This window comes from Bos grunniens, chromosome 6, assembly GCF_055505025.1.
Source record: "Bos grunniens cultivar Pamir isolate PY7600 chromosome 6, Bosgru_T2T1.0, whole genome shotgun sequence".
Taxonomy (NCBI): domain Eukaryota; kingdom Metazoa; phylum Chordata; class Mammalia; order Artiodactyla; family Bovidae; genus Bos; species Bos grunniens.
Genome location: NC_141170.1, coordinates 88,141,003 through 88,212,627, shown reverse-complemented (window position 1 = coordinate 88,212,627; position 71,625 = coordinate 88,141,003). Strand labels below are relative to the sequence as shown.

The window sequence follows — 71,625 nt, the reverse complement described above, 5'->3', positions numbered from 1 at the left end:
ACAATAGTTACACTTCCATTGCACTTACTATGTGCCAAGCACTATTATGAAGTGGTTTCTATACATTTAACACATGCAGTCTTCACAATAATCTTATGAGATAAATAGTCTCATTCCCATAATAACAAGGAAATTGAGGCACAAGACAAGTAACTTGCCAGTCACACTTCAGTGATTATGACAATGAAAATGCTTCCCCACATTTTCAAATGCTGCATAAGGACAGAATATTAACTTAGTTGAAAAGAGCCAAATATAACTTCACTGTCATCTGGCTTCCATTACTGTAGCTGAGAACTCAGAGGATCTGTATGTTAAGATATTCTGGTTACTTTTAAGATCTTGCCTTTGGTATTCTGAAATTTCACTGCCATGCTTTCAGGGAGTGTATTTCTTTTTATTAATATGTATTCTTCATTGGATTCATTGATCTTCTGAATCCTGAGGACTGATATCTTATATCATTTCCGGAAAATTTTTCAGCCATCATCTCTAAGATCCTTCCATTCTCTATATATTTTCTGTGTGTGGAACCTTCATTAAATGTGTTTAAGGTTTTCCCTATCTTTCACATTTCCTGATCTTTCTCCTTCATATCGATGTGTCTCTAGTTTACATTTTTGAAATTTCTTTAGCACTATCATCTCCCAGTTTGCTCATTTTATTTCAGCCATTTCCAGTCTGCCATGTACCCAAAATATAGAATTTCTAATGTCAATAATATATTTTTCCTTTTTTGAAATTTATTTTGATACTTTTCACAAATTTGCTTAATCAACTTTGGTGATCATGTGTTCTTTCATCAAACTTTGAATTATTTTATATCTTGAAACATACTTATTTTAATTCCCCTTTATTATCAATTCTAATATCTGTACCTTTTAAGAAGTGAATACAGTGGTTTGTTGTTTCTTTGACTCTCATTCATAGTACCTTGATTTCACGTGTATTTACTATTTTTTTTTTTTTTTTGTGAGCCAATTTTCCTTGGAGTTTTACATGTGAGATTTCTTCGACAACTAAGTTTAATTTCCTTTCCTTCAGAGAGCACAACTATCTGGAATTGCTCTAAAGCAAACCTGTTTTGAGAGTGTGTTGGGGGGATACAAAGATGAGTGTAGGCTAAAGATTAGGGATTGTTAGAACTGAATGTGCCAGGTACATCTCTGTGAGTATGGCTAATTTTTCCTATGTCACCTAATTAGAATATTGTCTTTTAAGTGTCCATATTTCATGCCAAGTTCTCAGATCTAAATATCTACCCTAGTCAGGACCCCAGTTTTGTCTCTCTACCTCATGAGTAGTCCATTAAAACCCAGTGCTCACTTCCCACCTTCTTGTTGTTTTTGGCCTCTGAAGAGTACTTAATTCCTCTGACAGCATTAATCAGTAATCCTTTTTGAAAAATATTTTGTACAATATTGTGAGGTTTGTCCTACCAGGAAGGGTTTTTCTGAGCCTCACACTGCCATATTTCCAGAAATAAAAGTCAAGGTTGGATATTTTACCTCAGAGACCAGATCTTAAAGTTTTTGCATGTTGTACATTGTATGCCTGTTTATGTAAACTGATGGATTATATATTTTAGACTATTCTAAATGAAAAGATTCCCCTAAAAGGAACTATAAATTAAAAAATATTAAAATGCAAGTGTGGGCAGACAAAACGAAAATTACAAAGTTAGCTCTTCTCCTGCCCTTCATTGACAACTAACTATGTTAGGGAGTAAAAAGCAAACAATAAACTAATTGGATATGAGAGGAAGAGATAGTCTAATAAAATTAGTCAAACAATCAGTAAGCATATTTGAGACATGAATTTAAGCTGTTATGATTAGCAATAAAGTCCATCAGATCAGATCAGATCAGATCAGTCACTCAGTCGTGTCTGACTCTTTGCGACCCCATGAATCCCAGCACGCCAGGCCTCACTGTCCATCACCAACTCCTGGAGTTCACTCAGACTCACGTCCATCAAGTCAGTGATGCCAACCAGCCATCTCATCCACTGTCATCCCCTTCTCCTCTTGCCCCCAATCCCTCCCAGCATCAGAGTCTTTTCCAATGAGTCAGCTCTTCACACGAGGTGGCCAAAGTACTGGAGTTTCAGCTTTAGCATCATTCCTTCCAAAAAAATCCCAGGGCTGATCTCCTTCAGAATGGACTGGTTGGATCTCCTTGCAGTCCAAGGGACTCGCAAGAGTCTTCTCCAACACCACAGTCAAAAGCATCAATTCTTTGGTGCTCAGCCTTCTTCACAGTCCAACTCTCACATCCATACATGACCACTGGAAAAACCATAGCCTTGACTAGACGGACCTTTGTTGGCAAAGTAATGTCTCTGCTTTTGAATATGCTATCTAGGTTGGTCATAACTTTCCTTCCAAGGAGTAAGCATCTTTTAATTTCATGGCTGCAGTCACCATCTGCAGTGATTTTGGAGCCCAGAAAAATAAAGTCTGACACTGTTTCCACTGTTTCCCCATCTATTTCCCATGAAGTGATGGGACTGGATGCCATGATCTTCGTTTTCTGAATGTTGAGCTTTAAGTCAACTTTTTCACTCTCCTCTTTCACTTTCATCAAGAGGCTTTTGAGTTCCTCTTCACTTTCTGCCATAAGGGTGGTGTCATCTGCATATCTGAGGTTATTGATATTTCTCCCGGCAATCTTGATTCCAGCTTGTGTTTCTTCCAGTCCAGCGTTTCTCATGATGTACTCTGCATAGAAGTTAAATAAACAGGGTGACAATATACAGCCTTGACGAACTCCTTTTCCTATTTGGAACCAGTCTGTTGTTCCATGTCCACTTCTAACTGTTGCTTCCTGACCTGCATACAAATTTCTCAAGAGGCAGATCAGGTGGTCTGGTATTCCCATCTCTTTCAGAATTTTCCACAGTTTATTGTGATCCACACAGTCAAAGGCTTTGGCATAGTCAATAAAGCAGAAATAGATGCGTTTCTGGAACTCTCTTGCTTTTTCCATGATCCAGCAGATGTTGGCAATTTGATCTCTGGTTCTTCTGCCTTTTCCAAAACCAGCTTGAACATTAGGAAGTTCACGGTTCACGTATTGCTGAAGCCTGGATTGGAGATTTTTGAGCATTACTTTACTAGCGTGTGAGATGAGTGCAATTGTGCAGTAGTTTGAGCATTCTTTGGCATTGCCTTTCTTTGGGATCGGAATGAAAATGGACCTTTTCCAGTCCTGTGGCCACTGCTGAGTTTTCCAAATTTGCTGGCATATTGAGTGCGGCACTTTCACAGCATCATCTTTCAGGATTTGGAATAGCTCAACTGGAATTCTATCACCTCCACTAGCTTTATTCATAGTGATGCTTTCTAAGGCACACTTGACTTCACATTCCAGGATGTCTGGCTCTAGGTCAGTGATCACACCATCGTGATTATCTGGGTCGTGAAGATCTTTTTTGTACACTTCTTCTGTGTATTCTTGACATCTCTTCTTAATATCTTCTGTCTGTTAGGTCCATACTATTTCTGTCCTTTATCGAGCCCATCTTTGCATGAAATGTTCCTTTGGTATCTCTGATTTTCTTGACGAGATCTCTAGTCTTTCCCATTCTGTTGTTTTCCTCTATTTCTTTGCACTGATTGCTGAAGAAGGCTTTCTTATCTCTTCTTGCTATTCTTTGGAACTCTGCATTCAGATGTTTATATCTTTCCTTTTCTCCTTTGCTTTTCGCTTCTCTTCTTTTCACAGCTATTTGTAAGGCCTCCCCAGACAGCCATTTTGCTTTTCTGGATTTCTTTTCCATGGGGATGGTCTTGATCCCTGTCTCCTGTACAATGTCACAAACCTCATTCCATAGTTCATCAGGCACTCTATCTATCAGATCTAGGCCCTTAAATCGATTTCTCACTTTCACTGTATAATCATAAGGGATTTGATGTAGGTCATACCTGAATGGTCTAGTGGTTTTCCCTACTTTCTTCCATTTAAGTCTAAATTTGGCAATAAGGAGTTCATGATCTGAGCCACAGTCAGCTCCTGGTCTTGTTTTTGTTGACTGTATAGAGCTTCTCCATCTTTGGCTGCAAAGAATATAATCAGTCTGATTTTGGTGTTGACCATCTGGTGATGTCCATGTGTAGAGTCTTCTCTTGTGTTGTTGGAAGAGGGTGTTTGTTATGACCAGTGCATTTTCTTGGCAAAACTCTATTAGTCTGCCCTGCTTCATTCTGTATTCCAAGGCCAGATTTGCCTGTTACTCCAGGTGTTTCTTGACTTCCTACTTTTGCATTCCAGTCCCCTATAATGAAAAGGACATCTTTTTTGGGTGTTAGTTCTAAAAGGTCTTGTAGGTCTTCATAGAACCATTTAACTTCAGCTTCTTCAGCATTCCTGGTTGGGGCATAGACTTGGATCACTGTGATATTGAATGGTTTGCCTTGGAAACGAACAGAGATCATTCTGTCATTTTTGAGATTGCATCCAAGAACTGCATTTTGGACTCTTGTTGACCACGATGGCCACTCCATTTCTTCTGAGGGATTCCTGCCCGCAGTAGTAGATATAATGGTCATCTGAGTTAAATTCACCCCTTCCAGTCCATTTTAGTTCACTGATTCCTAGAATGTTGACATTCACTCTTGCCATCTCTTGTTTGACCACTTCCAATTTGCCTTGATTCATGGACCTGACATTCCAGGTTCCTATGCAATATTGCTCTTTACAGCATCAGACCTTGCTTCTATCACCAGTTACATCCACAACTGGGTGTTGTTTTTACTTTGATTCTGTCTCTCCATTCTTTCTGGAGTTATTTCTCCACTGATCTCCAGTAGCATATTGGGCACCTACTGACCTGGGGAGTTCCTCTTTCAGTATCCTATCATTTTGCCTTTTCATACTGTTCATGGGGTTCTCAAGGCAAGAATACTGAAGTGGTTTGCCATTCCCTTCTCCAGTGGACCACATTCTATCAGATCTCTCCACCATGACCCGCCCATCTTGGGTTGCCCCAGAGGCATGGCTTAGTTTCATTGAGTTAGACAAGGCTGTGGTCCTAGTGTGATTAGATTGACTAGTTTTTTGTGAGTATGGTTTCAGTGTGTTTGCCCTCTGATGCCCTCTTGCAACACCTACCGTCTTACTTGGGTTTCTCTTACCTTGGGTGTGGGGTATCTCTTCACGGCTGATCCACCAAAGTGCAGCCATTGCTCCTTACCTTGGACGAGGGGTATCTCCTCACCACCACCCTTCCTGATCTTCAACGTGGGATAGCTCCTCTAGGCCCTCCTGGGGCCACACAGCTACAGCTCCTTGGACGTGGGGTTGGTCCTCCCAGCCACCGCTCCTGGCCTTGGGCTTAGGGGCATGGGGTATCTCCTCCCGGCCGCCGCCCCTGACCTTGGACGTGGGGTAACTCCTCTTGTCGCTGCCCCTGACCTCGGACGCAGGGTAACTCCTCTCGTCGCCATCCCTGACCTCGGACACGGGGTAACTCCTTTCGGCCACCCCCTCAACCTTGGACGTGGGGTAAGAGATAATTATATTTTAAGATATTAGATACTTATATTAGATACTTATATTTAGGAAATACATATTTACATGCTTAATTCTCTTTAGGCATGCATGCGTGGGTGCTAAGTTGCTTCAGTCATGTCCAATTCTTTGCCATCCTATGGACTGTAGCCCACCAGGCTCCTCTGTCCCTGGGATTCTCCAGGCAAGAACACTGGAGTGGGTTGCCATTTCCTTCTCCAATGCATGAAAGGGAAAAATGAAAGTGAAGTTGCTCAGTTGTGTCCGACTCTTCGAGACCCCATGGTCTGCAGCCTACCAGGCTCCTCCATCCATGGGATTTTCCAGGCAAGAGTACTGGAGTGGGATGCCATTGCCTTCTCCAAAAAAAGTCTGATTGGCAGTTAAAGTGGAATTATCACCAGTTCAGCCAGTTCAGCTCAGTTCAGTTGCTCAGTCGTGTCTGACTCTTTGCAACCCCATAGACTGCAGCACACCAGGCTTTCTGGTCCATCTCTAACTCCAGAGCTTACTCAAAATCATGTCCATCAAGTTGATGATGCCATCCAAACATCTCTTCCTCTATTGTCCCCTTCTCTTCCTTCCTTCAATCTTTCCTGGCATCAGTTATGTCTTTTTCATCAGTTATGTTATGTCAATGAAGTAACTTCTTTAACTGTGTTTGAAAAATCATGACCCCATATAATTTATGTTGAAAAATTAATTGTGCTTCATAGTCATGGCCAAAAACCGTTGACCAACTGTTCAAACAGAACTTAAAAAAATTGATTGTCAGCAAGTCTGGAACACAGTACAATCAATTGGATATTAATTTCACTTTCAGATTATAATTGCTTTTGCCAGTGTATTGTGGTCAAGACTAAGAGAATGAAACTCCTTACAGAAAATTTAGTAATTTTTTTTTGTTTCTATGTGCTATGTTTCATATTCATTCACAAGATTTCCTATTACTGTTCCTTTTGAGGTGATATAACTCAGGAGATTCTCAATTTTTTTCTCCTCTGAGGAAATTCAGAGATCTTAAACTGCCTGGCACTATTTAGTCAGACAGAAGCAGTAACCCGTCATTCATATAGTTCTTGCAGGCCAGAAAGTAAGGCCATTGCAGCTAATAGTGGCCAGTGCTAATTTAAAGAGTGCTTACCTTATGCCAGGCACTGACTTATGTGCTTTTACTTGCATCATCTAATCCTCACAACTCTAGGAAGCAGGGTCTAGTGCCTTTCTCATCTCACAGGTACGGAAACTGAGGTCAAGAGGTTTAGCATCAAGAGCTGACTTAAGTCTGAGGCTGTCTCTTGAGTCACACTTTTACAGTGGGACTTTGACTTCTGTCTTACTAGTTCTCAGAAGTCTAGACACGCCTTTCATAGGATCATCCACAGTTCTGGTTTGTTGGTACCAGTTATTTATGAGCAGGGCATAGCTCTCACCTGCAGTAGAGCTGCATTGCCAGGACCAGGGGCTCTTATGGTTGTGCCATCTCACAGGTGGTGAAGAGAAAACAAAGGTGTAAATGCATTTGTTCTTCCATGCCCTCCTCTTTTTAACTCACAGTTACCTCCACCTCTGAAAATATCAACACATAGGCATTTTAAAGATGTTAACTTCAAGAAAGGTGAAGGTGGAATGTTTTGTGAACCAGTTAGGATTTTATCATTTTTATAAATTATTTTCTGTCTTTGGGGAGTAAAGTTATGTAAATATTATTCAGTTTATAGTTCTCAGAAGAAAGATATCAAAATACAATAAAATTGCCAAACTAAGTGCTCATTGAGTCACATGGTCAATTATGAACCTAAGACATATAAAAAGATTACGGCAAGAACAAAATGATGTACTTTGTTTAACCTACGAGAGGGTGAAGCTAGGCTTCCCTCATAGCTCAGTTGGTAAAGAATCTTCCTGCAAAGCAGGAGACCTGGGTTTGATTCCTGGGTCAGGAAGATCCTCTGGCGAAGGAAATGGCAACTGACTCCAGTATTCTTGCCTGGAGAATTCCATGGACAGAGGAGCTGGCAGGCTACAGTCCATGGGATTGCAAGAGTCGGTCATGACTTAGTGATTAGACCACCGCAAGTCCGGAGATTAAGGACAAGTTTACCATATTTGTCCTCACAGCATCACAGTAAGATAAATAAATACACGTTCAACATCACAGTGCTGGTCCTTCTTCCACATTATGATGCTCCTTTCCCCATGAGAGATGGAAGGTTGCTTTGCTTTTATTGCCATGGTGCTCAGAGACCATGTGTGTTGCTAAGGATCTCTGTCTTTTCTCTGGGTAAAAAGCCAAAATTGATAGAAGGTTTGAGGTGGAAAGATAAGAGAAAATAAAGATACTAAAAGGAAATGCCTCTAAAATTGATTTCTTTAGAAAAGATAAAAGAAAAAGAGGCCAGTGAACGAGGTCTTGGCTTGAGTAAACATGTTTAATAGGGTAACAACGAGGGTGGTCACATTCTTGGTTAGTCATTAAGGATTTTGAAGGGCTAAGAATGAACAAAAGCAAGCACAACCAAGGAAACTAAGAAGATAATTTACTTTCCAGAATGCACACACACACAATGTCAATGATTCTCAATCAGTTAAGTACACTCAAACATGTAGATACAGGGTCTAAAAGCTAAGGGTGTGTTATACAGAAGACTGAAGCTATAAAGTAAAGATTTCTGAACTACCCAGAAAATTAATGATAAAAAATTTTTTAAAGCTTTTAAGGATCTAATAATGGCCCTTATTTTGGAAATAAAATGAAGTGATTATTGTATGTATTAGCTAAGTAATGTAAGTATGATTTTCTCCCCTATTTCACCCTTTAAGGATTATGCTCTCTGTGTGTTCTGTGAGTGGGTTTTCTTTACTGGGAACCAGAGGTGAATGCTTTAATCATTATTTCCTTCTAACATGTGGACAGATCATATATTATTTGTGTTTTTATCTCTCGAGCCTAGCACAGTACTTACCCCAGAGGAAGTGCTCAATGATATTTCTTTAATGAATGATAACTTTTTCATTATGATATTTTTCTCAGCCAGAGTGTCCTAAGGAAGTGTATTTCTTTTTATATTTTCTTCATTGGATTCACTGGTCTTCTGAATCCAGAGGATTGATATCTTAACCAATTCTTCATAAAAAGTTGATTATCTTTGTAAAGGGTCCTTCTTGTTAGAGAGATCCTATAAGTTCTCCATGCAGATATGAGGACTTAAGGACTTTACCAAATTCTGGCAGTCCACATGAATGAAAGGAGGAGGCATGGTGTGCTTATCAGCCAAAACCATAATAACCATCTGAAAAAAATTAATCCCATAATAATTTTTTAAAAGAGGAAAGTAACAAAAGTGAACATTAAGACATAATTAATGATAGAAAAGCATTTTGTTATCTATTCTAAAGCCACTTATTTTTTATTTTTTAAAACCCTTTTTATTTTGTATTCGGGTATAGCCAATTAACAAACAACGTTGTCATAGTTTCGGGCAAATAGTGAAGGGACTCAGTCATACATATTCTTGTATCCATTCTCCCCCAAACCCTCCTCCTATCCAGGCTGCCACATAACATTGAGCAGTTTCATGTGCTGTTCAGGAGGTCCTTGTTGGTTATCTATTTTTAATATAGCCGTGTGTACATGCTCACCCCAAACTCTCTAACTATCCCTTCCCTCGTTCTCTCTCCCTTCCTTGCCAGAAACCATAAGCCTGTTCTCGAAGTCAGTGAGTCTGTTTTGCAAATAAATTCATTTGCATCATTTCTTTTTAGATTCCACATATAAGGGATGTCATGTAATATTTCTCCTTCTTTGTCTGACTGACTTCACTCAGTACTACATTCTCTAGGTCCGTCCATGTTGCTAAAGCCACTTATTTTTCCTATAAGCAGCCACAGGATCTGCATGCCTGAATTCTGGATCAGTCATTTTCTAATCGGTAACCTTGGGCAAGTGACTTTTTCTGTGCTTTGATTCTGTCACGTGTAAACTAACTTTCTGGGGTCATTGGGAGGATTAAAGGAGAAAATAGATTTGAAATACCGAGACAATTGGATTGTCTCACTTTTTCAGTACATAGTCGATACTGTTATTATTCCTGAAACAGTAGTTTGGATAAGTGAAGTCACTCAGTTGTGTGCGACTCTCTGTGACCCCATGGGTGGAGGACCTCCGTCCATGGGATTTTCCAGGCAAGAATACTGTAGTGGGTTGCCATTTCCTTCTCCAGTAGTTTGGATAAACTCACCATGAATTTATCCAAACCCACAATGAGCATTACTCATCGCCAAAGAAAGCTTCTGAGCAAGTTAGTGCTTTACCATCTATGCACATTCTTTTTCTAAGGACTGAGAATATGGCTTCACAGTTCAGTTCATTTGCTCAGTCAGGTCCGACTCTCTGTGACCCCATGGACTGCAGCACGCCAGGCCTCCCTGTCCATCGCCAACTCCCAAAGTTTACTCAAAGTTATGTCCATTGAGTCAGTGATGCCATCCAAACACCCCATCCTCTGTCATACCCTTCTCCTCCTGCTTTCAATCTTTCCCAGCATCAGGGTCTTTTCAAATGAGTCAGTTCTTCGCATCAGGTGGCCAAAGTATTGGAGTTTCAGCTTCAGTATCAGTCTTTCCAATGAATATTCAGGATTGATTTCCTTTAGGATGGACTGGTTGGATCTCCTTGCTGTCCAAGGGACTCTCAGAGTCTTCTCCAACACCACAGTTCAAAAGCATCAATTCTTCAGTGCTCAGCTTCCTTTACAGTCCAACTCTCACATCTATACATGACTACTGGAAAAACTATAGCTTTGACTAGATGGACCTTTGTTGGCAAAGTAATGTCTCAGCTTTTTTATATGCTGTCTAGGTTGTTTATAACTTTTCTTCCCAGGAGTAAGCGCCTTTTAATTTCATGGCAGCAGTCACCATCTGCAGTGATTTTGGAGCCCCCCAAAATAAAGTCTGTCACAGTTTCCACTGTTACCCCATCTATTGGTCATGAAGTAATGGGACCAGATGCCATGATCTTAGTTTTCTGAATGTTTAGGCCAACCTTTTAACTCTTCTCATTCACTTTTATCAAGAGGCTCTTTAGTTCTTCTTTGCTTTCTGCCATAAGGGTAGTATCGTCTGCATATCTGAGGTTACTGATATTTCTCCCGGCAATCTTGATTCCAGCTTGTGCTTCTTCAAGCCCAGTAAGCAGAGTGACAATATACAGCCTTGATGTACTCCTTTCCCTATTTGGAACCAGTCTGTTGTTCCATGTCCAGTTCTAACTGTTGCTTCCTGACCTACATACAGATTTCTCAGGAGGCAGATCAGGTGGTCTGGTATTCCCATCTGTTTCAGAATTTTCCAGAGCTTGTTGTGATCCACACAGTCAAAGGCTTTGGCTTTTTTTTTTTTTTTTTTTCTGGAACTCTAGCTTTTTCAATGATCCAGTGGATGTTGGCAGTTTGATCTCTGGTTCCTCTGCATTTTCTAAAACCAGCTTGAACATCTGGGAGTTCATGGTTCACGTATTGCTGAAGCCTGGCTTGGAGAATTTTGAGCATTATTTGACTAGCATGTGAGATGAGTGCAACTGTGTTGTAGTTTGAGCATTCTTTGGCATTGCCTTTCTTTGGGATTGGGATGAAAATTGACCTTTTCCAGTCCTGTGGCCACTGCTGAGTTTTCCAAATTTGCTGGCATATTGAGTGCAGCATCATCTTTTAGGATTTGAAATAGCTCAACTGGAATTTCTTCACCTCCACTAGCTTTGTTCATAGTGATGCTTCCTAAGGCACACTTGACTTCACATTCCAGGATGTCTGGCTCTAGATGAGTGATCATACCATCGTGATTATCTGGGTCATGAAGATCTTTTTTGTACAGTTCTTCTGTGTATTCTTGCCACCTCTTCTTAGTATCTTCTGCTTCTGTTAGGTCCATATAATTTCTGTCCTTTATTGTGCCCATCTTTGCATGAAATGTTCCCTTGGTGTCTCTAATTTTCTTGAAGAGATCTCTAGTCTTTCCCACCCTATTGTTTCTGTCTATTTCTTTACATTGATCGCTGAGAAGGCTTTCTTATCTCTCCTTGCTATTCTTTGGAACTCTGCATTCAAATGCGTATGTCTTTCCTTTTCTCCTTTGCCTTTCAGCTGCACTGCATGGGAGCCGGAGCAGGAGTGGCAGCGACTGTGAGGAAACACCCCACGTCCAAGACCAAAGGAGAAACCACAGCAAGATGGTAGGAGGGGTGAAATCGCATTTAGAATCAAACCCCGTACTCGCCAGAAAGGCTCAGAGGGCTCAAACAAACCTTGTGACCCCCACCCCGGCCCAGGACCCAGAGACCCCACAGAGACTGAGACAGAACTGTGTTTGAGTGTCTCCTGTGGAGGTACTGGTCAGCAATGGACTGCCTTAGGGGCAGGGGCTCTGGGTGCAGCAGACCTGGGTATGGCATAAGCCCTCTTGGAGGAGATCACCATTAAGTCCACCATAGAGCCGCCAGAACCTACACAGGACTGGGAAACAGACTACTGGCAGGCACAAACAGAATCTCGTACACTCCAGGACCCAGGAGAAGGGAGCAGTGATCCCACAAGAGACTGCCCTAGACTTGCCCATTAGTGTCCAGGTGTCTCTGGCTGCAGGGCTGGGGGCACTGACTGTAGCAGTGCATGTATGGGACATTTTGAAGGAAGTCACCATTATCTTCATTACCTCCACCATAGTTGGCCCCAGGTAAATATCAGGGAGAAAATACAGCCCACCCATCAACAGAAAATTGGATTAGAGATTCACTGAACATGGCCCCATCCATCAGAACAAGACCCACTTTCCCCCTCAGTCAGTCTCTCCCATCAGGAAGCTTCCATAAGCCTCTTATCCTTCTCCATCAGAGGGCAGACAGACTGAAAACCACAAACACAGGAAACTAACCGATCTGATCACATGGACCACAGCCTTGTCTAACTCAATGAAACTATGAGCCATGCCGTGCAGGGCCACCCAAAACAGACGGGTCATGGTGGAGAGTTCTGACAAAACGTGGTCCCCTGGAGAAGGGAATGGCAAACAACTTCAGTATTCCTGCCTTGAGAATCCCATGAACAGTATGCAAAGACAAAAAGATAGGACACTGAAAGATGAACTCCCCAGGTCAGTAGGTGCCCAATATGCTACTGGAGATCAGTGGAGAAATAACTCCAGAAAGAATGGAGAGACAGAACCAAAGCAAAAACAACACCCACTTGTGGATGTAACTGGTGACGGAAGTAAAGTCCAATGCTGTAAAGTGCAATACTGCATAGGAACCTGGAATGTTAGGTCCAAGAATCAAGGCAAATTGGAAGTGGTCAAACAGGAGATGGCAAGAGTGAACACTGACATTTAAGGAATCAGCAAACTAAAATGGACTGGATTGGGTGAATTTAACTTAGATGACCATTATATCTACTACTGTGGGCAAGAATCCCTTAGAAGAAATGGAGTAGCCATCATAGTCAACTAAAGATTCCAAAATCCAGTAGTTGGATGCAATCTCAAAAATGGCAGGATGATCTCTGTTTCCAAGGCAAACCATTCAGTATCACAGAAATCCAAGTTTATGCCCTGACTAGCAATGCTTAAGAAGCTGAAGTTAAATGGTTCTATGAAGACCTGAAAGACCTTCTAGAGCTAACACCCAAAAAAGATGTCCTTTTCATTATAGAGGACTGGAATGCAAAAGTAGGAAGTCAAGAAACACCTGGAGTAACAGGCAAATTTGGCCTTGTAGTACAGAATGAAGAAGGGCAAATGCTAATAGAGTTTCGTCAAGAGAAGGCACTGGTCATAGCAAACACCCTCTTCCAATAACACAAGAGAATACTCTACACATGGACATCACCAGATGGTCAATACCAAAATCAGATTGATTATATTCTTTGTAGCCAAAGATGGAGAAGTTCTACACAGTGAGCAAAAACAAGACCAGGAGCTGACTGTGGCTCAGATCATGAACTCCTTATTGCCAAATTCAGACTTAAATTGAAGAAAGTAGGGAAAAGCACTAGACCATTCAGGTATGACCTACATCAAATCCCTTTTGATTATACAATGGAAGTGACAAATAGATTCAAGGGACTAGATCTGATAGACAGAGTGCCTGAAGAACTTGGATGGAGGTTCGTGACATTGTACAGAAGGCAGGGATCAAGACCGTCCCCAAGGAAAAGAAATGCAAAAAGGCAAAATGGTCGTCTGAGGAGGCCTTACAAATAGCTGTGAATAGAAGAGAAGTGAGAGGCAAAGGAGAAAAGGAAAGATAGCTTCACAATACTACACCAAATTAACTTTTCCTAGAGAGAACTGACTACTATGCTCTGGACACAATGACATCATTCTTTCCTTCCCTGAACTCCTCTCAGGTCCCTCGTCTTCTCCATAAACAAAATACCTGGGAAATGAAGATGGGCTTGATTTAAAACCCCTCTGAATTCCAGAGCCTATCACAGTATCTGGCACTTGTAAAGGCTCACTAGACATTTAATGAATGGATGATTGGACATCATCACAATTTAGCCCTCTTTTGACTGTTCTGAGCCCCAGGGACACAGGGGCATATATCAACTACATGTCTCTACTTGGATGTCCCAGCCAACTCACCTCTCCAAGGCAACCCTCCTAGGGTGTTCCTCATTCTGCATTTTTGACTTGGTGTCATATGGCAGACACATATGGCATGTGTTTTTGAAAGTATCACTATTTCCTCACCATTGTCTCTGGAATTTGCTTTTTTCTCTCTATTGCATCACAAGGTTCCTCTTGTCTCTTTGCATCCTGCCAATAGTCTTCACAGTCTTCTCTCCCCACTCCCAAGTCCATTACATTTTCCTGCCAGGGTATTCTTTATAAAATGCAAATCTAATCATAACACTTTTTTGTATAAAATCCTTCAATGCCATCCCCAAAAGTTTGGCTAGGATGTTAATTCTTTAGTATGGCATAGTGGACACCTACCTTTTCTCCTTTCTTTATCTAGCCTCCTTTTCCCCATACTTTAGCTCACCCAGACATCTCTGAACAAGTCCTCCACTTTCACAGACCTGAAAGTGAAAGTCACTCAGTCATGTCTGACTCTTTGCAACCCCATGGACTATATATTAACCTAGACTCTCTGCAGAATACCTTATGGCCTACCATGAAAAAATCTTAGAAAACAACATTCTGGAGACAGATAAAGATTGGAGTCAGTCAGTTTTATATTAAAAACATATAGCTAGTTGGTTTAAGAATTATGCACTACGTGTTTGACAATAATCTCCTGGTTCATAGGACCATCAACTCTGTTGAACATTGATCCCAATGGACTAGAACTGAAAATCATTTGAGCTGTGTACGTACCTTGGCCTGAATATGGATATTGAATCGTTAAACAGTTTTCCATACAAATATATTTATGTAAGATTTGGACATCAGATAAAGAGCTCCAACATGTTTCAATTAAAAGTAGTCACATGGTATCTCTGGAGGAATTGTTTGGCAAATATAAACGTAAGTATTGAATACATATGCTAGAAAGGCAATAGGCATTTTCTTGGAGCTAAGGCTATAACTTTAAACTCAAAACTGAGCTCAATTTGGACAATGTATTTATTCATTGATTTTAATTAATCAGTTAGGACATGAGTTATACTTTATGTAGCCAATAAATGTTATCCTTCAAAACCAAGCCAAAGACACAGAAAGACTTTGGCAGGAACCTAAGAACTGTGGGTATAGTAGTCACTCAAGAGTCAAACCAAATAACGTGTGATGAAAGTTCAGACTCAATTTGGAGAATATTTTCAACTTTGGTTTATTCAGGAGGAATTTTTAAAGTATTTCTTATTACATTAAAATATATATACATAAAATTTACCATTTTAGCAGTGTTTAAGTGTACAGTTCTGTGGCATAAGTACATTCATATTGTTGAGCAATCTCAATACCATCCATCTTCAGAAAGTTTTCATCATTTTAAAGGATGAGTAGCTTTAGAATATATACAAGTTTGGTTTTTACAAATGGATTCCCTAAAATGTCTTTTAAAAGAAACTTTTGATTACGTCATAATTCCTTAAAAGAATGTGCATATGAGTTTACATACAAGTTCAGCTTGTTCATTTGCTCATTCTGGTCTTTAGTTTTGTAATCCTTGAAACAGCCCTACTGGGGATAAATGTAAAGCTGTCCTGATGAGCAGAATGTTACCTTGGTTTATATTTTCATCCAACATCAAGCAGTGTAAGAATTCCATGGTGGAAAAATATTAATATCAATTATGCACATGAGGGATCACTATTCCACTTAATTGAATAATTTTTAGGCCTGCTATCATAATGGCCCTATTTTTTAAAGCTACATCTGAAGAAACTGAGAAAAAGAGAAACCAATGGCTTGATGTGAAGAATTCAGTCTCCATCTCTCTTACCAAGCTAGATAATCACATCTTTCATTTCAAGATGATAGCTGGTTGCTACGTATCATGTATAGAGTTCAGTTCAGTTCAGTTCAGTTCAGTTGCTCAGTCATCTCCAACTCTTTGCAACCCCATGAACTGCAGCACTCCAGGCCTCCCTGTCCATCACCAACTCTCGGAGTTCACCCAAACTCATGTCCATTGAGTTGGTGATACCATCCAATCATCCAACCATCTCATCCCCTTCTCCTCCTGCCCTCAATCTTTCCCAGCATCAAGGTCTTTTCAAATGAGTCAGCTCTTTGCATCAGGTGGCCAAAAGTATTGGAGTTTCAGCTTCAACATCAGTCCTTCCAATGAACACCCAGGACTGATCTCCTTTAGGATGGACTGGTTGGATCTCCTTGCAGTCCAAGGGACTCTCAAGAGTCTTCTCCAACATCACAGTTCAAAAGCATCAATTCTTCAGTGCTCAGCTTTCTTTATAGCCCAACTCTCACATCCATACATGACTACTGGAAAAACCATAGCCTTGACTAGACCATCCTTGGTTGACAAAGTAATGTCTCTGCTTTTTAATATGCTGTCTAGGTTGGTCATAACTTTCCTTCTAAGGAGTAAGCGTCTTTTAATTTCATGGCTGCAATCACCATCTGCAGTGATTTTGGAGCCCAGAAAAATAAAGTCAGCCACTGTTTCCACTGTTTCCCCACCTATTTGTTATGAAGTGATGGGACCAGATGCCATGATCTTAGTTTTCTGAATGTTGAGCTTTAAGCCAACTTTTTCCCTCTCCTTTTTCACTTTCATCAAGAGGCTCTTTAGTTCCTCTTCACTTTCTGTCATAAAGGTGGTGTCATCTGCATATCTGAGGTTATTGATATTTCTCCCAGCAATCTTGATTCCAGCCTGTGCTTCCTCCAGCCCAGCACTTCCCACGATGTACTCTGCATATAAGTTAAATAAGCAGGGTGACAATATACAGCCTTGATGTACTCCTTTCCCTATTTGGAACCAGTCTGTTTTTCCATGTCCAGTTCTAACTGTTGCTTCCTGACCTGCATACAGTAGAATTAATAAAGTTAATATAAGACTCCTTGAGTTGGAGAAAAGCTTTGTGCTTTGAGCTTAGCTTGGGACAAGCATTATCAGTTCAGTTCAGTTCAGTCACTCAGTCGTGTCTGACTCTTTGCGACCCCATGAATTGCAGCACGCCAGGCCTCCCTGTCCATCACCAACTCCCGGAGTTCACCCAGACTCACGTCCATCGAGTCAGTGATGCCATCCAGCCATCTCATCCTCTGTCATCCCCTTCTCCTCCTGCCCCCAGTCCCTCCCAGCATCAGAGTCTTTTCCAATGAGTCAACTCTTCGCATGAGGTGCCCAAAGTACTGGAGTTTCAGCTTTAGCATCATTCCTTCCAAAGAAATCCCAGGGCTGATCTCCTTCAGAATGGACTGGTTGGATCTCCTTGCAGTCCAAGGGACTCGCAAGAGTCTTCTCCAACACCACAGTTCAAAAGCATCAATTCTTCGGCGCTCAGCCTTCTTCACAGTCCAACTCTCACATCCATACATGACCACTGGAAAAACCATAGGACAAGCATTATAATATCACTGAATTGGCTGTAGATTTGGTGAGAGTATCTTGACTCTGAATCTAATTTGGGGGCAAGTTCACAGAGATTGAAAATTCTTAGATAACATGAACTCTAACATCTACAGAGCTCAAGTGTATCAGGAAATTGAAGTTCCAGGCCACTGCTACATCAGAGGGTCTCTTAGGTCTGTAATTCTTGAGGCATGGGGTCTTATTGATCTTGTTCATTCCTATAGCACTGATTTCTGGAATAGTGCCGATTACACAGAAGGCACTCAAGAAATACTTCTAGAATGGAAGAATATATCCTCCTCCCCCCAACACACATCTCTTGATTCCACCAGCATAAGGGTACAAATGAGTCACATGAGAATTAAATATGAAAATTTAAGAGGTTCAGTGCATCATCTCTCTGACCATTTTGTTAGTCTCCCTCTCCATGTATCTCCTGCAGTTTTATGTACATGTCCTCAAAATGTGTCGGAGAAGGCAATGGCACCTCACTCCAGTACTCTTGCCTGGAAAATCCCATGGACGGTGGAGCCTGGTGGGCTGCAGTCCATGGGGTCGGTGAGGGTCGGACATGACTGAGCAACTTAACTTTCACTTAAAATGTGTCTCATTTGTGTATAAGAAAAAATCTACTCCAGGTCCTCTGATCTGGCTTCCTTGTTGCTGCTGTCTGTGGCATGAGCAACTTGAGAGAGTCTCTTTATTCTCATTGCTGTGGCTAACCAATGGGAGAATGCAAGCATGGTGCTTCCCTTGACAAGAGAGCTTGTCCTCATGCTTCTGTGTTTGAAAAATCTTGGGGGTGGCCAATGGCATAGTGTATATTTCAGTTTTCTGAGCACTGGAGCCATGTGACATCCCACAAACAAATAGGGAGGGTCCTTCTTTAATACCAACTTAATGTTACTATTGGTACTAGGAATCCACAAAGCCTATTTGATTTTCTTTTAGAGTTCACTAGTACAAACATGTCTTACTTGTACAAAAGGATTCTTAATTACTGCTATTAGGTCCTCTTCCTTGCCACTGCACAAGTAAGTATAAGTACACTGCATTTTAGCCAGACCAGTTTCCTTCCTGATGTTTTATTTAGGTTTTTCCCTCTTAGCTAAATTTTTTGTTTTATCTTCCTCCATATTAATGTTCTCAAACATAACTTTCACTATCAATCTGTGCTTTACAATTAATAAAGCTTTTTTTTTCTTTCTTATTTTTTTAGAATAAAAAATACAAATAGATTTCTTTCCATTCCCTAATGGATTGTCTTATGCATCTTCCTGGGTGCATCTACCCCACTTTGGAGGTTACAGCCATTAGGAACTCTGTGCCCTGTTATTAAGCTAATGTCTTCCAGCCACAAATCTACCCTTCTTTACTAGGCTGGAAGTGGGCTGGGGTTGGTTGAATCACCTTTCTCCTTGGCTAGCTAGCGGGAGTTGGTGATGGACAGGGAGGCCCGGCATGCTGCGATTCATGGGGTCGCAAAGAGTTGGACACGACTGAGCGACTGAACTGAACTGAACTGAATAGAGGGTGTTAGAGGGAGACCTCAGCTGGAAAAGGAAGGAGAGACTTACTCTTTCCTGTTTCTTCTTGTTGGCTGTATCTCTGAGTGTCCTGTAGCAACACTTCACCCTCAAAGTGGCAGTCCATTCCAGTAGTAGCCCTTGATTCCAGGCCCCAGCTTTTTTTTTTTAACACTCACAGGCCCAGCCTCACTGTGCCCGCTGAAGAACACTAACCCTAGTGCTAACTCCTGGTGTCCCCCTCCCCCATCCCCTCACTTAGAGATCTGGTATGTTCCAGCTCTGTGGGCTTAAAGGTCTGAGTTTCAGCAACATGGGCATTTGCTTCAAGCTTATATGTTTAAATAGCGTCTTTCCCTTTATTCCTCCAGGCCAGAAGTGGTAACTACTTCCTACATATGCTAACTCCATGGTATTTTAAGGTAATATTTTTGCCTTTTCAGTCCCTCAATCACTAGCAAATATTTTTATTAAGTTCTCTCTGTTAAAATAACTGGTGTGAGGTCTCTTTATTGGACTCTGACTGGCTCTGTCTCTCTTTTCTGGATGACTTCAGTGTGCTTATATCTGACTAGTCTTGCTATTTACCCTGGTTACACTGGATTCATGTTGATCTCAAAATATCAAGTTTAGCTGTATGGTCAATATTAATCTCAAAATGACTGCAATGGTTAATTTTATGTGTCAGTTTAACTGGGCCACAGAATGCCTAGATATTTGGATAAACATTATTCTGGGTTTCTGGGAAGCTGAGAGGTTTTGGATGAGGTTTTTCCATTGGTCATGTATGGATGTGAGAGTTGGACTGTGAAGAAGGCTGAGTGCTGAAGAATTCATGCTATTGAACTGTGGTGTTGGAGAAGACTCTTGAGAGTCCCTTGGACTGCAAGGAGATCCAACCAGTCCATTCTGAAGGAGATCAGCCCTGGGATTTCTTTGGAAGGAATGATGCTAAAGCTGAAACTCCAGTACTTTGGGCACCTCATGTGAAGAGTTGACTCATTGGAAAAGACTCTGATGCTGGGAGGGACTGGAGGCAGGAGGAAAAGCGGATGATGGAGGATGGGATGGCTGGATGGCATCACTGATTTGATGGACGTGAGTCTGGGTGAACTCCAGGAGTTGGTGATGGACGGGGGGCCTGGCGTCCCAAAGAGTTGGACACGACTGAGCAACTGAACTGAACTGAACTGAACATTTATGTTGGTAAACTTTAAGTAGTTTGCCTTACCTAGTATGTTGGGTTCATTCAATCAGTGGAAAGTCTAATAAATTTTTTAAAAAAGACCAATTTTCTTCAGCAAAAGAGAATTCTCCAGCAGATGGCCTTTGGACTTCATGTGCAGCACTGGCTCTTCCTGATTCTCCAGCAGATGGCCTCTGAACTGGAACTGCAGCAGCTCTCCTGGATCTCTAGCCTGCCAGCCCACCCTGAAGATTTTGAACTTTGCAGACATGTATAATTGCATGAGCCAATTGCTTCTAATAAATCTCTTTATATATATATATATATATAAATGAATCCTATTGGTTCTATTTCTCGATAGACCCTAATATAGTAACTATTAGATATTTCTTGAAGAAATATTAATTATTCTGACTTTACCTCTTGTGCACTCTGCTTCACTGGCTGGTTTATTGGAGGCTGTTATTTTTGTCAACCTTGGCAACTATTTATGGGCAAAGTGCTCCTGGAATACTTTTCTTGAAAAAGAGCAGTATATTTTCTACATGTTATTTTATTTTAAAATTTCTTCCCCTCTTGTAATTTGCAGACAGAATCACATTGATATTTAGAGAAAAACCTCACAGTACTGTATTAATCAGCTAGTGCTGCCATAATGCTGCATAACAAATTCTCAGAGGCTTAAAACAGCATTTTAGTATCCTCATTCACAAGTCTACAGGGCAGCTGGAGTAGCTCTGCTTTAGGCTTTCTGTGTTTTCACTCTGGGACCACTGGTTACGCAGGGCATGATCTTATGGCAGAGCACAGGAGCACAAGTTTAGCAAATATCAACAGCTTTATTTTCTTTTGTACTTAATGGCTACATTCATATGTGTTCATATGTGGAAGAGCACAGGAGCACAGGAACACAAAAATCTTCTGCACATCAAAGGAAACCATCAACAAAACCAAAAGACAAATCACCAAAAAAGAGAAGATACTTGCAAGTTACATTTCCAATAAGGGATTAATATCCAAAATATATAAAGAACTCATACAACTCAACAACAACAGAAAAACATTAATTGGGCAGAAGACCTGAATAGACAATTTTCTAAAGAAGACATATAGATGGCCAACAGGCACAAGAAAGATGTTCAATATTGCTAATCATTAGGGAAATGCAAACCAAAACCACAGTGAGATATCACCTCATGCCTATTGGCTATTATAAAAAAGCAAGGAATAACAAAGTTGGAGAAGATGGAGAAAAAGTGAGACCCCAAAACACTGTTGGTGGGAGTATAAACTGGTATAGCCACAGTGGAAAACATTACGGAGATTCTTAAAAAAATTAAAAATACAAACTACCATATGAACCATCTATTCTACTTCTGAGTATTTATCTGAAGAAAATAAAAACATCAGTTTGAAAAGATATAAGCACCCCTATGTTCATTACAGAATTATTTACAATAGTCAAGATTTGGAAACAATCTAAGTGTCAATCAAGGGATGAAAGAGTGAAGAAAATGTGGATCTAAATGTCAATCAATGGATGAAAGAGTGAAGAAAATGTGGTATATATATACAGTGGAATTCTACTCAGTCATAAAAAAGATGAAATTTTCCCATTTTTAGCAATATGAATGGATCTTGATTATTATGTTAAGTAAGTCAGATGAAGAAAGACAAATACCGTATGATGTCACTTATATGTGTAGTATAAACGAATAAGGCAAACCAAACACAAACATCTGGGTACAGAGAATAGAGTAGTATTTACCAGTGGAAGAGGGGTTGAGAGGAGGGAAAAATAGGTAAATGGGATCAACTGTATGGTAATGGGTGGAAACTAAATTTTTGATGGTGAGCATGCTGTGGTGTATACAGGTAGAATTATAATGTTGCCCGCATGAAACCTATATAGTGTTATAAACCAACTATTTCAATAAAACATAAGTAAAATAAAATTGAAACCAAAAAAAGTCAATTTTTTTTAAATGGGCAAGACTACACGATAGTTCTTAGACATGCCTCATTGGATAATAAAGCCACAAATATAAGCAAAGACGGATTAGTTTAAAAAGTAAGGATGGTGGTTACTTTTGAAGGGAATGAGTTCACTGAGGGGGAATTTCAGGAGATGACTGATAAAGTTCTATTACTTGATGTGTACTTAGTCTTAGGATCAGTTCAGTTCAGTTCATTCACTCAGTGGTGTCCAACTGTTTGCAATCCCATGGACTGCAGCACGCCAGGCTTCCCTTGACTATCACCAACTCCCAGAGCTTATTAAACTCATGTCAATAGAGTTGGTGATGCCACCCAACCATCTCATCCTCTGTCATCCCCTTCTCCTCCCACCTTCAATCATTCCCAGCATCATGGTCTTTTCAAATGAGTCAGGGGAGTTGGCATGGGGGCACCAGATCTAACAAAAACATCCTTGGATCATGTGTCTGGACATAGGAGATGGCGAAGTACAAAGACGTGTACTCATCTTCTCCTGCAAGAACTCCAAAATTACAATTCACTGCTGAACAACTGTCAACAGGAGAATTTTGGATCCCACCAATAAAAGATACCCATGTCCAGGGGCAAAGGAGAAGCCCCAGCAAGATGGTAGGAAGGGATAAATTCTGTTTAGAATCAAACCCCATCCTCACCAGAGACGCTCAGAGGGCTCAAACAAACCTTGTGCCCCCCACCCCGGCCCAGGACCCAGAGACCCCACAGAGACTGAGACAGAACTGTGTTTGAGTGTCTCCTGCAGAGGTATGGGTCAGCAGTGGACTGCTGCAAGGGCAGGGGCTCTAGGTGCAGTAGACCTGGGTATGGCATAAGCCCTCTTGGAGGAGGTCGCCTTAACCCCACCACAGAACTTACACAGTACTGGGGAAACAGACTCTTGGAGGGCACAAATAAAACCTTGTGTGCACCGGGACCCAGGAGAAAGGAGCAGGGACCCCACAAGAGACTGACCCTGACTTGCCCGTGAGCGTCCAGTAGTCTCTGGCAGAGGTGTGGGTTGGCAGTAGCCTGCTTCAGGGTTGGGGGCACTGAGTGCAGCAGTGCCTGCATGGGACCTTTCTTTTTTTTTTTTAATTAATTTATTTTTTATTGAATGATAATTGCTTTACAGAATTTTGCTGTTTTCTGTGAAACCTCAACATGAATCAGCCATAGATATGTATACATCCCCTCCCTTTTGAAACTTCCTCCCATCTCCCTCCCCATCCCACCCCTCTAGGTTGATACAGAGCCCCTGTTTGAGTTTATACAGAAAATTCCCATTGGCTATCTATTTTATGACAGAGGATGAGATGGCTGGATGGCATCACTGACTCGATGGACGTGAGTCTGAGTGAACTCCGGGAGTTGGTGATGGACAGGGAGGCCTGGCGTGCTGCGATTCATGGGGTCGCAAAGAGTCGGACACGACTGAGCAACTGATCTGATCTGATCTGAATGTAAGTTTCCATGTTACTCTTTCCATACATGTCACCCTCTTCTCCCCTCTCCCCATGTTCGTAAGTCTATTCTCTATATCTGTTTCTCCCTTGCTGCCCTGTAAGTAAATTCTTCAGTACCATTTTTCTAGACTCCATATATATGTGTTAGAATACAGTATTCATCTTTCTCTTTCTGACTCACTTCACTCTGTATAATAGGTTCTAGGTTCATCCACCTCATTAGAACGGACTCAAATGTGTTCCTTTTTATGGTTGAGTAGTATTCCATTGCGGAGAAGGCAATGGCACCCCACTCCAGTACTCTTGCCTGGAAAATCCCATGGAAGGAGGAGCCTGGTGGGCTGCAGTCCATGGGGTAGCGAAGAGTCGGACGTGACTGAGCGACTTCACTTTCACTTCTCACTTTCACGCATTGGAGAAGGAAATGGCAACCCACTCCAGTGTTCTTGCCTGGAGAATCCCAGGGACGGGGTAGCCTGGTGGGCTACCGTCTATGGGGTTGCACAGAGTCGGACACGACTGAAGTGACTTAGCAGCAGCAGCAGTATTCCATTGTGTATATGTACCACAACTTCTTTATCCATTCATCTGTCGATGGACATCTAGATTGCTTCCATAGTCTGCTGCTATCATTGTAGTTTTGATTTGCGTTTCTCTAATAATGAGCGATGTTGAGCATCTTTTCATGTTTGTTAGCCATCTATTATGACTTCTTTGAAGAAATGTCTGTTTAGGTATTTTTGCCACTTTTTGATTGGGTTGTTTGTTTTTCTGGTATTGAGTTGTATGAGCTGCTTGTATATTTGGGGAATTAATCCTTTGTCAGTTGTTTCATTTGCTATTATTTTCTCCCATTCTGAGGGTTGTCTTTTCACCTTGCTTATAGTTTCCTTTGCTGTTGCGTGGGACTTTTTGAAGTGCCTGCATGGGACTTTTTGAAAGAGGTCACATTATCTTCATTATCTCCACCATAGTTTGGCCTCAAGTCAAACAACAGGAAGGGAACACAGCCCCGCCCATCAACAGAAAATTCGATTAAAGATTTACTGAACGTGGCACTGCCCATCAGCACAAGACCCAGTTTCTCCCTCAGTCAGTCTCTCCCATCAGGGAGCTTCCATAAGCCTCTTACCCTTCTCCATCAGAGGGCAGACAGAATGAAAACGACAGTCTCAGAAAACTAACCAATCTGATCACATGGACCACAGCCTTGTCTAACTCAATGAAACTGTGAGCCATTCTGTGTAGGGCCACCCAAGATGGACGGGTCATAGTGGAGAGTTATGACAAAACGTGGTCCACTGGAGAAGTATTGTTGCCTTAAGAACCCCATGAACAGTATGAAAAAGTTAGGATCACATTTACCTTATAAAAGGCCTCTTAGATGGCTCAGTGGTAAAGAATTCACCTGCCAGTCCTGGAGATGCAGGAGTCATGGCTTGATCCCTGGGTCAGGAAGATCTCCTAGAGGAGGAAATGGCAACACAGTCCAGTATCCTTGCCTGGAAAATCCCATGGACAGAAGAGCCTGGTGTGCTATGGTCCATGGGGTTGCAAAGAATTGAACATGACTGAGCAACTGAATGTGCATGCATTACCTTATAATAATGCACTCAGATGCACATTTTTTTCTGTGTGATTTTCTGTACATGTTTCATTTTACAAAAAGAAAAAGATTTAAAAGTAAAAAACAAAACAATAATAGCTATGAGATGTTTTTACTCATAAGAGTGAAAAAGAATAAAATAATTAGCATTAAGTCCTATTAACTGGAGAATTAGTTTGTGCAACCTTTCTAGATATCAGTCTACAATTGGTATTATCATTTAAAATGCACATAACCAGTTACTCAACAATTCCTGTGCTAAAAACTAACAAAGAGATCATGCAAAAAAATTATGTACAAAATATTTACTACTGGAGTAAAGAAAAATAGCCAAACAAATTGAAGAAAAAATTTTGGTCTCTTCCTTTTGCCTGAATATTATCACTATATACATGGCAGAGTAGCTAAATTGATCATTTCATCCATGGCATAAAACCACAAATTTTTCACAGTGACAGAGTATATTAAATTTACCAATAAAGTAACAAATTTCCACCACCAACATGAATGTGTTTTATGCACCAAAATGTGCTTTTACTGTGAAACATTAAAAAAAAAACTCTACAGGAAGGAAAAAGTGAGATAAAAAATACAGTTAAAGCAGAAAAAAATGTAAAGAGAAAGGTTATCAGGCAATTCATTTTAACAAGCTTTTGGTGTTTCATTTGTAGGTCTTTGAAAAGGTTGACTTTTACAGCCTTTTACCCAGAGCTTGCAAACCTTAGTACTTAAAGACATATTTTTATCAGAAGTCTGTTTAGCAGACGTTATGAAACTGGAGTGGAAGGAAAAGATGTTCAGTGTAATTTATGGTCGAGCATTGTCCTGAAGTTTCCAGTATAAAATGACCTGAGGTAATCCAATCAGGCTCATAATTTTGAGGTCTTCCCAGTTGGGCAAGCATGCAGTGGGGAGGAACAGCTTCCCTGTTGCTGTGAACAAGCTAAGGAGGCTGGAACAAGGTCAAGGGCCTCAGCCCATCCTTAGCCTCACCTGACTTATGTCAGGTGGGCAGCACTGCACTGCCTGTCCACCATTTGCATATGATCTTCACAAAGCATTTTACCACGCAGATTTCCCCCATGTTTACTATTGTTCTGGATAGACTTTTCATTTTATTCAGCCTGCCTAAAAATGCTAGATGAGGCAGATGGACAAAAGATATGCTGTAAAGATTTTCCTTCCAGATCAGCCCACAAATCCACATTTTCACCGACTCTACTCAATTCTCCATTCCCCACCTCAGCTGAGCTCTCCTGAAGGATGACTCTGCCCAACTCTTCCTGTGCAGAATCAATATATGAATATGCAAATTGATATTTGAACAACATGACAGAGGTTGGTAAAGAATGCAAATATTTAAAGGGGTATAAATCACATTAGGTACTTTGGTCTCAACTGTTCACCACAGGAAAATTTCCATCAGAGGATGAGTTTAGAACTCACTAGGCACAGAGAAAAACAAGCGTCAGAGGAAATGACTAACAGAAAAAAAGATAAGAAACTCTGGGTAGGATTGACCCACGTTGTTCAGTTTAATTTTCATTTCTAAATTTAATTTTGTTTATTTGCTGCTTTAGAGAAAACATAATAGTTATAAGTATTTATACCAGTCTTAACATTTCAAGTTCATCAATCTAATTAAACAACGAAGCAATTAGAAGTTCTAAATTTGCAGGAGGGCTTCCCTGGTGGCAAATTTGGAACTTCTAAGTACTTAGTGATTAAACAGCAACAACAACAAAATTTACAGGGGACATTCCACTACGCTTATTTCTTTATCTCAGAGTCTTCCCTTTGTTCAGAGTGATTGCAAACCAAAATTTTTCAAAGAATTTAGGGATAGCAGTATAAGCATAAGGCTTATAATCAACAGCACTGAGTCTGAGTACTAGGACCACTACCTAACAGCTGTTTGACCTTGGATAAATTGCTTACTTAATTCCTGTAAGGCTTAATTTTCTTATCTGCATAATAGGTCTAATAAGATCTCCATTACAGATCTGCCATGTGCCTTAAACAGCCCTACAACTATTGCTATCATGAAAGAAACATACTAAGTACTCCAGTTGATTGCAATATTCTCATTTTAATTTTTTGGAAATTATTTTCCAAAGTTATATATAAGAAAATAATTCAATACTTAGAATATTTGATTTTATATCTCATACCTTGCATAGTCTCTGTTTCCCCACATTTTTCCCCCTCCTTTTTTTTTTTTTTTTTAAAGATAGAAGGGTTGGTTGATGGGCACTGGTGGTTGAGAAAGAATAAGGCAACTAGCAATCTAAGGCTTTCCCTGCTGACTTTTGACCAATCTCCTTTTTTTCTGCCCTGAATCTCAAGTACACTTTTGTGGGTTCTGTGTTCCTAGTGCCTTATGGGTTCTTCCATTTTGTTGGGATGATGTCTTCTCAGCATATGTCCTCTCCACCCTTAGGAAACTTGGGTCGTAACTATGACTGGTGGTGGTGGTTTTGTTACTAAGTTGTATCTGACTCTTGCGACCCCATAAAATGTAGCCCACCAGGCTCCTCTGTCCATGGGATTTTCCAGGCAAGAATACTGGAGTGGGTTGCCATTTCCTTCTCCAGGGGATCTTCCCTACCCAGGAATTGAACCCATGTCTCCCGCATCGCAGGTGGATTCTTTGCTGACTGAGCTATGAGGGAATGGATTTAATAAAGTGCCACTCCTCCAACTTACTTCTTGTCTGCCAAAATATTTTTTGAAATGTTTTGTGTATGCTTGACTCCCTTCATCTCTTTGTCCTTTCTGAATACACCTTTTGTATACTTACACCTTCATTTAGTGTGGTATGGGGATACACACATATGTTGCTATTAGGTCATGCTTAACCAGCTGCTTGAAAGAACAAGTTTGGAAATTGAAACATAGGATTCAAACTAAGGATGTGAACAATGAAAAAGAGAAAACGATTTTTAAAACTCCAAGTAAAGGATGTATAAGAATTGTGATTTTTCAGTTCCTGAAAAGGAGATCAATCCATACATTTAATTTGAGCCTATCCATCATATAACTTTCAAGATAATGCACAAAAAGCTTCAACACTTTTAAAAAAGTGTTTTCTTTCTTTTTTGGTGGTGGTGGAACACTTTTTTTTTTTTAAGCACATTTTTAGGAGTTTTGCTATCCTTATTCTTTGAATTTATAAATAGGGCTTAATGCATAGGATACAAAGAGTGAGAACTAAAACTTAACACTCAACTGGCTTTAAGTTCAAACTTCACTTTTTGAAATTCATAGGGTGTTAAAAGTTGCCTTTGACTTCAGTAAAAGATAAAAGATGACTTTGGTTTTTCTTTTTAAAAAAAGACTATAATACTTGGTGTTTTCTAAAACTGAAAAATGAACCATGAACAGTGACTTAATCTTGGTAGCTGATATTCATCTGGGCCCCATTTTGCTTGAGCTGTGTAACTGAAGAGACTTTGCTGTCATCCGGAGCACTTATCTCTTATCTGCTCTTTTAAATTGGAAAACGAAGAGAACGTTAAAATTGAGGTAGAAGCACCACTACATTTGAAGAAATAAAAGACAAAGATTTGATTCTGAACACTTACAAAAACATAGCAGCCTATTAACTTGAAGTTTAAGTCAATATAACAAACAGTTTCATATGAATTTCTATTTATTTATAGAAAAGAAAGCTTCTCTATTCAAATTGAGCCTTACCAAATGTCTGCAATTAGCAAGTCTCCATTAACCTAAAATCTGCTCTTTAGTCTTGTCTTTTGGGAAATGGAATTAGGTCACTCAATATTTCATGAACCACTAAAAAACCAAAATATAAATTTATTAGAGCATACTGAAAATACACTTGCCAAACAAATCATAAAATTATTGTCAATTGTTTAGCAAATCTTCTTTCCAAGTGTTGCATCAGTTACAGAAAACTGGGTCCTTTTAACAAACAGCATAAGCAGTAGGGGGATAAATTTGCATGGCAAAGAGAATATTTATACCTGTCTATCAAAGCATCTTTTATCTAAGATAGTGATGGAAAACTGAAAATTTTCTTACAAAGTTTTTTCTTTTAAAATGTTTTTATGAGACATCCAAAAGCACATGTTATAAAAAAGTATCTTTCTAAGAGAAATCTCATGGTGCTAGTACTAGTGTTCAATACATGTTGGTTGTTCACGTGCGGGCTCAGTCACTTCAGTCGTGTCCGACTCTCTGTGACCCCCATGGACCATGGCCCAGTAGGCTCCTCTGTCCATGCGATTCTCCAGGCAAGAATACTGAGTGAGTTGCCATTTCCTTCTCCAGTGATAAAGTATGAAGTGAAGTGAGTGAAGTGAAGGCGCTCAGTTGTGTCCGACTCTTTGCGACCCCATGGACTGTAGCCTACCAGCCTCCTCTGTCCATGGGATTTTCCAGGCAAGAGTACTGGAGTGGGGTGCCATTGCCTTCTCCAATGCTTTGATTGTATAAATGTTAACTGGATGATAATCTCATGTTAATTACTCATTTCTTTGTGCTTTTTATTTCTTGATTAAACAGAAGTATTTGATTGAGGCTTGCCCTCTTTGAAAGGAATAGAATTTTGAGAGGAAAACAGATGGATTTTGAGGAAGGAAGTGAATAGCCAAATGGTCAAAACCACTCCTGCAAGCAATTAAACAAAACCATTGTGATCACAGCATAGTGACATCTGACATTCTTATGTGGGCCATAGGGACCGTTTAATATTTAGGAAGAATTCAATTCTTCTCAGAATTACACTTATCTATCTTCTTTTGGTTGTGACACAAATCTACAGATGTCCAATTTTTTTTTTTTACCATTTATATTATTGTTGTTTAGTTGCTAAGTTGTGTCTGACTCTCTGTGACTCCACGGACAGCAGCCCAACAGGCTCCTCTGTCCTGTGATTTCCCAGGCAAGAATATTGGAGTGGACTACCATGTCCTTCTCCAGGGGATCTTCCTGACCCGGGATCGAACCCACATCTTTTGCTTGGCAGGCAGATTCTTTACCACTGAGCCACCTGGGAAGCCCTTTATAAAAATTCTTACAAACCCCAGGCCTTAGAGACAATTTGGGATCTTTTCCTCCAGACTACAGTGGTTCATCCTAATTGAAGCCTGTAGCTTGCTATGAGCTATTGAAACTGTTTATATTAATAAAAGACGTACATACTGCCAGGAAACATACCATTTCCAGCCTTCATGGGCTAGGTCCCAGCATTCAGCAACTTGATGAAAACAATGATGCTTTCTCTCCATATGGCTCACGCTCATGAAGGACTGAAGTACTCATGTAGCAAAACTATTCTGGAGGCCAGAAAAATAATTTTTAGCATAACTTTGTTCATTGTTTTCTGGATCTGTTAATTTGCTGTAGATGAAAACTGCTTCTCCTTTGCTTATAACAATGGTGTTTATTTTCATAGTCTTGTATAAGTCTGTATTCCAAGAATTGAAGCTTCATCTAATTTCTGTAGTCATCACTTAGAATTCTCGTTTCACTGGAGAATTCTCTCTTTCCTTTGTAGACACAGGACAACAGATGTTAGTTGTGTCAGCAAAACCAAGATTTCCTTTGTTCTAAGCAATTTCCTATTTGCAATATAAGCCAATCTGAAAGATTCTGCTAGAAATCCTACACACTTGATACAAAGGCATCAAAATCAGTTTCTAGAATGAAATGGTAAAAAAAAAATGCTTAGGAGAAAGAATTTAGATCAGAAATTTGTTTGATATGTATGGCCAGGCTAATATATAGTTAAATAATCCTAAGAAACAGTATCAGCAAATGATGGAAGCCTGGTAGAGTAAGAAATATAAATAACAAACAAACCATAAATAACAAACAAATGCATAAGTAAGATGCACATAAATATTTATAAAATTTATTTAATTAATACAAATGAATATAAATATATTAGAAACATAGACTTATATTTATATTAAATAATAATACAGAAATATATTTATCATAAATATAGTTTTATTATTTAATTCAGCCTAGTGATATATTTATGAGACCATCTATTGCAGTGATTAATAACAAAGACTCTGAAGGCACATTAACTGGCTAAAATACTGGCTCTGTTGCTTTGAGAATTTGACAAATTAAAACATTAGTACTAAGTAACTGATTAGCACAAATATCAGTGTTTGCTATCATTAGTCAGCTTGTTACAGAGTCCTGGAAATTTTTGGATACATTCTTTTCCAAAATTTCATTTTGCTGAATTTCATGGGAAAAACACAATTCTTTGCATTAATATGTCTTCAAAATGTATTTTAAAAACTCAAATATACAAATCATTTTAATAGATACAGCTTGGGTTGCTTGAGGCATACTAAGTTCTAGAAAAGGGTTTACTCTCACCAAAACATTCTTTCTAAATTACACTCCTGTGTGTATTACTTCAGTGCCTCTAAAGAGGCAATCCTTCCCATCCTGTGACCTGGGATTATTAGAGAGGGTGACCTTCCTTTGATCTGAGTATCTTGTCTGTGTTGCTAAATTTGAGGACAAAATAGCTTGTGCCCTTGTAATCTACAGTCCATGAACTTTGTGTCCCTTTGGACTTGCTGTTTATGTAAGACAGGGGAAATGTCTTCAGGGAAAATTATGTCGTTGAATAATAGAGCAGAAAGTGAATTTGGAGGTCACATGGCTAACTCTTCTTTTCCTAGGACTGACATTCTTAGAGGAGATGAGCCACTTTGGGGTAACAGGACAGGGTGAAGGCAGAGGTGGGGTTTAATCATGGTCCTTCCTCCTATAGTATGTGTAGTGATGATACAGAGGGGATAGTAATTGAATCTGGAAAATTCTTGAAAAACAAGTTAACTTACTCTATTTTGATGCCTATTTTCCTCATTCATGATAGAAGAGTAAACATGCAACCTCATGAATAAGATTCAAATATTTAAGGAATTTTACATCTAGAAATGCTTTCATGACAAGCCTTTGTCAGTAATGTAACCACACTCAAGTTATGTAACTATTTATGATATCACTTTGTGGGCATTAAATGAGACAATACATGGGAAGCCCTCTGTTCAATGCCTGGCCCACAGGAAGCAATCAACAAATATTATCTATTTATATTATTTTCTTATATCTGGGAATCCTTTTTCAGCCAAAAGTCTAGGCAGAAAAACATTTATTCCCATTCTTGGTGTTAATTATTGTATTATTCTTCACAGTACCTGAAGCATCAGGTAAGAAAAATTGTGCTGTCCCTGTTGAAATCTGGGAAAACAGATACTAAAAGTTTGCAAGTACATTTCAATTACCCAAATAGGCTAGGAGCAGAAAAAGAAACATATTCTCATTTCCTGCTTTATTAATCCCAGGTTTAAATACTTCAGTTTTAGATGTTTTCAGATTCTCAAATAACTGACTATGAAAAGGAAATTGTTTGATTAAGTAAAATATACCAGAAAACTTTAGAAGTTGAGAAGGAAGCTCTGTGGGGTTCTCCTGGAGACTTCCTTCTTTTTCCATCAACAGTGCAGTTAGAAAAGTAGAAATGGGTTTGATTGACCACTTCCCCTTTACCAAAATAAAAAAAAAAAAAAGGAACTAACATGTGAGCTATTTTTATAATATTATATTTCCATTATTGAAGAAATGTGTAATAATCACTCAAACTTAACAAGCAGTAACCACTTGCCAAGCAATGCAGAGTTACTTGAATATATTAACCTGTTTAATCCTTTCTACTCTGATAAGAATGATTTTTTATCATCACCGTTTGTTTTATAGAAGAGGAAACATGCTGAGAGAGGGTGAGGAACTGCCTAAGATTCCAGAACTGGAAAGCAGCAGAGCTGGAATTCCAATACCGGGGCTCCAGCCGGCAGTACTCCAGACCAGAAGTCTCATCAGTACCTTGAGAGACCACACTACTGTGCAGGTTGGAGGATAAGGAAAACAAGAAAAAACTGGACTCTGAGTTAATACTGGGTTTTAAACAGCAGTTAGGAACTTGATAATTTTATCAGTTGGCTTCCAGCTTGGGAGTAATGGCGGAAAGGAAGATACAGTCAAATTAAAATAGTCCTTCTAATGATTGTGTGGACAAAGTGTAACAAATTGCCACATTTATTCAGTTACGTCTCATGCAGTCCAATCTAGATGCACAGGGTATCCATAAAGGGCACCTGGCATGAAGAAATAATTACCCCACTGGGGGCAGGGAGCTGTGAAATAGTGATCCACAAGGGGTTTCATCTTGCGTTTCTCACATTTCCCTTCCCTCTATCAGACAAAGAGTTGACTTTGTGTTCATTCTCCTCAGGAGAGGATGAAGCAACAAGAAAAATAAAAGTTGCCCTGCAAGTGCTTTTCTTCCCGGCTCTTAGTTCCAAAACCTAACTACAGAGAATGCAAGAATTCATCAGCGTAGACTCTTGAAGGAAACTGATCCCCTCTTCATACACTTGCTAATGATATTAACAACTGCTAATACTCACAGATCTCTAACTATACATCAGGCACTTTTGGAAGCACTATGTACTCATTAAATGCTTTCAAAACCCTATGAGGGAGTTACTACTATCATAAGAATGCTCTGCAAGGGTGATGATTTTTGTCTTCTTTTGTTTACCTCTTTACCTCTTATTACCCAGAAGAGCACCTGGCAGAGATTAAGTACTCAATAAATATTTGTTGGAGTAAATTTCCATCTAAAGATGAAGGGGTTAAGGCACGGACAGGTTAATAACTTGCCCAAGTCCTACAGTTGGTAGTAGAGGATTTTGCAGTATTCCCACTTGGGTTGGGGACAGGAGAAGAGAGGGGGGAAATCTGTGGTTCCTGAGCGGAAGGGCACTAGGCTGCTGCTGTGCTGCCCAGGAGGCGGCAAGACCACATTGAAGGGATAGTTGTGTTGGTCGGTGGGCAGCTGGAACCTCAGGAGGCATTGTGAGTGACTAAACTGCCACATTTGGGCAGAACGAGGATAAGGAGGCAGAGAAGCAGCAGGGAACCACTAGTGTGAACACTACACACACAAAGGCAGCGGGCAGCCTCTAGGACAGCCTGTGCTGATCAGTGACCAAGGAGCAAATGGCTACCCCTCCCCTGACTGATGATTTGTTCTCTGCCAGGTAAGCCAGCCAAGCAGAATGGGTTGTAAAGCAAAAAATCGTTCCAGAAAATGAGCAAAGTGCTATTATTTTTTCATATTTAATTTTTTTTCTACTGAAGCATTATGTAGGGAAAGAATATTAAATGTATCATCAGAAGGCCTAGGCTTTCATTCTAGCTTGTCCCATTCCAAATTCCTGGCCAATTTATCTAATCTACCTGCATCTCTGTTTCTTCATCTCTGAAATGGGGATTAAAAATAATCAAGGTGAGGACAAAAAGATTTTTTAAAAATGTAAGCTAAAACTCAGTGAAAGATAATTAATGCAATGTGTTAATTTTGGACTGCTTCCATTCCATTTGCACTTGATTTTGAGTGACATATATCATTTTGGCAGTAACGGGCTGTACTTGTGTGTGTGTGTTGTTTTTTTTTGGTGGGGGGCTGCTATGCACAGGCTCTTCATTTGTGGCACGTAGGCTTCTTCTCTAGGTATGGTGCACAGGCTTAGCTGCCTTGAGGCATGTAAGATCTTAGTTACCCAACGAGGGATCAAACTGGCAACTTTTGCATTAGAAGGAGGATTCTTAACCACTGGACCACCAGAGAAGTCCTGTACTTGTATCTTCTTAATTAGAATTTTTATAGGTTAATATATATTGGCAGGTCACAATTCATGAGTTCACAAACAGTTGGACATGACTGAGCATGCATGCACATATATATATATATATTTATTTTCATTTCTATGTTTATAATAAATGGATATGCAAATACTTTTCAAACTTTAAAGCAGTTAGAAATAGGAAATATTAAATAATTGATAGGTTGCTATTGTTGCCTTCTGGAAGTTAAAAACTAGACTGTCATTAAAGTGTTTCATGGATAATCTGCAAGTTCAGTAATATCCTGACAGGTATTTATTTCGCTGTACCTTTTCACTGAGCTGTTCTAATATTGAAGCTGGAATTAATTTATGCACTAAAGACTGAAAAAATAAATTTCTAAAACATTTAGGCATTTGTTACTAATCTGTTTAAGATTCATCAACAAGACATAGGTGGAGATTTAAAAAAAATGTATATGTGGGAGTTGTGAGTGAAGTTTATTTGGGGCAAAATGAGGACTATAACCTGGGAGACACAGATAGCTCTAGGAAATTACTCCAAAGAGGTAGAGGGGGAAGGTCAGCATATATGTGATTTTGATGAAGGGAGAGTACATGTAATCAAGCACATATTTTTTGCAGAAACTTTCTGCTAGTCTTCTGAAGGTTACTGCTATTCACAAGGAGTAGTCACCACCAAGAAGGATGTTAGTGCTTTTCCGGATATGAGGAAATAAAAAGAATCTATCTGAAGACCTGTTCTGCCAGTATTCCCAGAGAAGAAAGTGCCTCATTTCTGCTCTCCAGCTTGAGTTCCTTTCAGGGGAGGGTTGAAGTCACCTGCAGCAGCAGCACATGACTTAATCCCTATAGCTGTAGATGGCAATTGCCAATTTGTAGTCGCCATAGGGAAATCTTTCCCTCCAGTTTTACTTTAAACAAAATGACCCTGAAACCAAGCTAAGGGCTCATGTACACACAGCACGGAAAGCCAAACTGACAGTGGGAGTTTGCAGGAAAGGAAGGCTTTATTGCAGGACATCAAGCAAGGGAGTGGGAGGCAGGCCTCAGATCTACTCCAGCTTGGTCTTTCGTTAGGCTTTTATTTTTTAAGGGAAAGAACCAAAAGGCTGGGATTAATTATTGGTTTGTGACACTTCTGTGACACTTCTTAATTGAAGTTTTGGGAGTCACAGGATGTCTCTGGCCAGGTGGTCCATGCTTTGGGGTCTGTTAGCTCACCTTGCCCTTGAGAAACAACCTGGGTTTGTGGATTAATTATGATAGCTTATTTAACTTATATTCAGAGTACATCATGAGAAATGCTGGACTGGATGAAGCACAAGCTGGAATCAAGATTGCCGGGAGAAATATCAATAACCTCAGATATGCAGATGACACCACCCTTACGGCAGAACGTGAAGAAGAACTAAAGAGTCTCTTGATGAAAGTGAAAGAGGAGAGTGAAAAAGTTGGCTTAAAACTCAACATTCAGAAAACCAAAATCATGGCATCCAGTCTCATCACTTCATGGCAAATAGATGGGGAAACAGTGGAAACAGTGACAGACTTTACTTTTGGGGGCTCCAAAATTGCTGCAGATGGTGACTGCAGCCATGAGATTAAAAGATGTTTGCTCCTTGGAAGAAGTTATGACCAACCTAGACAGCATATTAAAAAGCTGAGACATTACTTTGCCAACAAAGTTTTGTCTAGTCAAAGCTATGGTTTTCCAGTAGTCATGTATGGATGTGAGAGTTGGACTGTAAAGAAAGTTGAGCACCGAAGAATTGATGCTTTTGAACTGTGGTGTGGAGAAGACTCTTGAGAGTCCCTTGAACAGCAAGGAGAACCAGTCAGTCCATCCTAATATTCAGGAAATCAGTCCTGGATATTCATTGGAAGGACTGATGCTGAAGTTGAAACTCCAATACTTTGGCCACCTGATGCAAAGAACTGACTCATTTGAAAACACCCTGATGCTAGGAAAGATTGAAGGTGGGAGAAGAGGACGACAGAGGATGAGATGGCTGGATGGCATCACCGAATCAATGGACATGAGTTTGAATAAGCTCTGGGAGTTGGTGATGGACAGGGAGGCCTGGCATGCTGCAGTCCATGGGGATGCAAAAATCAGACGCAACTGAGCTGAACTGAACTATGATCGTGATAATAGCCATCTTGGTATACTAAAAATATTATCAACAACAGCGATCTTAGTCATCTGACTCTGGTTGGTGAGTATTCTGTTAGGACAATATTGAGGTCAGAGGGGACAAGAAGGGGAATACAGTTTTAAACCAAGAGATTAACTACAAACTCAGTCAAGGACCTTGGTTAGGGGGATTTAGTTTCAGCCCTTATAACAGTGCAAGTGAAATATACTACCTGCAATGAGAATTTAGAGAGCCTCTTTTAAAATATGACTTGAAAAAAAAATTAAAAAATGACTTGTGGGGAAATATACACTGGGACATTCATCCAATGACATGCTGTTCATGGAGCTTACGTAGCACTGGGGGAGGATGAATACAAACAGATTAAATACGTTGTGTTGCCAGACACTGTGATGAATAAACACAGAGCAGGTAAAGGAAGAGGTTGTTTGAGGAGGGTTCTGGGGAGGAGGTGGTCAGCCAAGGACTAGCGGAGGACTCACCAAGGAGAGCTAGTGAGGTGAGGAGCAAGCTGTGTATACATCTGTAAAGAGGGTTTACTCACTCTCAAATTTTCTTTTTCTCTTGGGACCTATGGTTCTTTTTCTTTAAAAAAAAAAAAAAAGACTTTAAAAATAAACGAACATGTAGCAATAGACAGCTGTAACTTTGACTTTACTAACTGTATGCAAATAACTCAGGTTATTTATATAAGAGATCCTATAAAATGCCAAGAATAACTGGAAGTCTTTATACTTTTAGGCGGGCACATTTCATCTAAGAAATGAAGGAAGAGACTTAGATGGAAGTAAGTCACTTCTCTCATTGGCTTGTGACCAATGATCTTGATCACTGTGGCTTGATCTTACTCTTCATATAAACCCAAATGCAGTCATACATAAGAGCATAGACGATACTAGAAACTCCACAGAGACACAGCCCAAGTAAGTGATATGACTGAACTGTACAGAGATTAGAAATTATATAATCTTCTCTCTTCATTTTAGGTTTATTTTTATTACTGTCATATTCTGTATGTGTCTGTCTTATGCCCTGTTTTTAGATTGAACTGTAAAATTGTTAATTCTTTATTTGTAAGCATCTATCCATCAAAATTACTCTCCAAATTCTATCCCATTTTCAAATAATCTGTTTAAATCTTTAAAGTGCTTAACAAAGTATTTGAATCTTAGCCTCCTTTGCCAGAGAGCTGAATTTGGATGTTGTTATTTTTCTAGCAGAGACATTAGAATTTTTGAGACTCTGTTTTACTGTACTCTTACAGCAATATACATATTAGAATAAAGACTTAGTTAAAATTAAATTGATTTATAAAGATAGTTTGTATTTTCAATGACTGCATGAAAATTGCTTCTGGGATTAAATATTTCTGTATTTTGTTGTTAATCGGCTGAAATGTATCAGTATTACATAAAGTAAAAAAGAGCTACAAACCTAGGAGAAAGAAAGGAAATACCCAGTGTAGAATTTTTCAAAAGCACTACTATTTTCTATGTATTTAATTTCTAAACAAGTTTAGCAAATATCAAAAGCTGTATTTTCTTTTGCACTTAATGGCTACATTCATATGAGTGTTTATGTGGGTAACTAATACCCATCAGGGTATTAGTTAGTCATCCACCCCTATGTTCTTTAAGAATCTTTATATCTTATTTTTTAAAAAGAAGCTGAAGTAAGCTTTTTGTTTATCTGCCGAATCAGGAACTTCTCATGACTTGGTGTGGAGTGGGAGAAAAGCAGCAGTTAGTTTCTAGGTGTACAGGAGAAGCTTAAGGATGATCAAACGTTTTCCTTCTTGTTTCTAAATCATTTCAGGAAATAAATGCAGCTTCCCCTAACACAGAATGACTATGACAGGGCTCAGAGATGAAGCTAACAGGAAATAAGTGACCAGCATGACACTGGAATTTGCATAGGCCCATTAAATCATATTCAAGTCTACAATACACCTGGGTGTTATTTCCATGTATCATGTGAAGTCAGGGTCTAATTATGTGTTATCTTTCCTCTTTTGTCTCCCAAACATTTTAGCCTACTCCTCTTATGAAGCCCACTGTAATATCTTGTCTCTCATATATCTGAGGTTCTGTCTCCAGACTCTGTGCATCTCCCTTTATCTAGTCCTGAACAAACATCACATTACCATAATTACATGGCTTTTTATATGTCTTGCTATCTGGTAGGTCAAGTTCTCGCCTCTATTCTCTTAAATTTTAGGGGACTATTTTAGTCCTTTGCATTTCCATTTGAAGTTTAGGATCAGGTTTACCTCTAGAGTCTCTTGGATTTTGAATATGGGCAAGCATTTGATTGTAAAGAAGGACAATTTTGTCTCTTCCTTTCTACTCCTTACGTATGTTTCAAGCAGGTTCCTCCAACCTCCCATCCTGTGTAGAGGATTTTATTCCCTTTTATTCTGAAAAATATCCTGGGGGCTTTCCCAGTGGCTCAAATGGTAAAGAATCTGCCTGCAATGCAGGAGACCTGGGTTCAATCCCTTGTGGGGAAGATCCCCTGGAGGGCATGGCAACTCACTCCAGTATTCTTGCCTGGAGAATTCCATGGACAGAGGAGTCTGGCTGGCTACAGTCCATGGGGTCACAAAGAGTCAGACACGACTGAGTGACTAATCATTCACTTTTTCTTTCTGAAAAAAGCTAAGGTCTAGGCTGCCCAATTGGAGAAGGCAATGGCACCCCACTCCAGTACTTTTGCCTGGAAGATCCCATGGATGGAGAAGCCTGGTAGGCTGCAGTCCATGGAGTCCCTAGAGTTGGACACAACTGAGCGACTTCACTTTCACTTTTCACTTTCATGCATTGGAGAAGGAAATGGCAACCCACTCCAGTGTTCTTGCCTGGAGAATCCCAGGGATGGGGAAGCCTGGTGGGCTGCCGTCTATGGGGTCGCACAGAGTGGGACACGACTGAAGCGACTTAGCAGCAGTAGCAGGCTGCCCAGTGCCACTAGCAGAATTCCAGATCCTGCTCACTGCATTTCATTTCTGTTCATTTGGTCTAGGCAAAGTTTCTCTCACTCTTGATTCTAACTTTGTATCTTCTTTTTATATAACTTTCACTTTTTATGTCCCTGTAGCAGACTAGATTTTACCAAAGAACACGATCTCGAGGACTTGAGTCCAGTTGAATCACACAAAGCTGGACTCTTCTCCACTGCTAGGGGGAACCATCCCTCTCTCTTTTACCTCTTCTCACCCTCCTCCTTTTTCTTTGCTTTCTCAGTAAATACTATGCACTGAGCACTGTATTGGTGGTACTTCTGTTGTTCAGTAACCAACTCGTGTCCAACTCTTTAAACCCCATTAGCACACCTGGCACACCTGGCTTCCCTGTCCCTCACCATCTCCCAGAGTTTGCCCAAGTTCTTGTCCATGGAATCGGTGATGCCATCCAACCATCTCATTCTCTGTCACCGTCTTCTTCTCCTGCCCTCAACCTTTCCCAGCATCAGGGTCTTTCCCAATAAGTCAGCTGTTCACATCAGGTGGCCAAAGTATTGGAGTTCAGCTTCAGCATCAGTAATTCCAATGGGTATTCAGGGGTGATTAACTGGTTTGATCTCCTTGGTACTTTACACACAGTATTTTCATTGCCATCTTACAGGTAAGGAAAGTAAAGTGAGGAACACTGACTTGCCCAAGGCCATTCAGATAGTAAGTGGTTGGCTCACTCCAGAACCACTCACTCTCTTCCATTACCTTCTCTACCCTGAACTTGATCCTCACTGCATCCCTTGGTGGGGGCGGGGGGGATGTGTTTTAAGTTCAACCTTTTACTTCATTATCCTTATGAAATAAGGGCTTTAGCAAAGTGAGATAATTGTTACAGTTGAGTTCAGTCACTCAGTCCTGTCCGACTCTTTGCAACCCCATGAATCACAGCACGCCAGGCCTTCCTGTCCATCACCATCTCCCAGAGTTCACTCAAACTCACGTCCATTGAGTTGGTGATGCCATCCAGCCATATCATCCTCTGTCATCCGCTTTTCTTCCTGCCCCCAATCCCTCCCAGCATCAGAGTCTTTTCCAATGAGTCAACTCCTCACATGAGGTACCCAAAGTACTGGAGTTTCAGCTTTAGCATCATTCCTTCCAAAGAACACCTAGGACTGATCTCCTTTAGAATGGACTGGTTGGATCTTCTTGCAGTCCAAGGGACTCTCAAGAGTCTTCTCCAACACCACAGTTCAATAGCATCAATTCTTTGGTGCTCAGCTTTCTTCACAGTCCAACTCTCACATCCATACATGACCACTGGAAATACCATAGCCTTGACTAGAAGAACCTTTGTTGGCAAAGAAATATCTCTGCTTTTCAATATGCTGTTTAGGTTGGTCATAACTTTCCTTCCAAGGAGTAAGCGTCTTTTAATTTCATGGCTGCAGTCACCATATGCAGTGATTTAGGAGCCCCCAAAAATAAATTCTGACAATGTTTCCACTGTTTCCTAATCTATTTGCCACGAAGTGATGGGACCAGATGCCATGATCTTTGTTTTCTGTATATTGAGCTTTAAGCTAAATTTTTCACTCTCCTCTTTCACTTTCATCAAGAGGCTTTTGAGTTCCTCTTCACTTTCTGCCATAAGGGTGGTGTCATCTGCATATCTGAGGTTATTGATATTTCTCCCGGCAATCTTGATTCCAGCTTGTGCTTCTTCCAGCCCAGCATTTCTCATTATGTACTCTGCATATAAGTTAATAAGCAGAGTAACAATATACAGCCTTGACATACTGCTTTTCCTATTTGACCAGTCTGTTGTTCCATGTCCACTTCTAACTCTTGCTTCCTGACCTGCATATAGGTTTCTCAAGAGACAGATCAGGTGGTCTGGTATTCCCATCTCTTTCAGAATTTTCCACAGTTTATTGTGATCCACACAGTCAAAGGCTTTGGCATAGTTAATAAAGCAGAAATAGATGTTTTTCTGGAACTCTCTTGCTTTTTCCATGATCCAGCAGATGTTGGCAATTTGATCTCTGGTTCCTCTGCCTTTTCTAAAACCAGCTTGAACATCTGGAAGTTCACGGTTCACATATTGCTAAAGCCTGGCTTGAGAATTCTGAGCATTACTTTACTAGCGTGTGAGATGAGTGCAATTGTGTGGTAGTTTGAGCATTCTTTGGCATTGCCTTTCTTTGGGATCGGAATGAAAACTGACCTTTTCCAGTCCTGTGGCCACTGCTGAGTTTTCCAAATTGGCTGGCATATTGAGTGCAGCACTTTCACAGCATCATCTTTCAGGATTTGGAATAGCTCAACTGGAATTCCATCACCTCCACTAGCTTTGTTCGCAGTGATGCTTTCTAAGGCCCACTTGACTTCACATTCCAGGATGTCTGGCTCTAGGTGAGTAATCACACCATTGTGATTATATTGGTCGTGGAGATCTTTTTTGTACAGTTCTTCTGTGTATTCTTGACATCTCTTCTTAATATTTTCTGCTTCTGTTAGGTCCATACCATTTCTGTCCTTTATCGAGCCCATCTTTGCATGAAATGTTCCCTTGGTATCTCTAATTTTCTTGAGATCTCTAGTCTTTCCCATTCTGTTGTTTTCCTCTATTTCTTTGCATTGATCACTGAGGAAGGCTTTCTTATCTGTTCTTGCTATTCTTTGGAACTCTGCATTTAGATGCTTATATCTTTCCTTTTCTCCTTTGCTTTTTGCTTCTCTTCTTTTCACAGCTATTTGTAAGGCCTCCCCAGACAGCCATTTTTGGTTTTCTGCATTTCTTTTCCATGGGGATGGTCTTGATCCCTGTCTCCAGTACAGTGTCATGAACCTCAGTCCATAGTTCATCAGGCACTCTGTCTATCAGATCTAGGCCCTTAAATCAATTTCTCACTTCCACTGTATAATCATAAGGGATTTGATTTAGGTCATACCTGACTGGTCTAGTGGTTTTCCCTACTTTCTTCAATTTAAGTCTGAATTTGGCAATAAGGAGTTCATGGTCTGAGCCACAGTCAGCTCCTGGTCTTGTTTTTGCTGACTGTATAGAGCTTCTCCATCTTTGGCTGCAAAGAATATAATCAATCTGATTTCGGTGTTGACCATCTGGTGATGTCCATGTATAGAGTCTTCTCTTGTGTTGTTGGAAGAGGGTGTTTGCTACGACCAGTGTATTCTGTTGGCAAAATTCTATTAGCCTTTGCCCTGCTTCATTCCGTATTCCAAGGCCAAATTTGCCTGTTACTCCAGGTGTTTCTTGACTTCCTACTTTTGCATTCCAGTCCTCTGTAATGAAAAGGACATCTTTTTTGGGTGTTAGTTCTAAAAGGTCTTGTAGGTCTTCATAGAACTGTTCAACTTCATCTTCTTCAGCTTTACTGGTTGGGGCATAGACTTGGATTACTGTGATATTGAATGGTTGCCTTGGAAACAAACAGAGATCATTCTGTCATTTTTGAGATTGCATCCAAGTACTGCATTTTGGACTCTTTTGTTGACCATGATGGCTACTCCATTTCTTCCAAGGGATTCCTGCCCACAGTAGTAGATATAATGGTCATCTGAGTTAAATTCACCCATTCCAGTCCATTTTAGTTTGCTGATTCCTAAAATGTCGATGTTCACTCTTGCCATCTCCTGTTTGACCACTTCCAATTTGCCTTGATTCATGGACTTGACATCCCAGGTTCCTAGGCAATATTGCTCTTTACAACATTGGACCTTGCTTCTATCACCAATCACATCCACAGCTGGGTATTGTTTTTGCTTTGGCTTCATCCCTTCCTTCTTTCTGGAGTTATTTCTCCACTGACCTCCAGTAGCATATTGGGCCCCTACTGACCTGGGAAGTTCTTCTTTCAGTATCCTATCATTTTGGCTTTTCATACTGTTCATGGGGTTCTCAAGGCAAGAATACTGAAGTGGTTTGCCATTCCCTTCTCCAGTGGACCACATTCTGTCAGACGTCTTCACCATGACCCGCCCGTCTTGGGTTGTGCTACGGGCATGGCTTAGTTTCATTGAGTTAGACAAGGCTGTGGTCCTAGTGTGATTAGATTGACTAGTTTTCTGTGATTATGGCTTCAGTGTGTTTGCCCTCTGATGCTCTCTTGCAAAACCTACCATCTTACTTGGGTTTCTCTTACCTTGGACATGGGGTATCTCTTCACAGCTGCTCCAGCAAATCGTAGCTGCTGCTCCTTACCTTGGATGAGGGGTATCTCCTCACTGCCCCTCCCCTTGACCTTGAACATGGAGTAGCTCCTCTGGGCCCTTCTGCGCCTGCGCACCCACCACTCTTTGGATGTGGGGTTGCTCCTCTCGGCCGCTTCCCCTAACCTCGGGCGTGGGGTAGCTCCTCCCAGCCGCCACCCCTGGCCTCGGGTGTGGGGTAGCTCCTCCCAGCCACTGCCCCTGGCCTCGGATGCGGGGTAGCTCCTCTCTCATATCAGCAGTATATTGTTACAGATATACTGATAAATGCTATCAGGGAAAAAATATGTTTTTCTACTTTAGATTTTATTGTAAGTTTCCTTATGTTTTCATTGGCCATGAAAACATTTACTTGGAATTCCTCTTGTTAGTCTTTCTGCAAAAGCTTATAAGATATAGAAAGGATTTTTAGAGTCAGTATATGCTTCCAACAGTTTTTATCTTTAGTACTTACTGGTTTTGTGTTATAAAATGTGCACGTATATCTTAAAAAATAAAAGTCTTCAAGTTTGGAGTTTTATAACAGGAAAAAATTAAGAAACCAGACTTTTGCTTGGTAGAAAATATAACTATGCAAGTGACTATAGAAATGTGATGTTAAAGTAAAGCTTCATTAATGAGTTATGACTGTTGAAAGCATGTTCTTGAAAGCAAGATAAGCATTTGTCAGATGTCCATGGGCCTTGCCAAGTTTTAGATGTAAAGATATATTTGCAGAGAAATAAAGACAGCTACCAATTCATGCTAGGAATTTTTAAATGTCTTCTTTACTTAAATTAAATACAATGTAAAAGTTTGATTTTGCAGAATTAACAACAACCCTCTCATTTTCATGTAGAATTATGTGATATTTGACCAAATGAGAAAAGATTATATTTAATTTAAAATGTTGATCCTATGGACAAATATGAATCTATATATACATATAATGTTCATAAGAAATTCATAATGTCCTCAGGAGCATTGACCAATAGCATAAAAATAAATTAAAATAGCATGAAATTGTCTGGGAATGTTTAACTGTAGGATTCCTGTGTGCCGTTTCCTATATCTCTTGACCCCTCTGTTCCTTATCAGTACCTGTCAGGAGCGAGAGGAGTGGCAAGCCACTCCCAGGACTAAGATAATAGAAATTGGATGCTTGCATAGGATTTCCTACATTCAGATCAGATCAGATCAAATCAGTCACTCAGTCGTGTCCGACTCTTTGCGACCCCATGAATCCCAGCACGCCAGGCCTCCCTGTCCATCACCAACTCCCGGAGTTCACTCAAACTCACATCCATTGAGTCAGTGATGCCATCCAGCCATCTCATCCTCTGTTGTCCCCTTCTCTTGCCCCCAATTCCTCCCAGCATCAGAGTCTTTTCCAGTGAGTCAACTCTTCGCATGAGGTGGCCAAAGTACTGGAGTTTCAGCTTTTGCATCATTCCTTCCAAAGAAATCCCAGGGCTGATCTCCTTCAGAATGGACTGGTTGGATCTCCTTGCAGTCCAAGGGACTCTCAAGAGTCTTCTCCAACACCACAGTTCAATAGCATGAATTCTTTGGCACTCAGCCTTCTTCACAGTCCAACTCTCACATCCATACATGACCACAGGAAAAACCATAGCCTTGACTAGAAGAACCTTTGTTGGCAAAGTAATGTCTCTGCTTTTGAATGTGCTATCTAGGTTGGTCATAACTTTCCTTCCAAGGAGTAAGCGTCTTTTAATTTCATGGCTGCAGTCACCATCTGTAGTGATTTTGGAGCCCAGAAAAATAAAGTCTGACACTGTTTCCAATGTTTCCCCATCTATTTCCCATGAAGTGATGGGACCAGATGCCATGATCTTCGTTTTCTGAATCTTGAGCTTTAAGCCAACTTTTTCACTCTCCACTTTCACTTTCATCAAGAGGCTTTTTAGTTCCTCTTCACTTTCTGCCATAAGGGTGGTGTCATCTGCATATCTGAGGTTATTGATATTTCTCCTGGCAACCTTGATTCAGGCTTGTGTTTCTTCCAGTCCAGCATTTCTCATGATGTACTCTGCATAGAAGTTAAATAAACAGGGTGACAATATACAGCCTTGACGTACTGCTTTTCCCATTTGGAACCAGTCTGTTGTTCCATGTCCAGTTCTAACTGTTGCTTCCTGACCTGCATACAAATTTCTCAAGAGGCAGATCAGGTGTTTTGGTATTCCCATCTCTTTCAGAATTTTCCACAGTTTATTGTGATCCACACAGTCAAAGGCTTTGGCATAGTCAATAAAGCAGAAATAGATGTTTTTCTGGAACTCTCTTGCTTTTTCCATGATCCAGCGGATGTTGGCAATTTGATCTCTGGTTCCTCTGCTTTTTCTAAAACCAGCTTGAACATCTGGAAGTTCATCGTTCACATATTGCTGAAGCCTGCCTTGGAGAATTCTGAGCATTACTTTACTAGTGTGTGAGATGAGTGCAATTGTGCGGTAGTTTGAGCATTCTTTGGCATTGCCTTTCTTTGGGATCGGAATGAAAATTGACCTTTTCCAGTCCTGTGGCCACTGCTGAGTTTTCCAAATTGGCTGGCATACTGAGTGCAGCACTTTCACAGCATCATCTTTCAGGATTTGGAATAGCTCAACTGGAATTCTATCACCTCCACTAGTTCTGTTCGTAGTGATGCTTTCTAAGGCCCTCTTGACTTCACATTCCAGGATGTCTGGCTCTAGGTCATGATCATACCATCGTGATCATCTGGGTCATGAAGATCTTTTTTGTACAGTTCTTCTGTGTATTCTTGACATCTCTTCTTAATATCTTGTGCTTCTGTTAGGTCCATACCATTTCTGTCCTTTATCGAGCTCATCTTTGCATGAAATGCTCCTTTGGTATCTCTGATATTCTTGATGAGATCTCTAGTCTTTCCCATTCTGTTGTTTTCCTCTATTTCTTTGCATTGATCGCTGAAGAAGGCTTTCTTATCTGTTCTTGCTATTCTTTGGAACTCTGCATTTAGATGCTTATATCTTTCCTTTTCTCCTTTGCTTTTTGCTTCTCTTCTTTTCACAGCTATTTGTAAGGCCTCCCCAGACAGCCATTTTGCTTTTTTGCATTTCTTTCCCATGGGGATGGTCTTGATCCCTGTCTCCTGTACAATGTCACGAACCTCATTCCATAGTTCATCAGGCACTCTATCTATCAGATCTAGGCCCTTAAATCGATTTCTCACTTCCACTGTATAGTCATAAGGGATTTGATTTAGGTCATACCTGAATGGTCTAGTGGTTTTCCCTACTTTCTTCAACTTAAGTCTGAATTTGGCAATAAGGAGTTCATGGTCTGAGCCACAGTCAGCTCCTGGTCTTGTTTTTGCTGACTCTATAGAGCTTCTCCATCTTTGGCTGCAAAGAATATAATCAATCTGATTTCGGTGTTGACCATCTGGTGATGTCCATGTATAGAGTCTTCTCTTGTGTTGTTGGAAGAGGGTGTTTGTTATGACCAGTGCATTTTCTTGGCAAAACTCTATTAGTCTTTGCCCTGCTTCATTTCGTATTCCAAGGCCAAATTTGCCTGTTACTCCAGATGTTTCTTGACTTCCTACTTTTGCATTCCAGTCCTCTATAATGAAAAGGACATCTTTTTTGGGTGTTAGTTCTAAAAGGTCTTGTAGGTCTTCATAGAACCATTCAACTTAACCTTTCAGCTATACTGGTTGGGGCACAGACTTGGATTACTGTGATATTGAATGGTTTGCCTTGGAAACGAACAGAGATCATTCTGTCGTTTTTCAGATTGCATCCAAGTACTGCATTTCAGACTCTTTTGTTGACCATGATGGCTACTCCATTTCTTCTGAGGGATTCCTGCCCGCAGTAGTAGATATAATGGTCATCTGAGTTAAATTCACCCATTCCAGTCCATTTCAATTCACTGATTCCTAGAATGTCGACATTCACTCTTGCCATCTCTTGTTTGACCACTTCCAATTTGCCTTGATTCCTGGACCTGACATTCCAGGTTCTTAGGCAATATTGCTCTTTACAGCATCAGACCTTGCTTCTATCACCAGTCACATCCACAGCTGGGTATTCTTTTTGTTTTGGCTACATCCCTTCATTCTTTCTGGAGTTATTTCTCCACTGATCTCCAGTAGCATATTGGGCACCTACTGACCTGGAGAGTTTCTCTTTCAGTATCCTATCATTTTGCCTTTTCATATTGTTCATGGGGTTCTCAAGGCAAGAATATTGAAGTGGTTTGCCATTCTCTTTTCCAGTGAACCACATTCTGTCAGATCTCTCCACCATGTCCCTCCCATCTTGGGTTGTCCTACGGGCATGGCTTAGTTTCATTGAGTTAGACAAGGCTGTGGTCCTAGTGTGATTAGATTGACTAGTTTTCTGTGAGTATGGTTTCAGTGTGTTTGCCCTCTGATGCCCTTTTGCAACACCTACCATCTTTCTTGGGTTTCTCTTACCTTGGGCATGGGGTATCTCTTCACAGTTGCTCCAGAAAAGTGCAGCCATTGCTCCTTACCTTGGACGAGGGGTATCTCCTCACTGCTGCCCTTCCTGACCTTCAACGTGGGATAGCTCCTCTAGGCCCTCCTGCACCCACGCAGCCACCGCTCCTTGGACATGGGGCTAATTTCCTACATTAGCCTTTCCAAATGGTGAAAGGGATTATCTATGACCCTCTTTTGATATGGATTGCCTTTTGGCCTTATGGCCTCTATTGCTCTTTGTTTCCTTGGTAACTTGTAAAACCTGGTCTTTTGATCTTTATCTGAAGAAGCTACCTTGTAATACAGTATATATCAGTTCAGTTCAGTTCAGTTGCTTAGTCGTGTCTGACTCCTTGTGACCCTATGAATCGCAGCATGATTCGCAGCACGCCAGGCCTCCCTGTCCATCATCAACTCCCGGAGTTCACTCAAACTCACGTCCATCGAATCAGTGATGCCATCCAGCCATCTCATCCTCTGTCATCCACTTCTCCTCCTGCCCCTAATCCCTCCCAGCATCAGAGTCTTTCCAATGAGTCAACTCTTCACATGAGGTGGCCAAAGTACTGGAGTTTCAGCTTTAGCATCATTCCTTCCAAAGAAATCCCAGGGCTGATCTCCTTCAGAATGGACTGGTTGGATCTCCTTGCAGTCCAAGGGACTCTCAAGAGTCTTCTCCAACATCACAATCTAAAAGCATCAATTCTTCGGTGCTCAGCCTTCTTCACAGTCCAACTCTCACATCCATACATGACCACAGGAAAAACCATAGCCTTGACTAGACGGACCTTTGTTGGCAAAGTAACGTCTCTGCTTTTGAATATGCTGTCTAGGTTGGTCACAACTTTCCTTCCAAGGAGTAAGCATCTTTTAATTTCATGGCTGCAGCAAAGAAATAGAGGAAAACAACAGAATGGGAAAGACTAGAGATCTCTTCAAGAAAATTAGAGATACCAAGGGGACATTTCATGCAAAGATGGACTCGATAAAGGACAGAAATTGTATGGACCTAACAGAAGCAGAAGATATCAAGAAGAGGTGGCAAGAATACACAGAAGAACTGTACAAGAAAGATCTTCACGACCCAGATAATCACGATGGTGTGATCACTGACCTAGAGCCACACATCCTGGAATGTGAAGTCAAGTGGGCCTTAGAAAGCATCACTACGAACAAAGCCAGTGGAGGTGATGGAATTCCAGTTGAGCTCTTTCAAATCTTGAAAGATGATGCTGTGAAAGTGCTGCACTCAATATGCCAGCAAATTTGGAAAACTCAGCAGTGGCCACAGGACTGGAAAAGGTCAGTTTTCATTCCGATCCCAAAGAAAGGCAATGTCAAAGAATGCTCAAACTACCGCACAGTATTTATCAGATCAGATCAGTCATTCAGTCGAGTCCGACTCTGCGACCCCATGAATCGCAGCACGCCAGCCCTCCCTGTCCATCACCAACTCCCGGAGTTCACTCAAACTCACGTCCGTCGAATCAGTGATGCCATCCAGCCATCTTATCCTCTGTCGTCCCCTTCTCCTCCTGTCCCCAATCCCTTCCAGCATCAGAGTCTTTTCCAATGAGTCAACTCTTCACATGAGGTGGCCAAAGTACTGGAGTTTCAGCTTTAGCATCATTCCTTCCAAAGAAATCCCAGGGCTGATCTCCTTCAGAATGGACTGGTTGGATCTCCTTGCAGTCCAAGGGACTCTCAAGAGTCTTCTCCAACACCCCAGTTCAAAAGCATCAATTCTTCGGCGCTCAGCCTTCTTCACAGTCCAACTCTCATATCCATACATGACCACCGGAAAAACCATAGCCTTGACTAGACAGACCTTTGTTGGCAAAGTAATGTCTCTGCTTTTGAATGTGCTATCTAGGTTGGATATAACTTTCCTTCCAAGGAGTAAGCGTCTTTTAATTTCATGGCTGCAGTCACCATCTGTAGTGATTTTGGAGCCCAGAAAAATAAAGTCTGACACTGTTTCCAATGTTTCCCCATCTATTTCCCATGAAGTGATGGGACCGGATGCCATGATCTTCGTTTTCTGAATCTTGAGCTTTAAGCCAACTTTTTCACTCTCCTCTTTTCACTTTCATCAAGAGGCTTTTTAGTTCCTCTTCACTTTCTGCCATAAGGGTGGTTTCATCTGCATATCTGAGGTTATTGATATTTCTCCCGGCAATCTTGATTCCAGCTTGTGTTTCTTCCAGTCCAGCGTTTCTCATGATGTACTCTGCATAGAAGTTAAATAAACAGGGCAACAATATACAGCCTTGACGAACTCCTTTTCCTATTTGGAACCAGTCTGTTGTTCCATGTCCAGTTCTAACTGTTGCTTCCTGACCTGCATACAAATTTCTCAAGAGGCAGATCAGGTGTTTTGGTATTCCCATCTCTTTCAGAATTTTCCACAGTTTATTGTGATCCATACAGTTAAAGGCTTTGGTATAGTTAAAAAAGCAGAAATAGATGTTTTTCTGGAACTCTCTTTTTCTATGATCCAGCGGATGTTGGCAATTTGATCTCTGGTTCCTCTGCCTTTTCTAAAACCAGCTTGAACATCAGGAAGTTCATGGTTCACCTATTGCTGAAGCCTGGCTTGGAGAATTTTGAGCATTACTTTACTAGCGTGTGAGATGAGTACATAAAGCATCCTTGTTCCACCAGAGACTTGGGTCCCTGTGTCCTTCTCTCTCTTTCTCTCTATTTTTGGCTGATTCCCTGGAGCGCAGAAGCTAGCTGCGTAACCCAGGGAATATTAGCCTCTTTCCTTCTTTCACTTACTTATCGTTGACTCTGGATCACCAGGTTCCAGTCCAGTTAAAGGACCCCAACATGAAATGCGTTTCAAATAAAAACTCCAATTAAGAACAACACTTCCACTCTAAGAGCTATTTTTGTTCTTTTCAGATTTTAAACAAATAGACCAAGGAATCCTAACAATTACATTTTGTATCCTGCATAAATGTGGATCCTTTATTTTGCTTATGCAAAATTTTTTTCAGAAAGATATGTATTACTTTACATTTTTATCCACTATTTTTTTTTGTTCTCATATATTTCCCACTATTTCTAAGCTCAATATTTCCAAGAAACTTGGAAAACAACCTCATTGTTCTGAGGGGCACTTAATTTAGTGCCCCAATGTGGATTTCCTATATGCATATTTCATCCCAAAGGAATTTGGGGCTGGAAACCTTGGAATTTTCATTAGTTTAGTGAATTCTTTAGCGAACATTCCCTCACATACTGATGTGTGGTATGTGCCACATTTCACTTGGGTGGGGACTCGACTAGCTAATGGAAGTGGACAGGACGCGGACTGTAGGGTGACTCTGTCTCTTACAAGGAGCGCCACCTCCACAGCATCTAGATATGAAAAAACCTGGGCCTAGAGAAATAGATTTGCTAGAAATTGCCATCACTGTTTCCTGGATCCGGAGGGGGTCTAGATAAACAATCAGACAGTTATTCCCCATCAGCATTCCCACAGATAGACTGATTTGTGTTTTATCTTTTATGTGAAGTGATTTCAGATGGAACTTTGCATTCCAAATTCAGCCAACTTTTTATCTAATATTCCATTCATATCTCTGAAAGACTTCCTTAGTAGAGAATACACTATTTAAGCTCAGCACTTTAAATAAATAAATGCTATTTATTATTTTTATTTAATTAAAATTTTGTGTGTTGTAATCATGGTGTTTATTCTTGAGTAGAATGAATTCAAAATTATTAACAGCTAAAAATTCAGTGTCTAGCTTTGTGCTAAATGCTGTACATGTGTTACCTCATTAAATCTCCAAATCTATATTAGTATCTCTATTTATAAAAAGTGGACTGTGAAATTTGGAGATACTACTATGTTGACTCAGCCAAAGGCACACAGAAACTAAGTGGAAAAATGAAAATGCGTTTCAGTTGCCTAATCATTATAAGATTGCAATACATTCTACTATTAGTGCTTATAATTACAAAATGTTTATAGACAATAGAAATGAAATTGTACAAATTACAAAAAACTCACAAAATTATGACGACCTCCATCTAACCAATATAGCCTGTTTTAGCAAACTTCCTGAAATGTAAGAAATATTTGTGTCTTTCTTCTTAGCTCCTCTGCAGAGGGAATAAAGAAATAAGCTCACCATCATCCCATCCCAACAGAGGTCCCCAATATGGGGTCTGTTTGTATGTGGAAGCAACACAATAGAACTCAGCAGTATGGATGCAGTAAGAGAAGAGAGCAGTTATTTCCCCTAGTCTTCCCTTCCTTCAGGAAAAAGCAACGGGGTGGGGGAAATCACAGCATGACAAATCGACATGCTGGTTTACATGCCTCTTGTGTGTACCCTGCCCTTGCAATCCTTACCCAGCTGTCCCCACAAACTCAGCTGTGTCACCAAAGCAAACAACAAAGCAGATGTCAAACACCATTCATTACAAGTGTCTAAAGGCAGAAGAAAAAAAAAATCCTAAAATGCAAAGTTTTTGACTCCATTCTCCAAAGTTTGATGTATAGGTACTCTCTGATATCTTTTTATAAATAAAACCTGGATTTGGTTATTTCACTGAAATGTTCCAGCTAGTTCTTAAAGAGAGTCAGGATCTTATTTCTATCAAATCTTCCCCATATATTATTAAGATAATGATTTATAATTCTGGTTTTGAAATATCCTCTAATGTCTCCGGTTATCTCAGACGATGTCATAAATTTTTCAAAAAGTCCTTCAAGAAAAACGTTGAAACATCTCTAGAGAGCTGTTAAAATAATTGCTCTATTTCACTCTTTCCAGAATCACACCATGCCAAACTACAAACTCATTTATTTTAATATGAGGGGGAGAGCAGAAATTATTCGTTATATATTTGCATATTTGGACATAAAATATGAAGACCACAGAATAGAACAAGCTGATTGGCCTGAAATCAAGTCAAGTAAGTAGCATAAACATTGTTGATGGAAATGTGTGAAGAGGAAATGTTTCTAGAACCTTTTGTCTCTCCTCAGGGGGAAAGAAAATATAAAGGTTTTTAGATCTTATGTAGCTTTACATTTTAAACAGCAGTTCAGGCAAGTTAAATAAATGCTATGTGACCCAGAAAATTTCCTACTTGCGGTGAAAACACACACTTGACAGAGGGAGCAGATCAAAATAACTGAACATAAAGCTCCATCAGAAGAGCTGAAATGGAGAAACACAGAAGTTAAACTTTTGACCATTGGAATTGACTGGGCTTGCTCAGCTATCAATAGCATTTGGACAATGGGTCAGATAAGCTGCTTTAACAGGAAACCAAATGGCTTAAATAACAAGGACATAAATTATATCACATAACTGAAAATCCAGAAGGCCAGGGTCCAAGGATGGCTTTATTCAGTTTTCCCCCTCACTGTGTTGGCTGAATCATGAAGCTCTAGCAATATATTTGCTGAAATTCCAGCCTGGCAGTGTTGAGCAGCAATCTTGAGAGGTTATAGGAGAAAACTTAACACTGCTCCCTTAGGTGTTCCCAGAAGGAAAAAAAAATTCCCAGGAGACCTCAGCAAACCTCTCATGTCTCACTGGCTCAGGCTGGTCCATGTGCCCATTTCTGAACCAATCACTGGCAAAGAGGGGTAGGAAGAACCTTAGAACTATTGAGTCCATCTCTGAAGTAGGAGATGGAAATTGTTTTCATCTCTGAAGATGTCAAGATAGTGTAGAAAGAAAACAACTTAAAAAAATATACCATCCTCAGAGAAAAGAGAAGATATTCTATACAACCTAAAAGGAATGTTCAGAGACAAAATTTTCTTCAGTTAATGTCTTATACAAACAGACAAATAAAATGATGAAAAGTAAGTAAATCCTCCAGAAAACACAACAGGGAAAAAATGAAAAATAAGAGAAAAATAAGGACAATTGAGAATCAGTCAGTTTAAAAGGTGCAACATTTCCATGAAATTCTGGAAAGGGAGAACAGAAAGTAGAGGGGAGGAAAACTTTTAAAAGAAACTTCCTTATACAAAACTGAAATTATCTCCATATGGCTTTCACATATTGGTCTTGGAATTACCATTTAAATAAGGGAGAACAAATTTTTTTTTCTCTCACATCCAATTATTTGAAGAAATTTAGAATCTTTAAAACATCAGAGAGAAAGCCATTGCTGTGTAGACAGTTCAATGAAAATGCTCTGAAGATAAAGACAGTCTTTGGCTGAATCCAGAACCAAGTCCCCAGGTAACTCATGCACGTGTATCTCTGTTTAGATATCAACTTTTGGAACTTCCTTGATTGTTTCTCTGATTATTGTGAAATTAAGTCCAACCTTCCCTGCCTTCTTTATTTAGACACTGATTCCTATAGACTGAGATATGCAATCACATGTAGGTTCAAGGGACAACTGTCTGCTCTTCCTGAAGAGGAGATTTATTTATTTGTTTCCCCTGGTTTGGGTTTCCTCACCACCCAAGTAGAACAGGCTCCTGCTAGACTCTGCTATTTTACGTGTGGCACCTATGGGGAAACACAATGTTCCAGACATGAGAACAGCACACAGTAGACTGGGACGATCACTCCTGGCACAAGTTGAGACATTTTTCTAAGACATTTTACCAAGATCACAGTAGCTATTTTGGCAGCTATAGCACACTGAGGCTTTATGTTCAGCATCACTAAATCTCTTAAAGCTTTTTGACAGGTGTTCCTGTTAAGTTACAACTCCAACACCCTGAAATTATTTCTTTCTGGAACCAAATAAAGGACTTCGTATTTGTCTTCTTAAATTTCTTCTTGTTAGATGCAGCCCTGTATTCCAACTGTTGGCAATCATCCCAAGCTTGGCTCAAAGGCTTCCAGTAGCTGAATGCTTACCATCTCATAAGAAAACACATTCCACTGTTAACAGTTCCAATGGTAAAATAATTATTCTTGATCTTGAGTTAAAATATGCCCTTTAAAATTTTCTTTTTGGAAAAAGAATTTTTTTTTTTGGTTCTGGTTCTGCATTTTAGAGATAGTTAGAATAAGTAAGATTTTTCTTTCCATTTGACAGTTGTGCCATATTGGAGATGGCTTTTATGTTCCATTTAGTTTGTTCTGTCTCCTTCAGTGAATAGTGTGAAGGTCTTAAGCCAATCCTCATATGTGATTTTCAGACCCTTTCTAACTTGGATACTATCCTCTGGGGTTGCTCTGAGTTTTAATATCTGTCTCAAAACATGGCTCTTAGAACTAAAAACAGCTGAGCAAGAGTTCCAACTGACCTCAGTTTGGATCTCACCTTTACCAGGTGTGTGACCTGGGCTTTTTGTATAACTTTTCCTCATTTATAAAACAAGATGGTAGTTAATACCTACTTCATAGAGCTGTTGTAAGTACCTGAAGACCTAATGGGCATGTTCGATATTTAGTACAATGACTAGCACAAGGGAAAAACCCCCCAAATGCTAGGCATGTTATTTATTCTTCATCATATGCTTCAAATAAGGCATCACAATTTGTGCCAGCTTTATTTGGGACTTTGTTTTGCTTACCGAGTCTCTTAAACACCTAGAACAGTAAGAGGCATGCAAGGTTTTTATTCTCGGTGTGAACTGTAGTTCAGGCACTATTCAGTGCATATGAAAGACACTTGAAGGCTGATGCTAGCGGTTGAATTAGGGTTGTGGGATTCTAAGTGGCACTTTATTCTTTTCCCTCATTCCAAAATAATTTTATGCCCAAACCTAAGGTGGCTCAGTGGTAAACAATCCAGCTGCAATACAGGAGATGATGGTTCAATCCCTGGGTCAGGAAGATCCCCTGCAGGAGGAAATGGCATCCCACTGCCGGTATTCTTGCCATGGACAGAGGAACATGGCAGGCTACAGTCCTTAGGATTGTAGAATCAGACACGACTGAAGCAACTGAGCAAGCAAGGCACAGGTAGGGAAAATTGTGATTAATTCATACGGCAAAGTGCACGCTGTTCAAAAGATGGTGTTTTATTGATTTAGAAAGATTTAAAACGGTATTATCAGGGACCTTCCTGGCAGTCCAGTGGTTAAAACTCGGTGCTTCCATGGCAGGGGATACAGGTTTGATCCCTGGTTGGTGAACTAAGATTCCCCCAGGCTGCACGGTGCAGACAAGCAGGGAAAAACAGAAGTAAAACAAAGAAAAAAGGAAAGTATCATCTAATGAAAAAACAAGTGGTTTACACACATTATGCACATTATGATCCTATATTTATATGTATGCATGTGTGCTCAGTTGCTCAGTCGTTTCCGACTCTGCAACCCCACTAACTGTAGCCTGCTAGTCTCCTCTGTCCATGGAATTTTCCAGGCAAGAATACTGGAGTGGGTTGCCATTTGCTACTCCAATTTACATGTATATGGGAAAGCAATTAAAATGTTAAAATGGTTATAATTTTGTGGTAGAATTTGTATTTATCTTCAACTTAGAATGTTTCTGTAATAAAGAATAAAAATTACTTGCTGACAAAAATATAATAGGTTTCAATAAGAAAACAAAGTAGGATTTACAGAGAAATATTAATACACGTTCTCTGAATCTGTTGTATATTTGTACAAATATGTTTGTTGCCTTACTATATACTTCAAAGCCCCTCATCAGAATCAGCGTTTGGCTAAATTCCTTACCATAACTCAATTATCAAGACACTCCATATTCCTCAGACTATGGTTTTAAAGAATAATTTATATAATCTCAGAAGACTGAAAAATTAATGAGACTTTAAAAGAGAAGTTTTTTAAAAAAAATTATACAGTAAGTATGTGAGATAATGTATCTAAGCATTGATGTAAACCTGGATTTTAGACCCAGTTCTGTCACTAACTCTATAGCAGTTCTTCTAACAACTCATTCCCACCCCCTTTTTAAAAAAATTTGAAGTATAGTTGCCATACAATATAAGTTGCAGATGTACAATATAGTGATTCACAATTTTTAAACGTTATAGTCCATTTATGGTTACTATAAAATATTGGCTATATTCCCCACTTTGTACAATATATCCTTGAAGCTCATCTTATACATAATACTCTGTCCTTCTTACTTCTCCACCCCTATATTGCCTGTCCCCTCTTTCCTCTCTCCACCGGTAACCACTGTTTGTCCTCTGTATCTGTGAGCCAGCTTCTTTTTCTAACAAGTGTTTTTTTTTAACTTGTGAAATGTAAAGATTCCACTAACCCCCAACCAGGGACTAGATTCAGGAAGACGGTTTTTCTGTAGATCAGGGTGGGGGTGGTGATGGTTTTGGGGTGCTTCGAGTGCATTACATTTATTGTGCACTTTATTTCTATTATTATTACATCAACTCAGGTCACCAGGATTAGATCCCAGAGGTTGGGGACCCCTGCACTAGATAGGCTCCCTGGTAGCTTAGAGGGTAAAGAATTTGCCTGCAATTTAGGAGACCTGGGTTTGATCCCTGGGTAGGGATGGTCCCGTGGAGAAGGAAATGCAACCCACTCTAGTATTCTTGCCTACAGAATTTCATGGAGAGAGGAGCCTGGCACCGGGCTCAGTCCATGGGGTCACAGAGAGTAGGACATGACTGAGTAACTAACAATATCCTTTACAGAATAAATATTCAAGAATTCTGCGATGTTACTCTCATGCTTTGTTTCCACAATTATCAGTAAAACAAAAGTATTATGACTTGATTTTGTTCTGGAAGTTGATTATTTGGTTATTTTATTTTAAGCTCTTCCATTTGGCAAAATCCCCATTTTGGAAGTTGATGGACTTAACCTTCACCAGAGTCTAGCAATTGCAAGATACTTGACCAGAAACACAGGTAATATATTCTTTATGTTTAAGGTTCTTGATAACTGAAAAATGCATGGCATATATTCACTATTCATTTAGCAGCTCTATTACTGAATGAGATTAAACTATACAGTGCAAGGGATAACGGGATTAAATGCCAAGTTATTATAAATATACCAGCTCTATCAGTTTCATTTTCCCTGAGTTCCCTAGACAATTAATTTTATCTTATATTGCCCAGTCTCTCCTGCCCCACACCTCCTTGTTCTCAATCCCTTCTTGGAATATAGCTGAAAAATTAGACAGATGTATCTGAACCCAAACTTTTGCTAGAGTGCATATCTTAAGTTATCAGAAATTAACAGGAAATACACGAGGCATCAGTTCAGTCTTGTTCAGTCGTTCAGTTGTGTCTGACTCTTTGCAAGCCCATGGACTGTAGCATGCCAGACATCCCTGTCCATCATTAACTTGGAGCTTACTCAAACTTACCCATCAAGTCAGTGATGCCATCCAACCATATCATCCCCTTATCCTCCCACCTTTAATCTTTCCCAGCATCAGGGTCTTTCCCAATGAGTCAGTTCTTTGCAGCCTGTGGCCAAAGTATTGGAGTTTCAGCTTCAGCATCAGTCCTTCCAATGAATATTCAGGACTCATTTCCTTTAGGATTGACTGGTGTGATCTCCTTGCAGTCTAAGGGACTCTCAATAGTTTTCTCCAACATCACAGTTCAAAAGCATCAATTCTTCAGCACTCAGCTTTCTTTATGGTCCAACTCTCACATTCGTACATGACTACTGGAAAAACCACAGCTTTGAGTAGATGGACCTTTTTGGCAAAGTAATGTCTCTGCTTTTTAATATGTTGTCTAGGTTGGTCATAGCTTTTCTTCCAAGGAGCAAGCGTCTTTTAATTTCATATAATGTACCATGTCATTAATATACAAACCCAGGTTGTTTCTCAAGGGCACGGTGTGTTAACAGATCCCTGAGCATGCACCACCTGGCCAGAGACATCCTGATTCTCAAAACCACCATACCTTCATTATCCATTTCTCTCTTGATGGACTCTTAGGTTGCTTCCTTATCTTGGCAATTGTACATAACACTGCTTTAACACTGGGGTGCATGTATCTTTTCAAGTTAAGAGTTTTTATCTTTTCCAGATACACGTCCAGGATTGGAACTGGTGAATCATGCGGTAGTTCTATTTTAAGTTTTTTGAGAAACCTCCCTGCTGCTCTCCACAGTGACCACACCTATTCCACCAACAGTGTAGGAGGGTTCCTTTTCCTCCATATCCTTGCCAACATTTGTTATTTATGTTCTTTTTGATGACAGCCATCCTGACAGGAGTGATGCGATACCTCATCATGGTTTTCATTTGCATTTCCCTGATGCTTAGTGACGCTGAGCATCTTCTCATGTGCCTGTTGGTCATCTGCATTTCGTCTTTGGAAAAATGTCCATTCAGTTCTGCCCATTCTTTAATTGGATTCTTTTTGATGCTGAATTGTATGAACTGTTTATATATGTTGGGTATTAATCCCTTATAGATCATATCATTTGAAAATATTTTCTCCCATTCAGTGGGTTCTTTTCATTTTGCTAATGTTTCCTTTGCAGAAATGCAACCAATCCAGCATGCTTCTACACAGAAGCATTTTAAATTGACACCAATGAAAATATATTTAGGAAGACCAATGATTCCTTAGCAAAATGTTGATCAAATGGCAGAAAAAAAAAAAAAAAACCCAAACTATCTGTATTATTTTAAACTTATAGTTTCTAGAAAGCAAACACATGCTCTTGACAAAAAACTATCTGTACAAGTAGGAGTAATTCTTTCTACAAGATAAATGATAATATATGTATAGGTTGTTTACTGTAGTATTGCTTGTACTAGCAAAAGACTGGAAACAAACCTAATTAGTTGAGGCTAGTTAAGTAAATAGTGGCACTTCCACTTAAAGGAATCCTATGTGCCTGAAAAAAGGGCAAGGATGCCCTTAAAGAACTTGTAGGAAAAACTAGGATACATGGGGAGAGGTGCATGCTGAGTGGGATATGAATTCTTATTTTCACTAAGAAACAACAGAATAATATAAGATAAATGAATGAAAATGGTTACCAATATGATAGGTAGGTAAGGAACAAAATGAAGTGAATGGGAGCAGAGGTGGAAATTACTTTTCACTGGATACTTTTACTGTATACTGTTCAGAATTTTTGAACCATATGAATATGCTGCCTTTTACAAAAAAGCTTTACAATGGTAAATTAAATTGAGTATATTCTTGGGCATAAAATGTCCTCTCTCTATTCCGTAGATTTGGCTGGAAAAACAGAACTTGAACAATGTCAAGTGGATGCAATTGTGGACACACTGGATGATTTCATGTCTCGTTTTCCTTGGGCAGAGAAAAGACAAGATATAAAAGTAATGTGATCAGTTTGCTATTAATCATATCCATTTGCCAGATGTTATGTTAGGTGCTTTTAAAAGTTCCTTTTTATCAAAGTAAAACATACCTCTAGTTTTAAAATATCAAGTTATAGTAAAAAGTTTAAAACAAAGTACTACTGTGATTCCTGCCCCACCTCTTTGTATTAACCCTTCCTCAGGGGCAGCCCTCGCTTTAACACTTTTATCTGTTTCTTTAGGATTTAGACATCTCCATATAGGATGTGTAAATATGGCTTTCTCTGATTCACAAATTTTAGTTTTGATAGACTTATGAGACTAATGAGAATCTATCTCCTATGCAGTCATTCTGATTCCCTTCCTCCAAACTCCTAATATTAAAATTTTGTGGTGAAATCGACAGTCATTACAATGCCTATGAAAATAGTGTGCAGAACTGTGCCTATATTTCCTTTCTCCCTTTCCTCTAAGGAGTAATTGCCTTTTTTCATTTGCTTCTTTTTCACTTTTATTGGTGAACCTTCCCACACTACCCAATAGCCTGCCAATACTGTATTCCACAAAGTCAATGATATCAGATAATCTGTTGTTTCCATTATTTCCTTGGAGATATCCAGCCAGAGATTGTCATTCTCCTTTGTAGAGCTGTCTAGGTTTTTGCACAGCTTTCACCATTGGACTTCCCTTCACTGCCATCCCAGGAACATCTTTCTCTTGAGCTAGAGTCCTGTTTCCTGGATGCTTTCCTCTGTTTTTATTTACTCCTTTGTTTACTTGAGGCACATCCCCAGTATTCATATCTTTTATCATCAAGGCTGCATCATTTTAAATATTGGAAACTGTTATCCTCATTTTCCAGATGAAGAAATGGAGGTTCAAGTAGAAGTGTAAATAACTTGCCTAAGGTTATTTAGCTGGTAAGTGGTACATGTAGAATTCAAATCCCAGACACTGTGGCTCAGGCTCCACGTTCTTAACCACTGAGTGTAATGTCACAGGGCCAGCAGCCATTCAAAACAGCTGTGCAGGAATATTTATTATGTACATGTTATAGCTTAAATAAAGTGAAAGGGTTAGTTGCTCAGCTGTGACCATTTGTGACCCCATGGACTGTAGCCCGCCAGTCTCCTTTGTCCATGGAATTCTCCAGGCAGGATACTGGAGTGGGTAGCCATTCCCTTCTCCAGGGGATCTTCTCCACCCAGGGATGAAACCCAAGTCTCCTGCATTGCACACAGATTCTTTACCATCTGAGCCACCAAAGAAAAGCTACAGCACAGAACAAATGGCAGTCTTATTAGTTTACTTAAGCATATTTACTTGGAGAAGGAAATGGCAACCCACTCCAGTATTTTTGCCTGGACAATCCCACGGACAGAGGAGCCTGGTGGGCTACAATCCATGGGATCACAAGAGTCGGACATGACTTGGTAACTAAACCACCACCACCACCACCATTTATTCTAAATACCGTTTGATTAGGACCCTCTGATTTAAACAGAGATATTTGGAACATAAAAGTATTCACATTTACTGGTTCCTTGATATAAATATAAGGTGTGTGGGGAGACACCCACACATGCATATATACACACACATACTTGACTAACCAGAGCAAAGTGTTAAATAAAGGCTCAGCCTTGATGATAGAAACACATTTGGGCTCTAGAGTTAGACTGCCAGGCTTGAACCCTGATTCTCTTTTTACCAGTTGTCACTTAACTCCCTATCAAATTTTCATATTCAATGTCTGTAAAGTAGGGATAGCATACAATCTACTTTGAAGTATTAGTCACTCAGTCATGTCCGACTCTTTGCAACCCTGTGAACTGTAGCCTACCAGGCTTCTCCATCCATGGGATTCTCTAGGCAAGAATACTGGAGTGGGTTGCCATTTTCTTCTCCAGGGGATCTTTCAAATTCAGAGATTGAACGCGGGTCTCGCACATTGCAGGCAGACGCTTTACCCTCTGAGACAGCAGGGAAGCCCACTTGAAGTATGTTGGGAGGATTAAATAGTAGAGTATCCATGGCTAGGTGGAAAGTGTTTACTAAATATTAGTTATTAATAGTAGTATTATATACTTCAGTGCTTATTTTTTCTTTTGTCAGACATGACATCTACATTTCACCTATCCTTATAAATGCAGAAACAAGCAGATATATATAATCTTCAATTTAGAAAAAAAGTATCTAAAGGTTTTTGTCCCGTGTTGGCTTGCCTTTCTCTATTTCTCTACTTTGTACCTGTGATTGAGGCTCCATAACAGAAGCAATCTCCCAAAGGAAAATGTCTTTGAACATTTATGATGAGAGTAACTTTACCTTTGTGTTAGAATAACAATGCTTTTACATACTACCTACCACAAAACAAAATAAAACCCAACATTCACAGGACATAATTCAAGTTTATGAATAAATCATATGAATGGACAATGTGTTGCAGAATTACTGCAAATAGCCAGACTATTGGATTATCTGATTAGTAAAGCAGGATCTGACCAGAATACAATGAAAAATAACACAGTTCTTTTGTATCTTGTCACTTAGTCTCTCTGTAGTGGTTGCATAGCTGCCACCTTGTGGTCAGGTAAAACTTTCAAAAGCAGACTCCTGAAAACAGTAAAGATGAAAAACAGTCAAGACAGTCCTCTTATTATGTGCTTAAAACAAAATCTATCAAATTTATTTAATTATAAATGTATCAGTGATAAAAATTCCATTTCTAATTTAAAATTTAAGAAAGTTAAACTTACAGGCAAAATTTGTCTCTGTGCATTGGTCACACTGAAAATCCTTGAAGCTCTCACTAGAATTTCTGTGGTTATACAATGCATTTGTTTCAGTTTTCTCATCTGAAGAACAAGGCAGGGGTTTGTGGGTGGGGGACGAAGGGTAAGCAGGACTGAAGGAACATCAGTGGCCCATTTCCAATACTAAATGATTTTGATAAGTGTGGATTTTAAAATGGTACTTTGGAGAAATATACAAACCTCCTTAAACCCTGTAAAGGTTGTTTGATAGAAAACTATAGCAATAACTTTTCAGTGTGCACAAATCTACTGCCTTATAACTTCGGAGGAGGAGGTAGGAAAAATCTGAGTCCATCAAGTATAAGAATGGCTATCGAGGCTTTATCAGAAAATATACTTTAAAAAGATGTATAATAACATTTTGGGGACTTCCCTGGTAGCTCAGATGGTAAAGAAGCTGTCTGCAATGTGGGAGACCTGGGTTTGATCCCTGGGTGGCAAAGATCCCCTGAAGGAGGGCACGGCAACCCACTCCAGGTATTCTTGCCTGGAGGATCCCCATGGACAGAGGTGCCTGGTGGGCTACAGTCCATGGGGTCACAAAGAGTTGGATATGACTGCATGACGAAGCACAGCACACAAAAACATTTTATCTTCTTTAGGTTATTCTGGTGAATATTGTTTAAAATGACTCAAAACACAAATGGTTATGCTGTTTAGCAGTCTACATTTCATTAGACTGAGATGATTTCTCACCACAGACAATAAGAGAACCTAGGCTAAAGGAGAAGTCAAGCGTGTAGAGGTAAGACTTCATCTGGCACTGCCTATGCAAAGCACTGGTGTCTCTTACACTGTGGAAATGCACAGCAGGAGAAGTAGCAGAATTAGCCAAGTGAGCACACAGGAGTTTCTGGAAAGCTGTACAGCATCTACATCCTGTTCCACTGAACTCCCTCCTGTTTGCAGCTATCCAGGACAGCCAAGCTGGCTACTGCCTCCCCAACTGATGCTGAGCTACGCTAAGTTGTGGGAAATGTCACGTTTCTGGGCCTATTGCCTCTCAGCTCACAAATTTTGTATAAGGGGCTAAAGGACTCCCATTATTTTTAGAACCATGAATATATTTACCATAGAGAGAGAACCATATATACAAAGGTGGTACAGAGCCGCGGAAAGCATGTAAAATCAAAATAATGACAAGCTTCCTAACCTTCAGTTTGTGATATGTGACAAACATATGTACAGGTGTAATGAAGCTTTTATAAACTCTGCTCCTCAATATAAGGCATTATAATAATCTGTACTACCTAGCTAAGTCATAATAGTAACTCAGCGAATCGATGAAGGAGTTATCCACTATCTGACATTAATAAGGGCTCAATTTTATTGTGGGTCATTTATGAATATTGATGATATATGCATATTTTATAGTATTTTTGAGTTTAGTTTACATTTCATATCCACAATACAAACCAGTCCAGTTTTCATATATAAACAAATAAACAATTCTTACCAAGACAGACACCATGAACAAATTACTTGTTGTTCACAGATTTAAGTAAAAACAAAGATAATTATTTAAGTGGGTATATTTGTTCATTTTTTCCCCAAGGATATTATTTGCTTTGTAATAATATCTTACATATTCTATCAAAAGGGGACACCTCGGTGATGGATTTTATAGATGATATTCAAGGCAGAGAATCTCTAAGGTACAATGTTAAGTCAAAGAGAGGAAACTCATAAAGGCCCAAAAGCATAATACTTCTGTTAAGTGTAAGACTGCCAAACTGGAGGAATCTAGCCCAAGAAAATAAAGTTAGTTTCTTTTCCTTTAGTTACACTATTTAACTTTAAAGGGAGTGAGCCCAAAAAGGTGGGGGGATTTTAGAAATGTAAAAACATAATGGAATAATTTTCACTAACAAAAATCAGGATTAAAAACTATGGAAAGATTTTACTGATGAATGATTTAGTCATGATAAATGAAAAAAACCCTAAGAACTGATGACAAAAATGTAATCTATTTCCTCCTCAACTCTTTTTCTTCCTATTATCCTTAGAGTGATCTTTCCTTTCTCCCCTAGAATCAGATATTTAAGGAGCTACTTACATGTGATGCACCTCCTCTTCTGCAAAATTTGGACACGTACTTAGGGGAAAACGAGTGGCTTATTGGTGACTCTGTGAGTATGTTTTACATCTTAAAAAATGTATGCACATATATATGGATAAATCAAAAACTATAAAAATGTATTGAATAGGGAAGAAGTAGGTTAGAGAAGTAGACGTAGGTTAGAGGGACAAAAGCTAAACTTCTTTGAATAAACCTTTCTTGGTGATGTTAACTTTGGAAAAAAGTACTAAAGTATATAACAATAACAAAAACATTTTAAAAAGCTATCACTGACAAACTAGAGCAAAGTGAAACAAATGAACTTGTGTCAAATTGGTGAATAGGGTATGTGGAGAAATAGCTCTGTACTCTATCAGTAAAAAACTATTTTAAGAAACATCATCATTGGTAAAACAGAGTGATTTGACTATACACATCTTATTATGAATATTTTCTCAGGGCAAACAATATTAATCATACACCAGTTTCAGTTCACAATGTACTTTATTTTAGGGTAAAGAAAAAAGCATTGTGTGTCTTTTTCTTGAAAAAATGGCCAACTTACTTGTCCTGGGCAACCCTAGGACGCAGATCCTTGTCTCCAAATTCTAAAAGTAACTGTTTCTTGGAGAAACAGCTCATTCTCAGTTTGGGACAGGAAATGTAAAACATGAGCTGGGAATACTTTGTTATACCAGAACCAAATTCATTATTAAAAAAAAAAAAAAAAACCCGAAAATTGGAGTTGTGTCAAAAGGACCTAGAAGTCAACTTGTAGACACTCTCACTGGCCAAAGATGAGCAAAACTGTCTAACACAAAACCTTTATAATAAAGTGCTGAATGTCTCATATAAGTATTGAACACTGTAGTAAAAGTGAAAAACAGAATGGTTGTATGGGTACAGAATGGTTGTTAAGTGTATCGGTTGTTTACCCTCCTGATCATAGTTCACTGCCACGGCCCAGCATCACAGGAGAGTTCTACGCAGCATATCACTAGCCTGGGAAAAGATCAAAATTCAAAGTGTGGTTTCTACAGAATATGTATCATTTTTGCACTGAAGGAGATCAGCCCTGGGATTTCTTTGGAAGGAAATGATGCTAAAGCTGAAACTCCAGTACTTTGGCCACCTCATGCGAAGAGTTGACTCATTGGAAAAGACTTTGATGCTGGGAGGGATTGGGGGCAGGAAGAGAAGGGGATGACAGAGGATGAGATGGCTGGATGGCATCACTGACTCGATGGACGTGAGTCTGAGTGAACTCCGGGAGTTGGTGATGGATAGGGAGGCCTGGCGTGCTGCAATTCATGGGGTCGCAAAGAGTCGGACACGACTGAGCGACTCATCTGATCTGATCTGATAGTCAAAAAATTGTAAAGCTGAACCACTGTAAGCCAGAGACAGACTGTCTATATTTAGAAAACTGAAAAACAAAAAGTGTGTGTGTGTGTGTGTGTGGGTTGAAGAAAGCATTTATCTTGCCATTCTTATGCCAATTAAACCTCAAGATAAAAAAAAAAAAGATGGGATGAAGTTTGTCTTCATAAGTTTTTTTAGTTAGTAAGTATGGAGAGATTAAAATAAACCATCACTATCTTCCAACCCACGAAGAATCAATGGATCTAAGCACTGACTATCAACAACTGTTAATATCACAAAAGGGAGAGAACGAGATATTATGAGCCTGCTAACAGAGGAGCACACCGTCACCTATGAAGTAGTCTTGCCAATAAAAAGTTCAAATCTAAATCTGATTGAGAAGCTGTGTTAAGTTGGGGCGCCTGCCTTCAACGAGACACCATTCTAGGAGAGAAGATACTGCTTTTGGCCACGCTTCGGGACTTACTCTAGTCACTATCTGCTGAGTCCTGGAGAGACAGAGAAGCAAACTTACCACGTCTTTTGTTCCTTTCTCTGCCCTATTGACCGAACAATTTCTAATGATTTAAAATATTTTTTCTTCTGCTTTTTATTAAAATTTCTTCGTAATCTATCTCCTATCCATTTCTCAGCACTTTCTCCCTTCCTCCAAACGTTCCAAACACTCTGGTGTTTTGTTTTTCCCTTAAATACAAGTCATACTCCTGCCTGAAAGCCTTTACACTCGCTCTTCCTTCTGCCTGAAATGTTTAATTCCCAGATCACTGCACGTCTGGATCTTTTTATGATTCAAGCCTTAGCTTAAATGGCACCTCTTAAAGGACTTCTCTAACCACCTGAGAACCTCTCATCACTCTGTCTTCATCACCCTTATCACTTCACGTGGATTTTGGTTTTTGTTTAATTGAAGTACAGTTGATGTGCAACATTATGTTACTGGTATACAACATAGTGGTTCACAATTTAAAACTTACACTCTATTTATAAATAGTATATAATATTGGTTATATTCCGTGTTGTACAATATTTCTTTATAGCTTATTTTACACATAATGGTTTGTACATCTTAATGCCCTCTCCGAGATGTAAGAGTAGGAGTAGGGAACACTTTCTACCAGTGTCCATGTGGTAGAAAGCTCACATATATGGCTACTGCCAGTTTCTCTGTTCCTAGTATGAACACAGAGGACAAGCATGAGCCACAGCTTCCCTCTTGCCTCTCTGGAAGACTTTTCAAGACCAGTAGATAGACCTGGCCTATCAAAGTGCTGATTTTGCCCTGGATCCTGGTGTGAGATCTTGTGTGCCCCCTTAAGAGTAAAGTTTCTATTTCCCCCAGTTGTTTGAAAACTTCCAAAATCAAACCCTGCTGGTCTTCAAAGCCAAATAACTCTGGGGTCTTGTCTTCCTGGTGCTGGACCCCTGGGCTAGGGGCCCTGACTTGGGGCTCAGAAGTCACTCCTGTGGGAGAACCTCTGCAGCATGTTTATTCTCTAATTTGTCAATTGTCCCCAGCAGGATAAAGGACTGGATTAATTATATTATGAATCTGCCCCTCCTACTTGTCTCACTGTAGTTCCTTCTTTATGTGTTTAGTTGTAGATTTTTTCTGGTAGATTCTGGTCTTTTTCATCAATGGTTGTTCTGCAGACACTTGTGATTTTTGGTGCACTTGTAAGAGAAGGTGAGATCAGGGAGGTGAGCTTTCTACTCCACCACCTTGACCAATCCCCTGCACCACACTTTCCATGTCTGATTGTCTTCCTGCTTCTAAAGTGGGAACTTCATCAGAGAAGGGTCTTGCATCACATCTTGCTCTCTAGTCAATCCCAGCACTTAACCTGTACAGGGCACATAGTAGGTACTTCATAAATATTTGTTGACTGAATTCTGAATCCTCTAACCAATAAACTGTCCTATGAATGTTGACAGATGTTTAGTGAGCAAGTTCATAAAACACTAGCAACCTGAATCGTTAAATCCCACACAAAAGCAAAACTAAGAACAGTCCATATTTAAACTTCGCTCTTGGATGACATTTATATGGAGCCAAAGTAACATGATCCAGATTAGTTTCTAGTCATAAAGGAACAAAACAAGTGTATAAATCAAAACAAACAAATAAACAAAAAAGGTATACAAGAGTAGGGCTAGGCTGTCATCATCCTACTGTACAGTGGCCAGTTATAGTAATGGTCAGACATATATTATGTCTTCTGATGTGATCCAATATAATGTTATATTAGCCAAAGTATTTAATTTAAAGCCATGTACTGTCTAAAGATAACTTGTACTGTACTCCTTTTTACTCTGCCATATAAAGGAACAAGGTAAACATGAAATAATTATAAAAATCCCGAAGGCAGGACATTGTGCAGAACTAGTGTAGAATCTTCAATAATTCAATGATATGGAATAAAAAAGGGGGGTAGTGTTCTGAATTGAGAGTTAAAGGATATAACCAAGTGAAATGCATGGTCCCAGAATGGATACTGGTTTGTCCTAGGAAAGACATTTGAGAAACAGATGGAAAAGCACTGACAGGGTATTAGATAACATAAAAATGTATTGTTACAGAAAGGTGGAGATTGAATCAAGTTACAAAAGAGTATGTACTGTAATATCTCATTTTAGTAAAAACACACACACATGCACAGAAAAACCACCTTATGCTAAAGTGTTAATATGAGTAACCTCTGGGCTTGGGAGTATGGTGTTATCTATAATTTTCTATCATATACACATTCTGCTTTTGTAATTACAGACTATTCTGAATTAAAAAACAACTTTTTTTTTTACATTAAGAAATTAGGCCTTTTATATTCCAATGAAAATTTGTTTCCTTTAAACTAGGTAACTTGGGCAGACTTCTACTGGGAAATTTGCAGTACCACACTTTTGGTCTTTAAATCTGATTTGCTGGACATCCACCCCAGGCTGGTGACATTACGGAAGAAAGTCCAAAGCATTCCTGCCATCGCTGACTGGATACTGCGAAGGCCCCAGACCAAACTCTAGGTAATGCCGGCGCCTCCAACCTTTATTCTTCTTCACAGCATCACTCTCATCAGATAAGAAGCTATATCAACGTGCTGCATAATGTGCATACACCATCCCCTCAACTCCGTCAACACTTTCACTTCTGTCATATTCTGCTCATCAAAAGAAAAAAGAGGAGGAAAGGGGATTAAAAAAAAAAGACTTTTGTTTCCAGTATCTTTTTTTCTCCAGAAGAGCTTCACATTATCTATAAGCAGGGAAAATAGTTTACAATACAGGCAGGCCATGCTTTGCACTAGTTCTGACATGCATGAATTTCAGTCTATGGTTTAGTTACATACTTTCCAAAAAAAGAAATGGTTTGGATTTCAGTTTCCATGGTGTATTAATGAGTAATTGCATAAAGTTTGCTGCTAGCGCTTCAGCCCACAAGTCACTATGTAAATAACAGACGGATGTATGACCAATCACGCCACTTCTTTGAGTCTTCTGGAGACTGGTCACTGCACATCTGTCATTCACGCACAGACAGCAATGCATGTAGCTGTGCTGCCTGCTTGCTTCTCAGTGATAAACCCACTTGACATTTTACAAAAATGGATAATTGAAAAGAGGAACTCACCCACAGCAAAGGAAACCATTAACAAAATGAAAAGACAACCCTCAGGAGAAAATACTTGCAAATGAAGTGACAGATAAGGGATTAAACCTTCAAAATATACAAAAAGGTCATGCAACTCTGTCAAAAAACTGACAATCAAAAAATGGGCAAAAGATCTAAAGAGACATTTCTCCAAAGAAAACACAAAATGGCCAAAAAACACATGAAAAGATGCTCACCATCACTAATTATCAGAGAAATGCGAATCAAAGCTGTTGCTTCAATGGGGTATCACCTCACAGTAGTCAAAACGGCCATCATCAAAAAGCAAGTCTATAAATAATAAATACTGGAAAGGGTATGGAGAAAGGAGAACCCTCTTACACTGTTGGTGGGGATGTAAACTGTTATAATCACTATGGAGAACAGTATGCAAGTTCCTTAAAAACTAAAACCAGAATTATCATATGATCCAGCAATTATATACCTGGGCATATTTCCAGAGAAAACAATAACCTGAAAAGACACACGCATCCTGATGTTCATCACAGCACTATTTACAATAGCCAGGGCATCAAAGCAACCTAAATGTCCATCAACAGAGGAGGGCTAGGAGGTGGAACATATATATAATAGAATACTATTCAGCCATCAACAGAATGAAATAATGCCATTTGCAGCAACATGGATGGACCTAGACATTACCACGCCACGTTAAGTGAGCCA

General features: G+C 39.8%; 1 protein-coding gene across 1 annotated transcript; it reads left to right on the top strand.

The window, feature by feature from the left end:
- Positions 1-37,772: 37,772 nt before the first annotated feature.
- Positions 37,773-70,504, top strand: HPGDS (hematopoietic prostaglandin D synthase). The gene is made up of 6 exons (XM_086406561.1): positions 37,773-38,115; positions 53,646-53,787; positions 58,552-58,644; positions 60,949-61,058; positions 65,887-65,985; positions 70,152-70,504. The coding sequence occupies exons 2-6, from the start codon at positions 53,655-53,657 to the stop codon at positions 70,314-70,316; spliced, it is 600 nt and encodes a 199-aa protein (XP_086262687.1). The 5' UTR covers positions 37,773-38,115; positions 53,646-53,654; the 3' UTR covers positions 70,317-70,504.
- Positions 70,505-71,625: the final 1,121 nt, after the last annotated feature.

What these genes read in the sequence shown, in the direction of transcription:
- HPGDS (XM_086406561.1), top strand. Translation starts at nt 53,655, where the DNA reads ATGCCAAACTACAAACTCATTTATTTTAATATGAGGGGGAGAGCAGAA. An exon ending in TTGGCCTGAAATCAAGTCAA is followed by an intron (nt 53,788 to 58,551) that starts GTAAGTAGCATA and finishes TTTTATTTTAAG; the next exon opens with CTCTTCCATTTGGCAAAATC. An exon ending in ATACTTGACCAGAAACACAG is followed by an intron (nt 58,645 to 60,948) that starts GTAATATATTCT and finishes TCTATTCCGTAG; the next exon opens with ATTTGGCTGGAAAAACAGAA.